Source organism: Cupressus sempervirens, chromosome 7 (assembly GCF_028749045.1).
Source record: "Cupressus sempervirens isolate cs-2001-9-10 chromosome 7, ASM2874904v1, whole genome shotgun sequence".
In the NCBI taxonomy this organism is placed as follows: domain Eukaryota; kingdom Viridiplantae; phylum Streptophyta; class Pinopsida; order Cupressales; family Cupressaceae; genus Cupressus; species Cupressus sempervirens.
In genome coordinates, this window is record NC_143124.1 from 773,594,724 (window position 1) to 773,666,812 (window position 72,089).

The 72,089-nt window shown below is 31.3% G+C and overlaps 1 pseudogene; it reads left to right on the forward strand.

Moving 5' to 3' along the window:
* The first annotated feature begins 36,677 nt into the window (after positions 1-36,677).
* Positions 36,678-38,354, forward strand: LOC149549605 (receptor-like protein 8; annotated as a pseudogene).
* Positions 38,355-72,089: the final 33,735 nt, after the last annotated feature.

Below are 72,089 nucleotides of genomic sequence, written 5' to 3' on the forward strand. Positions count from 1 at the left end.
AAATTAGACATGTTTTGTTATTTTTATTTAAATTCGACATGGATATCTCATTTAAGACCACCTCTTAGGACCTCCCCTTAAGACAATATCTTAGGACCTCCCCTTAAGACCACCTATTAGAACATCCCCTTAGTACCACCTTTTACCTAACCTCTCCTTAAGACAACCCCTTTAGTATTTGTATGTATTTATATGTACATTGTTTATGTTTTCTTACATATGATTGTTAATGTTGTTATGTATTTACATATGTATAATCTCTATATGTTCTTGTATGTATTAACTTTTATTAATTAAATATTGTAACATGCATTCTTTAGGTCATACTCTTTATATGTTCTTACATGTATATGTTATATGAACTATGTTATGCATATTACATACATTATATTTTATTAATTAAATGTTGTTAATTATAGTTAATTAAGAATGTATGTCATTAAATATACTTAATTATATTATAAATAGTTAATTATAGTTAGATTAAATATAGTTAATTAAGACATTAAATATAGTTAATTAAGAAATGTCATTAAATAGAGTTAATTAAGACATTAAATATAATTAGATTAAATATAGTTAATTATAGTTAATCAAGGCATTTCATTAAATATAGTTAATTATAATTAGATTAAGGCATTTGATTAAATATAGTTAAATATAGTTAATTATAGTTAGATTAAATATATAGAACTTAATTAAACTTATACTAAGACATGCCATTAAGTATAGTTAATTAAACTTAAATTAAGGCATTAAAAATAGTAATGTGTATGTATAAACATGAACATTGAAAACATATACATATGTATATTAACTTTTATTAATTAAATTTTGTAGTTCATGCATTCTTTCTAGGTGATCATAGTCTTTATATGTTCTTATGTACATGCATATGTTATATTCTTACATGTACATGGACCATTAAAGTTATATAGTTAATTACACTTAGATTAACACATTAAGATTAATAACTATACATATACATGTAAACTTGAATATTGAAAACATGAATATAAGGAATTAAGATGAATAAAACATACAAAAACATGTTCATAACACATACATAAGTTACATAAAAGATTAAGACATTAAAAGATGAATAACATACACATGTGTACATTAAAAGATCAATAACATACATGTACATATATTTGGAGAATATAATGTACCCATATCAAATGTATAAAAATAGATCATGTATCAAATGTCTAGAAATAACATATATAAAACATCAAAATCTCCATATAAACATGTATTTGGAAATCACATATAAAATATCTTTTAGTGTCCATGATATAAACATGTATCTAGAAATAACATATAGAACATCAAAGTGTCCATATAAACATGTATTTGAAAATAACATATAAAACATCAAAGTGTCCATATAAAATGTATGTATCTAGAAATAACATATAAAACATCAAAGTGTCCATATAAACATGTATATGGACATAGCATGTGTGTAATAAAATAAAAGGCTTACATATGATAATTGGCTACATCCCCCCTCCTAATCCTGGGCCCTGTCCCCAAAAGGGTCTATCAGCTGCATCTGAACCCTATGTCAAATGATAACTTGGACCATTTAATTATGTGTATAGACAAATTATATCAAGATATACATGTATATAAATCAAATATATATATTTAATTTGTAACATACCTGGGACTCACGATGTGTAGGATCTGTCAGTGTCTGTAGATCATAAAAACATAATATACTATCACTCAAACCCTATAACACATACACAAACACACACATATACATAAATTGAAACATATAGACATATTATTTACCACAATAAAAATAAATTTAAACATATAGAGATATTTACTGTAGCATTATGTAATGCTTTGACGATCTGACTGATATCTAAATCATGCAATGAAAAAATAGTATTAGCGTCCAAGTCAATAGTGTGGCCCTGATCTGAAAGCATGGAGGTAAAAAGACCAGGTTGTCTAGCATTGACATCCTGAGTAGGGGAGGGTGTTGTAGGGTCCTGAGTAGGTGGGGCTGGTGTTGTAGCCTGAGCCTGTGTAGTAGCAGGAGTAGTAGAAGGTGTAGGAATGTCCTCCTGCCTTTGTGAATCCTCTAGAACTGCTGTACATGACAAAATATGACTAATCTAAGAGCTCATGTCATGAAGTGGAATCCCTGTGAGTGTAGATAATGCTCTATATGCATCTAGAAGATCAGATGCTAAATATGATCCCATATGATGCAATGCATCCACCTCTAAGACTATAGAAATGTCTATTGGAGAAGGTATATCTGAAACTCCATAATCATCATTAATAGGTGCACTAGATGATGTGGTTGTGGGAGCATTACCTCAAGACCATACCATATATCTACCACACTGATGAGAAGAAATCTCGTGTAATTGTGTGGTGACGGTAGCGATGCTTGAAAAAAATTGTATCCTAATTGTGTCATCAAGAACACTCTCGCCTACAGCAGCCATATGTGGACCTCTTGGCATAACTAAAAGGTTTGGACCCACCATTGCCCATTTGTTAACGGGTGCAGGAGTGTCCGTGGGTCTAAATCTATCAGAAAGTCTCCCTTGACCCTGCCCAACGTGCCCTAGATAATCTTTATAGTCAACATCATAGTGTAAATGAAATTTTGCAAACAATTTTTTGCAGAAATATAGAGGGAACTCATCCTTCTGTGGCCATCTGTGATGAGTGGCCAACTAGTGAGGATACATCAATGGTGTGACGAGTGGATTAGTACACTTTGCTGTAGAGTAGCCTCTGACTCTACAATGATTTGTATAAGATGAAAACATGGATTTCACCATGCCGATGGAAACCTTAGTGTCAATTTGTCTGTACTTCACAATGCTAGTGACATTGTGAGATAAAGAAGAATAAAATGTCTCAATGCTCATATCATCAAATGGGTTGTATGATTCAATGGTCTGAATCATGTGAAATAAATCCTCTCGCATTGATATGACCTTCTACCTATTAGGAAGGGTGGTATAAGAGGAAAGCGAGGTATCCAAAACTTGCATAGCATGAGATAATCTCGCAACTATATCTCTAAATAACTGATATCTATCCTGAGTGGAGGAGGTCAATTTGTGTGCTATACTAGACTCGGCACTCTAACCCCCACCATGAACATTGGCATCCCCTAAGGATGCAGGAGCATGATCCCCAAAACTAGATACCATAATGTATAGATGAATATAAATACGAGGATAGGAATGTGAAGCTGCAAGAGTGATAAATATCTAGAGATCTGTAGATGCATATATATACAAATATAAACATACAAGTGTATTTAAATTAAAAAAAACTAAAAGTTAAATTTAATTTGAAACACACATACATATAAATACACAACATTAAATGTATGGTGCTATTCGATCATGTAACATGTATGTATTTTTAAACAAATTATCTTAGAGACCATATCTAATGTACATTGTAATGTGCTCATGCAAATGTGAAAAATAAATATTTGTACATGTACATGTGTATATTCGATAATAAAAAAAAAAATTCTTGATTAAATGATAACTAAGTGTACACATGTATATGCAATAAAAAAATATAATTCTAGATTTTGATGTAAATGCTTTGATGATTATGGGGAGTGTAGATGAAAGTTAGTAGATAGGGATAGAAAAATTTGTTACTAGATAAGTAAATGAGTTTAATTAGAAAATGTTAGTTTACAACTTAGAACTCATGACATAATTTAGTGGTTTGAATTAGAGTTGAAAATGTTAATAAAATAAATGGGATATAGTTTTATTAAGGTTGATAGTAAGGATAGTCTATTACATGCTAGTAAACATATGAATACCTATTAGAACCTATAAAAAATAGTATGACCTATTACAACTCCTGTGTCCCCTTAAGACACACATGTATGGATATCATACCAAAAAACGTATCATAAGTGATCTTAATGTGTTGTTTGGTAATGTAATACTCATTATTACCTAACAATACCTATTATGTGCTAGTAAAAATATGAATGCCTATTAGAACCTATAACAGACATAATGACCTAGTAGGAGCCCCTAGGTCCCCTTAACATATATATGGATAAAAATACCTAGAAATGTATCATAAGAGGTCATTATGTGTCATTTGGTAATGTAAGAATCATAATTACCTAATAAGACCTATTATATCCTAATAATACATATTAAGACTTATTAGAACCTATAAAAAATAGTATGACCTATTATGACTCCTATGTCCCCTTAAGACACATGTATGGATAACGTACCCAAAAATGTATCATAAGTTATCTTAATGTGTTGTTTGGTAATGTAAGACTCATTATTACCTAACAATACCTATTATGTGCTAGTAAACATATGAATACCTATTAGAACCTATAACAAACATAATAACCTAGTAGGAGTCCCTAGGTCCCCTTAACATATATATAGATAAAAATACCTAGAAATGTATCATAAGAGGTCGTTATGTGTCATTTGGTAATGTAATTATCATCATTACCTAATAAGACCTATTATATCCTAATAATACATATTAAGACTTATTAGAACCTATTAAAAATAGTATGACATATTACAACTCCTATGTCCCCTTAAGACACACATGTATGGATAACGTACTGAAAAATGTATCATAAGTGATCTTAATGTGTTGTTTGGTAATGTAAGACTCATTATTACCTAAAAATACCTATTATGTGCTAGTAAACGTATGAATACCTATTAGAACCTATAACAGACATAATGACCTAGTAGGAGTCCCTAGGTCCCCTTAACATATATATGGATAAAAATACCTAGAAATATATCGTAAGAGGTCGGGGTATGTGCAAGATCATGGTCAACCAAACTATTCCCTTAAGGGGCAATAAAAAATTAGAAAATCAGGGTTATGTTAACTCGATGTGCAATTTTCTACTTGTTATTAACTTTATATCAAAATGTTGAGAGAAAATAATCTCTAAAAAATTGAATTTAGTTTTTAACTACTAGGACTTATCTCAAAAAAAAAAAATTGATTGGTCAAAATTTTGAATTTTAATGCAATATATTAAAAAATTTAGAACAAAAATAAGTAGTTGTATTTCTAACCACCTTAATCAAAATCAAATAATAATAATTTTTAATATTATTCTAGATATAAGTAGTAGACTCATGCCTAGATGTGACACACTTTTTTGGGTATTTTTATTATAAATAAATAATAATAAATTAATTTTTGACTTAAGTATTTTTGGAATTAAAAAACTCTCGTGTCTGACCACCTTAACTAATTCAAAACTCTATAAAATTCAATTTTGCATTTTTTCCCCTTATAGTAGAAGAAACATAGAATGTGATGCATCTTTTAGATTTATATAATGTTGTACCATTTGAAAGTTATTGTTGGTTTTCAAGTAGTGTGTCAGTTAGCACTTTATATGTAACTCCATTAGAAAATAAGTAATAATTACTTACTAAACTCATAATTTGACTAACCTTACATTTATGGAAAGATAAGAACATTCTTAAGAAACCCTTTTCATTTCATCAAATTTTTGTGAACAAAAAGTTGTGAGCTACATGTTTGAAGTAAAAATCACATAAAAACAAGCCAAAAGCACATTTTTAGGATGTTTTAAAAGTTGACCATATAGGTTTGATATCAAAAAATATAGTAAACCTTATAAAGATATTAATTTTTTTCATTTAGTATCAGGGTGGGTGGGGAAAAAGCTGGAATAGATTTTGAAATGGTTTGGGATATTTCACAACTACAAATTTTTCAGATTGCCACTTTTTGGCACACCATGATCCTACACATACCCATCGTTATGTGTCATTTGGTAATGTAAGAATCATAATTACCTAATAGGACCTATTATATCCTAATAATACATATTAAGACTTATTAGAACCTATAAAAAATAGTATGACCTCTTACGACTCCTATGTCCCCTTAAGACACACATGTATGGATAACGCACCTGAAAATGTATCATAAGTGATCTTAATGTGTTGTTTGGTAACAATACTTATTATGTGCTAGTAAACATATGAATACCTATTAGAAGCTATAACAAACATAATGACCTAGTAGGAGTCCCTAGGTCCCCTTAACATATATATAGATAAAAATACCTAGAAATGTATCATAAGAGGTTGTTATGTGTCATTTGGTAATGTAAGAATCATCATTACCTAATAAGACCTATTATATCCTAATAATACATATTAAGACTTATTAGAACATATAAAAATAAGTATGACCTATTACGACTCCTATGTCCCCTTAAGACACACATGTATGATAACGTACCTAAAAACATATCATAAGTGATCTTAATGTGTTATTTGGTAATGTAAGACTCATTATTACCTAAAAATACCTATTATGTGTTGTTTGGTAATGTAAGACTCATTATTACCTAACAATAACTAGTTGTTAAAATGAACTTTGTGAATATCTAAGTGTGGTTTATTTGGTTAGTAGAGTGCCTATATTATGGTTAGAATGTGATATAGGTTATGATTGTAGTTAATATAGGGTTATGTTAGAAGGTGCATTTAATGTCAAAATTAATTTCACCATAAGCGATTATTGTTTCACCTAGATCCATCAGGTTATGTTAGAAATTGAACAATGTCCCCTAAAGTTTTGCTACATTTTTTACTAATGTTTTTCTACATTTTTACCTCATGTTTTCTGCATTTTTTAACTAATTTTTTTGACATTTTTACCTAATGTTTTTCTATATTTTTACCTAATATTTTTGTACACTTTTAACTAATGTTTTTCTACGTTTTTACCTCATGTTTAACTACATTCTTGCTAACAAATTAATTTAAATACCATTTTAACACAATCTAAAATAATTTAAAACAATTTAATCAATTAAAATAATTAAAATATATTAAAAAATAAATATTTATAAATATTTCACTCACAAAATAGGTAAAAAAAACTACTTTAAGTACGATTAACATTTACTAATAAAAAAACACGTTAATTTTTTTTTAAAATGGAGAAAAAAAACCACTAACCAGTTACGGTCGAAACAGCTGAACTACTCTCCAGGAACCTAGGAACTGCAACAGTGAAAATGATAGCTGCTAGAGGTTTACGACAATTTTATTATGTCATAAGGGTTTCAGCCAGAACTATTTCGGCTGAAACACTTTTGGAAAAAATGGTACGTGCCACGTTAGTGCAAAAAACTACCACCTATGTTTGGCTGGAACAGTTCTAACCGAAACTGTTTTGGCCGAAAAATGTTACGGGCAAAATACCTTTTGGTATCATGAAGGGTGACACAGGTTTGTGCTTCCACCTAGTTGTTCTCATCACATAACTAGTGATAAAACTAAGTTTGAACATTTTGAAGAATATGATGGTGGCAATGTGAGATTTGGTAATAATGAACCTTGTTGCATAAAGGGAAAAGGAAGAATCTCACTAACCAAAGAACTTGTATGTGATAATGCATATTGGGTATAAGGTAAAACAAAAATTGTTAAGTGTGGCACAACTACTCAATAATGGATTCAAAGTGTAATTCATGCATGGAAAAGCCTGACTGCTACATGGAAAAGGAAAGATAATTGGATCAAGCACTCAAATAGAAGGTAACTTGTTTTATCTTGAACTTGGTGAATGTTCATATTTTATTGCTCAAGCTGAAGAAAGTTGGTTATGGCATAGGAGGTTGTGTCATGTGAACTTTGATAACTTGGTAAAATTAAGTAAATTTAGGAAAGTAAGAGGCATTCCTAACATAAAGAAACCTGAGGTTGGTCTATGTAAGAATTGTCAAATTGGTAAGATGGGAAAGACTAGCTTTAAAAGCAAGAACTATTAGTCTAAAGAAATTTTAGAAATTGTGCATACTAATTTGTGTGGACCTATTGGCATTGAAAGTTATACTAGTGAAAAGTTTTTCATTCTTTTTGTTGATGATTACTCAAGCATGATGAGTGTCATGTACCTAAGAGAGAAATCAAAAGCATTTAAGAAGTTTAAATGGTATTTGGCCAGAGTAGAGAAGGAAACAGGCAAAAGACTAAAATTTTTGAGGTTAGACAGAGGTGGTGAATTCATTTCACATGAGTTCAATAACTTTTGCATTGAAAGGGAAATCAAAATGCAGGTTTCAGCACCTGAAACTCCTGAACAAAATGAAATAGCTAAAAGAAGGAATAGATCTATCATGGATTGTGCAAGAAACTTAATGATTGAAAAGAGCATTGCTATCAAATACTTAAAGAAAGCTATTAGTACTGCAGTTCATACCTTGAACATAGTATAGCTAAAGAAGGACTCTTTCAAAACCCCCTATGAGTTATGGTATGGCTAGAAACCTAATGTAAGTTACCTAAAAGTATTTGGAAGAAAATGTTACATTTTGAAAGAATCTAGAAAAGGTAAATTTGATGTGAAGGGTGATGAAGGAGTATTTTTAAGATATTCTTGCAAGAGTAAAGCATATAGATGTTTGAATTTGTCTACTCAAAAATTCATAGAAAGTGCACATGTAAAAATTGATGAGTTTGCAAAAAGAACTAAAGAAGAAAGAAAAAGGAAACCTAAAGACTATAGGAGATTTGTTTTCATTGAGCCTGATATGGTGCCAGGTACACCTGTCAATCAAAAATCTTCTACTTTAGAGTCTTTTGTAACCAAGTTGCAAGAAGTACAAACCAAATCAATACCTAGAAAGCTAGAAGGACCCGAGTTGCAAAAAGAAGCTACTAAATCAACATCTACCAAGCTCAAGAAACTAGAACCTGAAGCTAAAGTGCAAGAGGATGAAAATGTAAAGTGTTTAAAAGGAAAGGAACCTGTATTAGCCAAGTATGTCAGGAAGCATCATGCACTAGATTAGATCATTGGAGATAAATATGAAAGAACAATGACAAGAAGTAAGTTGAAAGACACTTGTTTACTTGCTCATTTTGAACCTAGAAATGTCAAAGATGCATTAGAAAATGAAAGTTGGATTGAAAATATGAATGAAGAGATAGAAAAGATAGAGAAAAAAAAAATATGGACTCTTCTACCTAGGCCTAAAGACAAAAATGTGATTGGAACTAAGTGGGTATTCAAAAAAAAGTTAAATAAAGATGGTAAGCTGTCAGGGAACAATGCTAGACTGGTATGCAAAGGATACTCTCAAGAAGAAGGTGTATACTATGGAGAGACTTTTGGTCCTGTTGCAAGATTGAAAGGTGTTAGAACCTTATTTGCATATGTTGCATACAAAGGATTCAAAGTTTATTAGATGGATGTCAAGTCAACATTTCTCAATGGTATACTAGATGAAGAGGTTTACATTGAACAACCTAAAGGTTTTGTTGATCTAGAAAAGAAGGACATGGTCTACAAGTTACATAAAGCATCGTATAGTCCAAAATAAGCCCCTAGAGCATGGTATGAAAGACTGCACAACTATCTTATTCAGATTGGTTTTCAAAGAACTAATGATAACAGTAGCTTGTACATCAAGGAAGGACCAGATAATAAGATTGTTTTGGCAAAGATATTTGTAGATGATACTTTGTTCACAGAAAATGATTATCTTTGCAAAGAATTTTTAGATAAAATGGACAAGGAATTATAAATGTCAATGTTTGGTTAGATCAAATTCTTTGTTGGTCTTCAAATTCAATAGAATAAGAACGGCATCTACATCCCTCAATCAAAATACACCAAGGAGACATTGAAAAAGTTTGGTATGGAAGACTACAAACTAGTTTGGACTCCTATGTGTATTGGATTGAAACTTACCAAGGATGATGAATCAAAAGAAGTGGATCAGACATTGTATAGATCTATGATTGGAAAGTTGTAGTATGTAGTGCACACAAGAACAGACATTGCCCTTGTAGTAGGAATTGTAGCAAGATTCTCAGCAAAACCAAAAGAAAATCACATGATGGCAATCAAAAGGATCATGAGATATTTGAAAGACATTGAAGATTATGGATTATGGTATAAACTTGGAGGAAATATGGATTTAAAAGTGTTTACTGATACAAATTAGGCAAGGAACGCTGATGACATATGGAGTACAAGTGGAGGAGCTTTCTTTCTTGAAAAGAGGTTGGTTTCTTGGACAAGTAAAAAGAAAAATTGTACATTCCAATACATAGCAGAGGCTAAATATGTTGCAGGAGTAGTAAACTGTTGAAACATTGTTTGGTTTAAATAGTTATTAGACGGTATGAAGCAATAAATCAAAGAACCTGCTATTACGTTTTGTGACAATACAAGTGTAATTAACATATCCAAGAATCTAGTGATGCATTCAAAAACCAAGTATATTGCTATAAAGTATCACTTTGTTAGAGAATTGGTGCAGGATAAGGAGATCAGACTAGAATATGTCCATAAAAAAGAACAAATTGCTAACATATTCACAAAACCTTTATCTATGGATACATTCTTTTATCTAAGAGGTAAGTTAGGGGTCATTCCCCTATCTGAAGCTCACTAAAATATAGTTTTAGTGATGCATCAATAGGAACATAATTGAAGATCTATCAGTTGATGTAGCAAAGTAATGAAGACATTGTATATGAATCAGTACTTAAGGTATAGTGAAATTCATTTTTAGTTATGTTGTCTTTGGCTTGTGTTGTTAAAGAGGGAGAGTGTACTATTATAAGTTTCTGAAATTTGCAAGAAAAAGAGAGTTTATGCAAGAGGGAAAGATTACTATGAAAGAGAGAGATTATTTTATTTGAGGAGTTTTGTGGAATGAAATATAAGAGGAACAAGAATTCTATCAGAGAAGACCTATTCTCAAATTTCATTTTTCTATGACATGCTGTGTTGCCATCAATGCCAAAGAGGGAGATTTTTAGATACATTTGTTCAATTGTGTGTTGTTTTTGATGTTACACAAATGTCATATCAGTTATCAAATAGAGTCTACCGAGCTTTGTTGGTCAACAGGGCAAAAGAAAAAGTCTACTTAGCTCAAAAGGTTAGCAAAGAAGGTTTATAGTGTCTACCGAGCATTCTCAAGCTTTACCATGTGCAGATAGTTGTTACCAAGCTTTCAAGGTTAAGCAAGGAAATTTAGTTGTTACTAAGCTTACTCGGTCATCAAAGGGAAATATGGAAAAAATAGTTTTTACTGAGCTCTCATGGACAGCGAAGGAAATTTAGTTCTTACCGAGTTCACTTGGTAACCAAAGGATTTTGCAAATTTTGTAGTTTTAAGTGAGTTGAGATGGTTAACTTAGGAGATTTTTTTTTAGCAGTATTTACCCAGTAGGGTTGGCCAATAAAGGATTTCATTATTTTGTGAAATAAAGTTTATTTGTTTAATGTAATATTTGTAGCCAACTGATGTATGTTTTATTGGTAAATGTAACTTGTGAATGAGCCGACTTGATAATCTGAATGGTATATATAAGAGGTCAAGTTGCAAATTCTAAGTGTGTGATGGATTTGATGTGATATGAATATGAAGGAGGACTAATTATTGTGAGAGTGAATTTTGAAGGATGATTAGAGATCATTGAGGAGCAGCAAAGCTATATTTGATCAAGGAGGATCTAATGGTGTAGAATAGAGATCTGTAATAAAAAAATTCAATTGCATCATATTCAAGTCAATTCATTGTTACTTTCTAACCATTGTAGTAGTGATTTCAAAATCTCTTAACAGAGTTGGTTTAACAGTCATTTCACAAATCCTCTAACAAGGTGGATAGTTTAGTTTAATTGTTCTAAAGACCTCTAGCAAGGCCACTCCTTACAGGGTGATCAAATCCTCTAATAGAATCACACCTAATAGTGGGTATTGTAACCTTTAATAGGGTTGGCTCCTAACAAAGCTCACTTCCGAAGAGTGAAAATTGGTAGCTAGTTACTTGGTGGTTTTTCCCATATTGGGTTTCCACTTTAAATGTGGTGTCTCTTGTGTTCATGTTATTTACTTTTGTATGAATGCTAATAATTATGAATGCTAAAACATTAGTAACAAGTTAATCTATCGAGTTACAACATTTTTGTGAAGTATTTACCATGTATCAGTAGTAACTAGTTATTTAAGACATCTAAGAGATCATGATTTGTTTTTGTGGTAATTGATTCACCCCCTCTCTCAGTTACTTCATCTATAATTCCAACACTTGATTGCATCCTTCTGAGTATATACTACCTCTTAGGAGTGCCTTTTGGCTTTAGGTAGCAAGGGTTAAAAATATATATTTTGTCAATATTTCCATTATATATAGTCAATTGTAATTTTTTGTTTAAACTCTAAGTATGAGGGACATCATTTTCACTTTGATGATGGATGTGACACACACACAACATAGATAAGTATACATACATACATATGTACATATTTTTGTGTATATATATACATACATACATGTGTGTGTGTGTGTGTGTGTGTATATGCATACATGTATATATACATACATGAATATGTATATGTACATGTGCACACACACACACACGCACACACACACACACATATATATGTATACATAAGTATGTATATGAATATACCTATGTGTGTATACATACATGCACATATATGTATATATATGTGTTTATACACACACACACATATGTATGTATGTATGTATGCATGTATACATATATGGATACATATGTATATATCTGTATACATATGCATATCTATGTATGTACATAGATAATGTATATGTGTGCATGTGTCTATGTGTGTATATGTATATATGTGTGTGTGTATGTATATGTGTATACATACATACATATATCTTTTGGCTTTAGGTAGTAAGGGTTACAAATATCTATTTTGTCAATCATGCCATTATATATAGTCAATTGTATCTTTTTGTTTAAAATCTTAATATTAGGGACATCATTTTCACTTTGATGATGGGTATGTCACATAGATATGTATAGATACATACATACATACATATGTACATATCTGTGTGTGTGTGTGTGTGTATACATACATGTATATGTATATGTACATGTATATGTATATATATGTGTGTACGTGTGCACGTGTATACATAAGTATATATATGCATATGCATATATATGTGTGTGTGTGTGTGTATGTATGTATATAATAACATGCATACACATATGTATATATATGTGTATATATATGTATATGTATATATATATATATATATATATATATATATATATATATATATATATATATATATATATATATATATATATATCTATGTGTGTGTGTGTGTGTATAAATGTCTATATATGTATATAGACAAAGACATACACATAGCTAGATAGATAATGTCGCCTAGGACTTGTATGTAAGAAAAATAAGGTTGATAAAGTACAACATAAATTGTGCATCTAGAACTTGAAATAAAAATAAAAATAGTACATTTCATTTTATCTTGCAAAATCCTTTGAGGTGGAAAGCTAGTATATTTACTCTTGCATGAAAAGTAAACCTTTCACAATGTAACAATGGTACTCTTACTCAATTTTGAAGCATGTGTTTTATTAATAGGAAGATCAAAAGTTGTTCATGAATTATTTTAAGTTTTTTTAATTATTTCTCATTGAAATAAAAATACTCATGTTTCAAGAAACTACGCCATTATTAACCTTCTTAGCTCAATCTCATCATAAAGAACAACTCTCTGCTTACTCTATCTACTTGTACATTGAAATATCTTATGAATATAAAAGATACATAGGCATTTTCTTATGCATAGAAAACACTTATTATTGTTGATTATATCTTTGGCTTTTACCCTTACTTTTTATAACTGTTTGTATTTTTCTAAGGCTTATTTTCCAAATTACAACAAGTCACCTTCAAGTTATATAATAAAGGAATAGAGAATCTACCACGTAATGCTAATACAAGGTTAGTTCTTGACTACTCCATCTAGTGTTAGAGATATAGTCTTTAGCTTTACCTAATTAAAGAGTATTATTCAATAATTGTATAATAATTTGAAAACTTCATGTAATAGTGCAAAATAATAGCTCTACTTGACTTTGAACATGGTAATTGGATATAGGTTCATAGTTTGAGAAGCACATATCATTGCTCAAAACTAAATTTTAAGTTAACTATCAAATCAATAGTCAAAGCCTAAGTCTCCAAAATCAAGAAAACTAAACATGGTAGAAATATATAAGTCAAATGACCACAATATAATGTTTATGCTACTTGTGGCAATGTTAAATTCTACTTACTATAGCCAAACATACTTTAGTTTTAGAGAACATGCTCCAATAATGAATAGAACATCTACAACTGGTAGAAGCTAAATGACTACAACAATGTCAGCTATAGTTACTATAATTATGAAAGAATGATGCTCATTGCATAATATAAAAGTTATAATACATCATGAAAAAGAAAGCATGATAAAGATAACAAAAATTAATCAAATGCATAAAATAAGTAGCATTAGAAACTAACTAGTTAGAAACATAATAACAAATGCTTTTCATTGGAAAAATTATAGATAATCACCCCCTAGAAAAAAAAAATGCAAAAATCAATTAATATACACTTGCACATGATAAATGAGACACCCAGTCAAACATGTGTTATTTGTGAAATGCTACACTCCATAAAATCTCACACAAGATTGAAAACACATTTGTCAAGGCTTCTCAATCCTAGTCATTGTAACTAACAAAATGAATATTAAAATGTTGCCAACCCATTTTAAAACAATATCTTAAAGCTATGAACAAGTTAAATTAATTATCACCAAACTGTTGGCATGGGCCATGTTGTAAATGGTCAGCACAGACCAACCACCATGCTTTCCATATTCCATTCACTATTTCATCTACATATAATTAATGCTGCAACAAACTTTGGTTTGTGACTTTTGTAGAGATTAATATTTAATCTTCTATAAATTTAATGATCACGACCTATTATCAATAGAGCCCATATTTGGGTTTCTCAACTTGGTATTAGAGCATTGCCTTTATTTTTTAACTTTGTATTAGAGCCAAAGAGATAGTTGATGTTAAGTGGAGTTTTTGATAATATGTTCAAGTTAAGTGTATTTTGTGTTATGATCTATTACAGATTTAGTTTCAAGAAAGTATGTTGTTTGACAATTAGAGATAAAATTGTTGTTATAGTGTTCGACAAATTACAAGAATTTGGAGACACTCGAGTTTTTATGCAAATAGAGAATAATGGTGTGACGTTGAACTACTATCATGGTAATTAGTCTTTTATCTACATGTGCATGATTAGATTAATATGGAGAAGTCTCTAGCCCTTACTAAAAGAATTTGGAGAAAGTGTTTTGCTACTGATAAAAGCGTTCAAAGGCACAACAACTATGGTGAAATCTCTTGTGTAAATAGATGATAGGATTGAGCCATTTAGTACCTGAATTTACAAAATGGAGAATACATGCCATGTGTTTGATGGAATATTGAGAAGAAGTGTACCATTGTGGACTAGTGGGGTTTCAAGCTATAGTCAAACTAGAGGTGGAAATTAGGCTTGGTTCTATTTTCTTGTAGGTGAGTAGAGGGAAAACTAGAAATCAATTTATAACTTTGATGGGTGCATTAATTGCATGTGGGCGTGTGAAAATGATGTTCCCATCCAAAGATTGACAAGAGTTGTAGCAGGTTTTGAAGAAGTTTGAAGGAGTGTTGATTTGGAGTGTTGGTTGACATTTCTCATTAGTAGTCTATAGAGAACCTTCACGCAAGCGTGAGTGCCAGAGAGTGCATGCACAATTCTTAAGAGAGAAGATGATTTCAAAAAAATACAAAATGAAAAGAATGAAGGTGAAAGGTTATTCTTCTACTATTGCAAGTGTTTTATTATGTGTTTGTGTTTGAAGTATGCCTGTCTGATGTTATACATTAGTTATTGAAGTTGGTTGTGATCGCATTAAGTGAAAAATAGTTTGGATTGATGATGAATTGGTTGTCATGGTGCAATGAGGTCTATCTTAAATGTGTACTTTGGTTTGTATTGAAAGTGTTGGTTTGGTCATGAGAATTTGTTTGTCCAATTGTGAAGGCTATGATGTTGTCAAGATGTTGTCATGTATTAGAAGATTCTTGGATTGATATCCCCGAACCAAGTGATGAAGATTGAATTAGTGATTTTTTTTAATGGGCTATGTGAATGTATGAGGTGCATTATTGGTTATGCCTAACACCCCAATTTTTTTTGGTTTAACACATTGATGAACCACGTATCTAAAAATGATTTCTACACAACTGAAGAGTATAGTGGTTGGGCACCCATGTATCTCGGTAGATGGGTTTTTTTAATATTTGGACTCAATAATAAATTTTCATATATGCACAAAAGGATAAAGGCCTGTAGTGATAGTTTCCCCCCTAGTGATGATTTGTGGTCATTAGAACCAAAGTGTGATGGGTTTCTGGTAATCAAAACTATTTTAATGCAATGTTTGTGGTGATCTTGAAACCAATTGATGATGGGTTTATATTTATATGCAGATTGTAGCTTTGTGAATATTATATTTTATAAATTATATTTTGACCTGAACTCCATTGCTATTGCCATATTCATTGAATAGTATGTCTTTTGGAGGCTACTTCCATATTTTAAAAAAGTTGCCAATATCTCCAAGATGATTAGAAAACAATATCTAAATGTATTTAACATACTAATTTTATTTATTAAAATTAATTATATATTTTAACTATTAATTTAATCTCATGTTTGCACTCATTTTTTTTTTTTTGATCTATTATTAGTTATAATATTATTTTATCTCCATTATATTAATTTGACTTATAAACTTAATCCAATATCCAATAGTCTTGATCTTGATGTGTTATATGCTTAGGTATTCTAGAAATTGGTTGTAATTATGGTTTATATTTATTATACTTAAATTAATTTGGTGAAATACTCTAGAACTCTTAATTATAATTTCTTCATTTCTAAGCTAAAATGACAAGTACACTCTACTCCACTATGTGGTAGTTGTCTTATTATTTGATTTAACTTTTAGTTTTGAATGAATTAGAATATATTATATTTTTATAAAATTAGAAAATCTAAAAGTATATTCCATAAATATTTGAATTGGCTTTTGAGTTACAAAACTCTAGCAACATTATAGCAAATACTATATAATGACTATTAATTTCTAAACTAATGTGAAATAATAAAATCAATATTCTATTATAATGTGTGAAGCTTATTTATACAAGTAAAAATTAATATTTTGAATATATATATATATAATAATTATATAATAAAATTACAATGAAAATTACTATCAAAATTAAAACTAATACTAGTTAATGGCAAGGCAAGAGCTGACAACACAATGATAAATTGTGAGTTTCTTAGGTTTGAATATACTCAAGCTTAAATAATAACCAAAATAATTAATCACAACAAATAATAATAATTAAAACCATAAACAATAATAATCAAAACCTTGGCTTTGGCCTCTTATTGATCCAAAAAAATACTAGTTAAAGGCAAGTACTAAGCTACTAAGTGGCACTTGTTAGAGTTGCTCTTAGAACCACTAGATTATTTTTGAATTGAAGTGAACTTACTATTTATATAATAGAACCACATTCATAACTTTTCAATATTAAAATTACCAATCATTTTTTCCAAAATAAAAGTACTATAACACACATATAGAAATGGATTCACTTGCTTCCCTCAAAAAAATATAAATAAAAATTTTCTTGCATAAATTTTTTGAATGAGAAAGTGTGCCAAAGTTCACAAGATAAAAGTGCAAATAATATTATTTACCTTACAAAAGTGAAAGAAACCAAAAGACCTATATAACATACATAATAGAATAACAGTTAAGTCCTTAAATAGAAATGGGTAAGCTAAAAGACCAATAAAACATACATAGTAGAACAGCAGTTAAGTCCTTACATGGACATGGGTTCTTGGGGAAGAGGGTGGAGTTATGGGAATTTCTAGTGAATATTCACACATAAGATTCCAAACGTGCAATTCGTGAGTCTCGATTGCAATCCCTGTGGAAGCAGAAAAACCAACCTTGATGTGGGGTGGAAGAAAGGAAACTAAGTCTATATCATACACCAATACTGTTTATATGGACCATAACTGCCAGTGTCATATGAAAGGAAAACTTGAATCTGCGAGCTGTTGTAATTCACCCACACTTCCCACATTTCTCCATTGTTGAGTGTGGCATCTGAGTAGACATCACTTACTGATACATTTATCATCTGGATCGAATTGGTTCTTATTTGTGTCAAACTCCACAACGAATATCCAATTCGACGAGTTGCCATCAGTTTGAGAATTGAAGATGCCAAGCCACTCACTAAAACCAGCAACAGAGGAATTAAAGTCGAAAGGAGCGAGGAAGAAAGTTAGGCCATCTTCACTGCCATTATCAAACAAGGCGAGAAACAAACAGGTACAATATAGACGGAGCCGCATAAGATGTAGCCAAATTCTAGCCGGCTTGGTTACTTTCGACGAATAATGAAATATGTTTAAATAACATCAATATTGTCCAATGGTGAAGTTTTCTGCATATTCCGAGAAATAACACATAAATTTTATAATATAATTCATATCAATAAGAGAAATTGCTAGGAAATTGTATGGTCATGTCATCTTCAACTTAATGATTAGGTTAGAAATGTGCACTTTTTAATGGTAGAGGCTAATCTCAATTAAAAAATAATAATAATACCTAAGTCAAAACAAATTCAATTTATTTTTTTTCTAAATTTACAAAAACATAGTAATTTTTTTCTAATTTTATTATTGTTTTCGACTAAAAACTATGCAGATCATGAAGATCAAATGCTGAAATATTAAAAAAATCATTATGTTTTCGATCTTTTGAAAATTGGTCAACTATAAAATTTCAATGGAAGATATCCGCGTCCCTTTTAATTAGTTCTTAAAAAAATATTATTTTATATCTTGGATGATATTTATGATTGTAAAATTCTAATGAGTTTTAGATTCATAAGTCTTGAAATGTTCATTTATGTTATTATTTGAAACCCTTTTTATTTCTTATTTATTTTACATTAATATTTATTGTTATTGTAGTTTTAAGAAGTTTCTTCTATTATTTCAAATGATATAGAAAATGATGAGACAAATCTTGATTTGAAAAATGAATAAAGATTTATTGTACAATAAAAAAGTACCCTTATTTAGTTTAATTATATATTTCCTTAACATATTTTTTCCTTTACTAAGATCCACAAAGATGAAAGTTTTAAGGATTTGTTGAATGAAAAGTTTGAACTTGTGATAAAAAAAATTCCTAAAGAAGTTTGTTGATATTGTTATTTATAAAAAAATTCAAACATCAAAAAATTCACTACAGTAAAAGCTTAATTATATGAGAGTTTGATGGTTTGTAATTCTTTACAATCAACTCAAAATAATTCAGTTCAGCTTAAATAGAGAAAGTAACCTTCTTCAAACTAACAACAAAGAAATACAAGATATAACATATTATTTCTCATAAAGTTATTCTTTAAGCTTTTATTGACTCAATTTCTTTTAAACTCTACCTAATATTTTTAGATTTATAATCTACAAATAAATTAAATAAAATCATTAAATCTTATAAATAACATCACAAAAATAATAATTAAATATATTATTAACTAGTAATAATAATTTAAAAATAACACTTCAAATAACTCAAGAATCCCAATATCCATAAATTGGCAATTTGTAAATTTGAAAAATAAATTGCAACTTTTACCTATATAATAAGATTCATTATAATAAGGTGAGAGATTTGACATATGAGGCATATGGGTGGAACTATTGAAGTTGATGAGTTGAAATAAATTATGTTACTAACCTGGAACTTGTTAAAAATTCAAATGAGCTATCTCCACAGTGAATTTAATATTATGTAGTCAATTTCCAATGTTGGAGATTGTTTGAAAAGACACTCATTTTTAAGCAATTTTGTTTTTGTCTTGATGAAATCCATAACATAAGAGCTAAGAAGGTTTGTTAAATGGAGAAATGGATCGATAGAAGAGAAAAATAGAAAATATCTGTATAGTGCTAAATTCGTTGAAACTTCAACATTCTATCTTGACTCTTCCTATCACTTTCATCACATTCCATTCCCCATAGAAAATATCTTCTATGCACTCTTCAAGGAATGATTACATTGGAGGGGCTTGTTTTTTATTCCCTACCATTAGGTAGAGACTAAAGTTTTCACATGCATTTTACAATTAATTGAGCTCTTCCAAAATTGCAATATGCCATGTTTATCCTAAGGTCCTTGTAAATTTTTTATTAAACTGTAATTTTATTAATTTTATTTCTTTTTTCTAATTGGTTGTGGGCTCTTTTCTTGGTAGTATTTTTAACTTTTCAATTAGAAAAGTTAGAGAAAAGAAGAATGGGTGCAAGAAACATGGCATATTGCATGGGCTTCCACAAATAGAATTTTTAAACAATCCAAGTTGCACACATGCATTCCATTATGGTTGCATGGTAAAAAGACAAATAGCTAAAACTTAGTGGTTGTAGATGATCTTCAATGTCTTTTGGATGATATGAATAGCAACAACATAATGGTGGCTATATAGGTGAGATTTATGCTGCTGATTTTGAAACCTTGACTATGCAAGCAACAGTTTCAATTTCAATTTCATTTGCAATGAAGATATTGTGTTCTCTTATGAAGGCATTTCAATCTTCTCAGTCTAAAAATAAATCTCTTATACTGATTTAATTATACATATCTGACTCTCATATATATATATATATATATATATATATATATATATATATATATATATATATATATATATATATATATATATATATATATATATATATATATATATATATATATATATATATATATATATATATATATATATATATATATATATATATATATATATATATATATATATATATATATATATATATATATATATATATATATATATATATATATATATATGTATGTATGTATGTATGTATATATAATGAAGAGTATTAAGAAACCATATCTTGGATTTTAGGTGCCCTCCCAGTTTAAAGATTCGGAAATTTATCAAACCTCATTGAAAGAGTTTCAAGAAATTTGTGGAACAATAGATAATCTAAAGAATGTACTCCAATTCTCCTTAAAACTCCAGCAAGCTTCACAAAGCTTTGTCAATGGGGGCTTCTCCTATTTGGTGAACATGAGTTTTTGCAAGGGATAAGTTAAGGAAAGTGTCCGTTCTGCATAGTGAATTTTATTTGTATGTTTTTCTTTTCTTTGAAGAAATTTTTGCATTTTTGTAATCTCTAAAGTATATTTTGTGCTTTCTTATTCTATAAACATTTTTTGTGTTTCCTCTACTCTAAAGATTTTTTTTGTGTTCTCTTCTACTTTGAAATTTTTATTTTTATTTTTCTCTCTCTAACCAAATTTGGCATTTTCCTCTCATTTTGAAATTTTTGTACACTTTTCTTTGTTCTATTTCTACATCATCTGGATAAGTTACTAAATCCACTTATCTCAGATAGTAACATGTGTTGTGGAATCTTTTGCAGAGAATGGAGTTTAGGATATGTTTGCAGCTTGTGAAAACAATGGAAGATATTCAAGGAATCATATATTCCATTTATAACACTAGCCAGACACAAAATTCTAGCACTACGCAAGATTCTAATGCTAAGAAGAGGTGTTTTTGTTAACACCACATGGTGGCTACCAAACATCTGATTACTCATTGAGTTGGATGATCCATTTTCTTTTGATAATTGGTACTGCTTAGATCTAATCTAGAGTTGTTTTTTTAAAAAAATAGATTCAATTGAATTACATAGATTTTAGTTGATCTGTACTTTTGATAAGTACAACAAGCCAAAAAAAAATTGTAGGAGTGAGTTCAATGGATTTGCAATATAGAATGGCTCATTGAATGCCAACACTTCTAAAATTCTTGAATGTCAAACATTTTTACTTCTCTCTAATTGCCATGTGGTGAACTTAGATGTGTGTGAATGCTTAGTATTTTATCAATTCATGACTGTAGCTTAAAGTCCCTGATTGAATCTCGAGGTCAATTGTTCCCTAAGAATGGGTAATAAATTTATATTATTTCAACTAATCATTATTTTGTCTTAGATTGAATGAAATTTAAGAGGAATGTTTTAGCTATTAATTTGCATAATTCTTATTTTAAATCTTAGTAAACTTGTTTATTTTTCTTAGGCATTGGACCCTTGACTCTGGAGTTTGGACATAAAAGAAGCATAATAAACATTTATTTCAGGCTTTAGATATGTACTCCATAGAGTATGTTTTTATATGTAGAGATGTTGATGTGCTTTATAGGGTTATTAGTCCCTGCCAGCCAAAGGTGGAGACTAATCTTTTTGTATTACTTCTATTAAATCTTGTGAGGAATCATGGAGAATGTAAAACATTCCCACAAAAATTCGCATTGTGCATTATTTTTTTCTATTAAACTTAATTTTTTCCCTCATAATTTTGCCCTACTCATTGGTTCACAACCTTTTACTTGGCACTCTTTTCTTTTTTTCTAACATAAAAATGTGAAAAGAAAATTCTTCAGATGCAGTTGCAAGTTGTGGCAAAGGGACTAACGTGTTTCCTATGGAACCCCGATGATCTGTTAAGTTTTCTCTTTAAATATTATACAAATAATTATAGAATTGTCCCAAGAGGTGGCAATACTGAGAAGACATGGAAAACTTTGGGGAGTCATGTGTAGACAATATGTGACAAGAAATTAGCATATTATTCAAGCATGAAGACATCGATCCATTCTATCACCAAAGACCACAAAACTTTTTCAATGCACCATACATGCACTTTCTACCCTCTCACAATTTCACCATCTTGTCTAGTTTCTTGCACAAAACTACTTTGTGCATTGTCATAATTGTTATACTCTATTGTTCTCATTCTTTCACTCTGCTCAACAGTTTAAAGTTTTGCAGATTTAAAAATCTTCTAGAGTTAGGGTTTTTAGAAATTGAATCTACAAAGTTGGTTAAATCTTCCAAGGAGACTTATCATATAAGTTCTACCACTCTCTAGAAGGCAGGTAAGAATGCGGGGTACTCTTTTTCCTTCTTTGGAAAATTAATTTTATGTTTTCAATGTTAAATTTTTTGATGAAATTGTTCTATGAACTGCTTGCTTTGGGTTTTGATTTTCCTCTTTTCTTCTCTAGTGCTTGGTTCTCTAGGGAATTTTTTTTGTTTTATATTCACTCCCATGCCATGTGCACTCTATTGATATCATTTGACAGTATCTTGGTGAAATTTTGTATTCAAATAGTTGACATAATGGAGTTTTGATAAATCATTTAAAAAGGCATTTCAGGTCTATTATTTGACATCATCTTTTTTGCAATAGTAAATAAATTGAAGAGCTCACTTCACTTTTCTTCATCAACATTGTTGAAGAAATTCACCAATCCAATCAATTAGGTCTTCAAGATTCAAAGCACCTAAGAAATTAGAAACCTCCATCTTATGCGTCAGCTTCAACTGAGATCTAGGTTGAGCAAACTAACCAACCCTATTTCCCATAGGTCTCTCCATACAATTAGTTCTAGCCTCACCACTTGATTCAAAAAATTTAAAGTCTTTAGTAGCTTCCTCATAACCATCTTTAGTACCCACATGTCTAGGTACACCACCTAAAGCACTTACAACTTCAACAATCATGTCACTCTTCATCAATGCAATCTAAAATCTAAATTTTGCTCTCATCTTCTTTGAGATTAGTTCATCTACAACATCACTAAGATCATTAATTTCCCTAGGGTCCAATCTTCTTAGAGGCATCTTCCAAAATTTTAGCAAACCCTAAGCAAAAAATCCATGAACAAATCAAGATCGACTTAGATCTACTTCTTCAATCCCAGTCCTAGTGCAAATTGCCTCAATTAAGGTGATCTGTCTACACACTCAGGAACAACCTTTGATCTAATACCATCTGATGTAGTGCAAGGTAGGAGACTTCCCAATGGAGATGTCCTAGCCCCCAGTAGTAAAACCACACAGCAAAAAAACAATCACAAGAAGAAATAATGCAAGATATGGTATCAAATCACAACTTTCTAATCATAGATATAACTGATTGCATGCAATACGCCCAGCTATAAGGCCTTCTAGGTTAGGGCCAAATACAAATAAAAATTACAAAATAATCAGTTATGCAAGATCCAACAAGATCCAACTTACAAACCCAATCCTAGCTAGTCTAGCTACACTACTAGATAAGAACACCAAGAAGAATCTGCACTTGTACCCTTAGGTCCACCAAGCAATCCTTTGCTTCCCAAGCCACACCCCTAGCTTTCAAAAATTCACATCTCTCTTTATTCCCAAAGCTAAACTGCCAAAAGACTAAACAAGACCCTTATTTATACTTGCTAAAATGACTTATAGAACATTCTAAAACATACAAAATAGGAAGGTCAACCCAAAAAAAATCAGGACACATCCTAAGGCAAGATCTCACTATAAATGTCACAATCAAAATAAATGCCACAAATCAGCTCACACCAAAAATGTAGAAATCATGTCTACAATGTTGACACTTGGCATAAATAGGAAAACTTGGCAGCCACTAGACGTACAGTAACTCGACACCCACTAGAGCTATAGTAACTTGGCACCCAGTAAGTGCTACTGTAACTCGACATCAACTAGAGCTACAATAACTTAGCACCCACTAAGTGCTATAGTAACTTTGGCACCAACTAAGTGCTATAGTAACTCGACACCAACTAGAGCTACAGTAACTCAACACCCACTAAGTGCTACAATAACTTGACACCAACTGAGCTATAGTAACTCAACACCCACTAAGTGCTACACTAACTCAGCACCAACTAGAGCTATAATAACTCAACACCCACTAGACATTTTGGCAGCAACATAAGATTGAAAGCCATTGCCACTTGGCTCCAAAATGTAGGATTGTTAGAAAGTCTAGGATGCTCCTGCATCATAAGAAAAATAAGGTTGTTAAAGTACAACATAAACAATGCATCTAAAACTTGAAATAAAAATAAAAATAGTACATTTCATTTCATCTTGCAAAATCCTTTGAGGTAGAAAGCTAGCACATTTACTCTTGCATAAAAACTAAACCTTTTACAATGTAATAGTGGTACTCTTAATTTTGAAGCATGTGTTTTATTAATAGGAAGATCAAAAGTTGTTCATGAATTATTTCAAGTTATTTTTATTATTTCTCATTGAAATAAAAATACTCATGTTTCAAAAAACTATGCTATTATTAACCTTCTTAGCTCAATCTAATCATAAAGAACAACTCTCTGCTTACTCTATCTTCTTTTACATTGAAATATCTAATGAATATAAAAGATACATAGGCATTTTCTTATTCATAGAAAACACTTATTATTGTTGGTTATATCTTTGGCTTTTACCCTTACCTTTTTGTAACTATTTGTATTTTTCTAAGGTTGTTCTTTCCAAATTACAACTAGACACCTTAAAGTTATATAGTAAAGGAACAAAGAATCTACCACATATTGCTAATACAAGGTTAGTTCTCAACTACTCCATCTAGTGTTAGAGATATAGTCTTTAGCTTTACCTAATTAAAGAGTATTATTCAATAATTGTATAATAATTTGAAAACATCATGTAATAGTGAAAAATAATAGCTCTACTTGACTATGAACATGGTAATTGGATATAGGTTCATAGTTTGAGAAGCACATGTCATTGCTCAAAACTAAATTTTAAGTCAACTATCAAATCAATAGTCAATGCCTAAGTCTCCAAAATCAAGAAAACTAAACATGGTAGAAATATATAAGTCAAATGACCACAATATGATGTTTATGCTACTAGTGGCAATGTTAAATTCTACTTATTGTAGCCAGACATACTTTAGTTTTAGAAAACATGCTCCAATAATGAATACAACATCTACAACTAGTAGAAGCTAAATGACTACAACAATTTCAACTATAGTAACTAGAATTATGAAAGTATGATTCTTATTGCAATCTATAAAAGTTATAATACATCAAAAAAGAAAGCATGATAAAGATAACAAAAATAATCAAATGCATAAAATAATTACCATTAGAAACTAACTAGTTAGAAACATAATAGCAAATGCTTTTCATTGGGAAAATTATAGATAATCACCCCCTAGAAAAAAATATGCAACAATCAATTAATACACACTTACACATGATAAATGAGACAACTAGTCAAACATGTGTTGTTTGTGAAATGCAACATTTGATAAAATCACACGTAAAATTGAAAACACATTTGTCAAGGCTTTCTCAATCCTAGCCATTCCAACTGACAAAAAGAATATTAAAATAGCCCAACCCATTTTAAAACTGTAAGAATTTGGCTTATGCCAGAATTCACCCAAGAACTAAAGAACTCAACACAGGCACATAGTAGACCAAAATAGATAGAGTATGATCAAAATGATGATATTCATTCAATAACTGCATGAGAGTACACTAGGAGTGCCTGAATATAAAGGCCTTAGGAGAGGTTCTAGAATGCATAGAAGTTAGCATCATGATATGTCATACAACCAGGCACACGTCCACTAGTATGGGTTATCCTCCATTAAGCATGGGATTAAGTGCGATGATGTGAGGATAAGCCTACAATGGTGCAGTACGCAAATCAGTGGTGTAGACAACATGTGCTAAATGAGGAGTGCGGATAACTGTGTTGTCATCATGACAACTTAGTAAATGATGCATACTCCTATGTTGTAGACACCATGTGCATAGTTAGAGTTGCATAACTTCATGAGAGTTCACAAACTCCTAAGTGTCTCACCTAAAATAATAATAAAATAATGCAAAATAATTAAATAATGCATTAACCTAAGTAAAACTGAAGTAAATGTAATAAGTAAATACTTATTTACACCAACAACCCCCCTTAAGTGCAACTTAGGGGAATGCCCTTAAGCTTACAAAATCTAGGATGAAATGCAATATGGGTCCCAGCTACTAGGCCATGTTAGGTACCCATGTACATAATGATATGAAATCTCCCATAAAGCGGGGAAAGAGGGAAACCCTCATGGTAAAAACCCTCCCCCAAAAAGAGAGATAAATAGGGATGCATGGATGGATGGAGTAATCAATACCCCCCCATTACGACATACATCCATTATATACATAAGAAAATGATGAGAAGAGGAAGAGTGACAAGATAGGCTCCCCCCCCCCACCCCCCCCCCCCCCCCCCCAAAGAAGAATGCCGAACAATGATTGCTCCAATGAAGAAGCTAATCCAAGATTGCAAAATGGTGTTCCTCCCCTTAGGAAGAAACAATGCCAAAGGTACAAATGAGATGCTTCCACAGTGTGTGGAAAGAATCTCATGGATAAGTGATGTCTCTGAAACTACTCAACTGGCTGAAGAACCTATCTCAAAGAACTGTCTATCTCTGCAACTGATGAAGAACCCTATTGCAACTTCTGATCATAAGTATCCACAATCACTTCAACCTATAAGGATCGATCATGTAGAGAATGAACAAGAGAGTCTAGAGCCCATGTGACAATTTAAGAAGGTAATTCTGCATCAAGAAGAAGAGGCAGATCATGCATACAGTCCCCCAAATTTGTCACTGAACCTGTATCTAGAAGATTGAATGTACCCTGTTGTTCTAGACCTATCATTGTGGTGATGTATGCATGCAGACTGAACTGATGAAGTGACCTCTCACTGTATTTGTCGATAGAACCCCACGTGTTTGAAGCTGTTGAACCACTATCGCTGGTGTCACTATTACTATCCACACTGTATGATGAGCGAAGAGGAGTAAAGGACAAGATGGGAGAAGTTTCCTCAAAAATGTACTTCCTTCTCCATAAATATCTGATGTGTCTCAGGATCTAGAAGTCTATATGCCTTCACACTGTCTTCATAACCAATGAAAGTACAAGGCCAAGATGACTATGCCTTGCATCCCTTGGAAGATCTATTTACCCATGTAGGACATTCGAAGACTCTGAAGTGTGTCACAATAGGTTTTCTGCCGCACCATTCCTCAAAAGGACTTTTTCTATCTAAGGTTGGATGAGGAGAATGATTAAGGATGTGAGTGGCACTGAAGATTGCTTCAACTTCTAATGATGGATCTAGAGACTTGGCATGAATCATGCAACTTGCCATAGACTTAAGAGTTCTAATCCTCAGTGTTGCAACATCTGTTTTATGTGGACTAAATGCTGGTGGAGTCTAAAGATCAATTCCCTCATGTCTGTAAAAGTCCTTAAGTCTTCTATTCACATCCATGTTTCTATTGTCCATGCAGAGTACTTTGATGGCTTTCCTAGATTTGCATTCTATACGAGCCTTGAAGTCTACAAACATGTCCAACACTTCATTCTTATTATGCAGAAAGTAGACCCAAGTGAGCCTTGAAAAGTCATCAACAAAGGTAAGTATGTAGCGACCCTGGCTGAATGCCAAAGGACTTACTAATACCATGTGAACCATTTGAAGAACACTTCTTGCTCTAGAAGACTTCCCTCTTTGTAACTTCCCCTCTGGATGCATATCCACTGAATCTATTGAACACTCACCCTTAGAAAAGTTGATTTGAGGTAGACCTTTCACCATTTGGTATGTGCAAAGTTTCTGAAGAGAGCGGTAGTCAAGATGACCATATCGCTCATGCCATAATTGCATGTTTGAATTTGATTGAGATACCAAGGCCTTTGAAGGAGCCTTGGGTACAAAATGTGAGAAAGAGTACAACCTCTTGTGATCATTCACTTTCCCCACTACAACCAAGGAATCATCTTTAAGATTGTGCACTTTTATTGAGTCTGGAAGGAACTCAACTCTATGTCCATCTCCAAGGTGAGTGATTTGGTAGATTGATAGGAGATTTGAACTTAGGTTTGGAACATAGAGAACCTCTTGAAACTCTCCATTTTCCATCTCCACATTTCCTTTCCCTTCAACTTCCATTTTGCTATCATTCCCCATGAAGATGTGCAGTACCTTGGACTGCTTCATTGAAGAAAAATCCTCCCTTGAAGAACCCATGTGATAAGAGGCACCTGAGTCAAATATCCATTTCTTTGAAGAGTTTGAATTAGCTATGAGTGCTTTCCCTTTGCCCTTGGAATCTAAAGATGACCCTTTATCCTTGTAAGCATTTGGCAATGGAACATTATGTTTCTTCATGATGTTGGTCAACTCATCAATCTTTTTGAGATATCACTCATGCTCTTCATGACCCGATTTTTTTTAATAAGCACACTTCTTCTTCTCCTTATTGTTGTCCCCTTTCTTGTTGGAATTCGAGGACTTGCCTTGTTGATTGGATTGAGGTGTTGTCTTTTCTGCATCCTCAAATTTTCTCTTCCATTTCTTCTTACCCTCTCTTGTGTTTGAAGACTGTCCAACTAAATGTTGAGAACCCTCATTAGCCACCAATGCTTTGGACTGAGGTGTTTTGAGAATCCCCATTGATTTCAACTTCTTTTATTCATCATCCAATAGTTTAGCATATTCATCAAAAGTGACTTTCTTGTAGGCAGACCCTAAGGTAGTCTTTGAGGTGTTAAAAGAAGATACAAATGTGGAATACTCGAATGGCAGCTTGTTATGAATGAGATAGATCAGTCTATCATCTTTGATAAAACTCCCACAATCAGTAAGCTTTGTCCTTAGTTCATCCACCTTGATGATGAAATCTTGTATTGAGTCATATGAATTAGGATCTAAAGATACAAGATCATCTTCTATTTTGAACACATCCTCTTTAGACACTATACCATAAAGGCTTTCAAGGGTATCCCAAGCTTCCTTGGATGTAGTACATTTCTTGATTTGATACATGATCTTATCATCTAGCCCCCAAACATATATCACTTAGGGCTTTCCTATCCATTGCTACCTAATTTGAAATATCACTTGCAAAAATATTATCACCTACTGGTTTGAAACTTCATTATGCATTAAGTGATACAACATTTTGATTGACTACAAAGCATAGTTATGAGGAGTTAATTTAGGAAACTTAAAGTTGCCCATAATGTAAAAGATGAAAGAAAAGTGCAAAAAAGAGAGAACACAACACCAAGAACACCCCCCTAAAATAGATGCTTTGGGAACTTTATCAGTAGTATGATTACAATGGGCCACTTGCCAATTTTGGCCTTCGTGGACTTTTGATTTTGCTTGTTACAACTTCTATATGGAGTACAAATCTGAAACTTTACAAAGTGCTACAATTTTGAAGCATTACAATGCAAAGAAAGGCCCTATTGCTAAAAGTGACAATTCGTCCACAAAACCCTATAATCTGATGCTAGATCTAGAAAGTAGATGAAAAAATATGCACTTTCAAAAAAAATAGAACTTATTTTGGACTCCAGATGTGCCCATACAAAGCATTTGAAGTTGCAAAATGCAAGATTATCCAGGTATAGTCGCCAAAAAATGCAAATTCTAAACAATCTGTGGACCAAAACCAAAAAATAGCTGCACCGCTAAAAAATTTGGAAAATTTTACCTAATTTCAAAAAAATCACACCTAATTTGGAGTCTAGATGTCCGAGTTATGGCCTCCCGAAGTTGGACTGCAAAAACAAAAATAAATTTGGAGAGGGGTTGCATCGGCGAATCATGGGGTTAAATTTGATGATCACACGGCTATTGCAGCAATTACAATTTTTCTTGAAATGAGATCCAAACACGCATCAAATTTAACATAAGGAATGATGACGTCAGCGAACTCCACCCCTTATGATGATGTCAGCATTGCATCAGCATGGTATGGAATAGTATGGACTATACAGACAATGTACAAAAAATGTTGAGTCACTGTCTACATGGCAGAGTGATGTGGGTGCTCTATCACTACTGATGAGGCACTGATGTGTCAAAGGTCCTAACTTCTGACTGTACTCCCAATTGGGTGCAGACGTGGAGGCAGGAGATTGGTGCTGCTAGCAATGACTATCTCTATGACTGTGTAGTCCAGTCACTGCTGATTGTGCAGTAACTTAGGTGGTTGTTTGCCATGTGTGAGCATGGAATGGTTTGTGTGGAGCTGTGCAGGCTCAATCTGGGCTGGCAGTACTTCACGCGAGTAGGATATTAAAATTATCGTCACCAGTTTTCATTGTAGAGTTTGCCGACGTTGAAGTTTTTAGTATTAGTAGAATGGATGAAATATCTCACATTGATGGGATTAGCAGAAAATCCATAATTTTTTAAAAAAACTTCAGTTACACTAAGTAAAGTTTGCGAGCGGTGGAGATTTGTGCTCATTGGGCAGTGCTGGTTGGTGGAATATGTAGGTAACACTGTCGCCGATGGTTAAAATTAACATTGGATTTGTTGAGTGGTGTCAGATTTAAATAGTCTGTTCATTGTAGGTGCATATATGGCCTCTACAGATTTGCAAAATCAAACACTTCGAAATAATATAACAAAAAATGCCACCAAAATATAGAGCCGAGCCGGGGTGTCATTGCCCGGTTTAGCCAAAAATATTTTCTCTGGCCAGACTTGAAAAATAATTTCAAAAAAAATAAAGAGAAATAAAATTAATTCAGATCTGCAAAATGAATTAATTAGATCCGAAATTGACCATACCCAAATTGCAAACCGAGGCCTTTGGGTTCCGATTTGCAAATTTTTTTTGCCTCATGATCAACTTTCACCCAACATAGGAAAATTTATAGTTGATCTTCACCAAATCGACACTCTGGATGCAACAGTGAGGTCAAATTTGGCTCTAGATGCTCCCAATTTCTACGGATCCTTCAGATTTGTATCGAGGTGCTAAAGCATAAATGATCTTGAATGACTATGTGATGAGAATCTCCCTTAGCTCTGATACCATGTAAGAATTTAGCTTAGGCCAGAATTCACCCAAGAACTAAAGAACTCAACACAAGCACACAGTAGAACAAAATAGATAAAGTATGATCAGAATGACGATATTCATTCAATAACTGCATGAGAGTACACTAGGAGTGCCTGAATATAAAGGCCTCAGGAGAGCTTCTAGAATGCATATAAGTTAGAATCATGATATGTCATACAACTAGGCACATGTCCACTAGATATGGGTTATCCTCCATTAAGCACGAGATTAAGTGTGATGATGTGAGGATAAGCCTACAATGGTGTAGCATGCAAATCAATTGTGTAGACAACATGTGCTAAATGAGGAGTGCAGATAACTGTGTTGTCATCATGACAACTCAGTGAATGATGCATACTCCTATGTTGTAGACACCATGTGCATAATTAGAGTTGCATAACTCAATGAGAGTTTACACACTCCTAAATGTCTCACCTAAAATAACAATAAAATAATGCAAAATAATTAAATAATGCATTAACCTAAGTAAAACTTAAGTAAGTGTAATAATTAAATACTTATTTACACCAAAAAAAACAATATCTTAAAGCTATGAACAAGGTAACTTAATTATCGACAAACTATTGGCATGGACCATGTTGTATATGGTCAGCACAGACCAACCACCATGCTTTCCACATTCCAAATCACTATTTGACCTACATACCATTAATGTTGTAACAAACTCTAGTTTGTGACTTCTGTGGAGATTAATATTTGATCTTCTATAAATTGAATGATAAAGGCTTATGATCAATAGAGCCCATATTTGGGTTTCTCAACTTGGTATCAGAGCATTGCCTTTATTTTTTAACTTGGTATTAGAGCCAAAGAGATAGTTGATGTTCAGTGGATTTTTGGACAATATGCTCTAGTTAAGTGTATTTTGTGTTATGATCTATTGTGGATTTAGTTTTAAGCAAGTGTGTTGTTTGAAAAGTAGATATAAAATTTTTGTTACAGTGCTCAACAAATTACAAGAATTTAGAGATAGTGGAGTTTTAATGCAAATAGAGAATAATGGTGTGAAGCTAAACTACTATCATGTTTATTAGTGTTTTATCTACATGTGCACAATCAAATTAATATCAAGAAGTTTCTATCTGTTACTAAAAGAATTCAGAGAAAGTGTTATGTTCTCATAAGAGTGTTTAAAGGCATAACAACTATGGAGGAATCTCTTTTGTCAATAAATGAGATGATTGAGCCACTTAGTACCTCAATTTACACAATGGAGAATACAAGCCATGTGTTTGAAGGAATATTGAGAAGTGTACCATTCTGGACTGGTAGGGTTTTAGGCTATAGTCAAACTGGAGGTGGAAATTAGGTTTTGGCACTATTTTATTCTATGTGAGTAGAGGGAAAACTAGAAATCAATTTATTACTTTGATGGGTGCATTTATTGCATGTGGGTGTGTGAAAATGATGCTATCATCCAAAGATTGATAGTAGTTATAGCAGGTTCTCAAAAATTTTGAAGGAGTGTTGATTTGGAGTGTTGGTTGCCATTGATCATTAGTAGTCTATAGAGAACCTCTGTGCAAGCATATGAGTGCTAGAGAGTGCATGCACAATTCTTAAGAGAGAAGATGATTTCCAAAAAATGCAAAATGAAAAGAATGAAGCTAAACTTGAAGGTGAAAGGTTATTCTTCTACTATTACAAGTGTTTTATTATGTGTTTGTGTTTGAAGTATGCATGTCTAATGTTATACATTAGTTATTGAAGTTGGTTGTGATCACACTAAGTGAAAAATAGTTTGGATTAATGATGAGTTGGTTGTCATGGTGCAATGAGGTCTATCTTAAATGTGTACTTTGGTTTGTATTGAAAGTGTTGGTTTGGTCATGAGAATTTTTTTATCCAATTGTGAAGGCTATGATGCTGTCAAGATGTGGTCATGTATTAGAAGATTCTTGGATTGATATCCCTGAACCAAGTGATGAAGATTGAATTAGTGAATATTTTTTAATGGGCTATGTGAATGTATGAGGTGCATTATTGGTTATGCTTGACACACCAAAACTTTTAGGTTTAACACATTTTATGAACCATGTATCTAAAAATGATTCGTATACAACTGACGAGTATAGTAGGTAGGCATCCATGTATCTCAGTAGATGGATTGTTTTATATTTGGAATCATTAATAAATTTTGATATAGGCACAAAAGACTAAAGGCCTAGAGTGATGATTCCCCCCCTAGTGATGATTTGTGGTCATTAGAACTAGAGTGTGATGGGTTTGTGGTAATCAAAAACTACTTTAGTGCAAAGTTTGTGGTGATCTTGAAACCACTTGATGATGGGTCTATATTTATATGTAGAATGTAGCTTTGTAAAATATTATATTTTATAAACTATATTTTGACCCAAACTCCATTGCTATTTCCATATTCACTGAATATTATGTTTTTGGAGGCAACTTCCATATTTTTAAAAAAATGCAAAAATTTCTAGGATGATTACCAAACAAAATCTAAATGTATTAAACATACTAATCTTATTTATTAAAATTAATTATATATTTTAGCTATTAATTTTATCTCACATTTACACTCATTTTTTTTATTTGATCAATCTAATATTATTTTATCTCCATTATATTAATTTGAATTATGAACTTAATCCAATATCTAATAGTCTTGATATTGATGTGCTATATGTTTAGGTAATCTAGAAATTAGTTGTAATTATGGTTTATATTTATTGTACTTAAATTAATTTAGTGAAATACTCTAGAACTCTTAATTATAATTTCTTCGTTTCTAAACTACAATGAAAAGTACACTGCACTCCACTAAGTGGTATTTTTCTTATTATTTATTTTTGAATGAATTAGAATATATTAAATTTTTATAAAATTGGAAAATCTAAAACTATATATCAGAAATATTTGAATTCGATATTGATTTGTAAAACTCTAGCACCATTATAGTAAATATAATAATTACTATTGATTTATAAACTAGTGTGAAACAATAGAATCATTATTCTATTATAATCTGTGAAACATATTTATACAAGTAAAAAATATTTTTTAATATATATAATAACTATATAATAAAATTACAATGAAAATTACTATCAAAATAAAAACTAATACTAGTTAAAGGCAAGGCAAGAGACACAATGGTAAATTGTGAGCTTCTTAGGTTTGAATCTACTCAAGCTTAAATAATAACCAAAATAATTAATCACAACAAATAATAGTAATTAAAACCTTGGTTTTGGCCTCTTATTGATTTAAATAAAAAACTAGTTAAAGGCAAGTACTAAGCCACTAAGCGACACGTGTTAGTGTTTCTCTTAGAACCACTAGATTATTTTTGAACTGAAGTGAACTTACTATTTATATAATAGACCACATTCATAACTTTTCAATATTAAAATTACCAATCATTTTTGCCATTATAAAAATACTATATCACACATATAGAAATGGATTCACTTGCTTCCCTCAAAAATCTTATAAATCAAAATTTTCTTATATAATTTTTTTGAATGAGCAAGTGCACCAAAGTTTACAAGATAAAAGTGCAAATGATATTATTTACCTTACAAAATTGAAAGAAACCAAAAGAGCGATAAAATATACACTGTAGAACAACAGTTAAGTCCTTACATGGACATGCGTAAACCAAAAGAGTGATAAAATATACATAGTAGAATAGTTAAGTCCTTACATGGACATTAGTACTGGTAGATACCTTGACCTCCGCGGGGTGCGGAATAAAAAGGTCTAATATAGATGGAGCCAAATTCTAGCCGGCTTGGTTACTTTCGATGAATAATCATATATGTTTAAATATCAACATTGTCCAATGGTGAAGTTTTAGGTATCTTCGGAGAAATAACATAGAAATTTATTAATGTAATTCATATTAATAAGAGAAATTGCTAGGAAATTGTATGGTCATGTCATCTTCAACTTAATGATTAGGCTAGAAATGTGCACTTTTTAATTGGTGCTAAAAGAATATTATTTTATATCATGGATGATATTTATGATTATAAAATTCTAATGAGTTTTAGATTCATAAATCTTTAAATATTCATTTTTATTATTATTTAAAATCTTTTTTTATTTCTTATTTATTTTACATTAATATTTATTGTTATTGCAGTTTTAAGAAGTTTTTTCTTTTATTTCAAATCATATAGAAAATCTGATAATTGATTTGAAAAAATGAATTAAAAATTATTGTACTGTTAAAATATTTAAAGTACACTTATTTAGTTTAACTATATATTTCCTTAACATTTTTTTTCCTTCAAAAGTTTTAAGGATTGAATGAAAGATTTATTCGTGTGATAAAGTTTGTACACTTGGTTATTTATTAAAAAATTCAAACTTCAGTAGGATAAGTTGTAAATTGTAGAAATCAATAAGATTGATTATATGAGAGACTAAGGGTTGTCATTCTTTACAATCAACTCAAAATAATTCAGTTCAGCTTAGAAGGAGAAAGAAACCTTCTTAAAACTGACAACAAAGAAATACAAAATAATTATTTCTCATATAATTATTCTTTAATTTTTTTTTGACTCCATTTCTGTTAAAGTCTATCTAATTTTTTATCCACAAATAAATTAAATAAAATCATAAAATCTTAAAGATAAGATAAAAAAATTAAATTAAATCTATTATTAATAACTAGTCTAGCCGAAGGCTATTAACTGGGCAAAGCGTGCCGAAGCGTGACGGGAATCGTCACATCGTCCGCGAGAAAGTTCAGCCTTCCGAAAGTTGAGGTCGGAAAAGTTTTTTTGCGGTGGTAGAGTCTCGTTAGAATGGAAAATGCCGGATTGCAGTCATGAAGGCTCTAACTCAAAGGAAATCCTTCAATTTTGACATAAATCGATTGGCTTTCTGTATAATTTGTTCATGTTTCCATCTTTCACATCTTAAAAACCTCACGATGTTGGATTGTGGGCTCACAGACGCAGTTCCCGCCCCTCTACAGAATCTTACATCCTTAGAAATTCTACATCTGGACGGTAACTTTTTTTATTCCGAGTTTCCCCGTTGGATAGCAAATATGAGTAGTTTAGTCTCTTCACAAATGTCAGACTCAAGTCTCAATGGGTCTCTTCCATTCGAGCTCTCAAATCTACCTCACATCAGAAGGGTCTATTTAAGATCGAATGAAATATCTGCCAATATTTCTCAAATGTTTGCAGGGCAGTGGAAGAGCCTCAAGCTTTTCCAAATGGCAAGCAATTACTTGCAGGGCTCCATTCCATTCTCAATCATGTCTTCGCTGGTTCAGCTAGAGCTCAACGATAACTTTCTCAAGGGAGAGATTCCTCACTCGCTAGGTCCACTTCCCAAGCTTAGAGAACTGGACCTCAGTTACAATAGTTTAACAGGGCCTATTCCAATTTCTCTAGGTCGTTTGGCTGAACTGACCTCTATCATCCTCACCAGCAATGACCTAAGTGGAGAAATCACAGAGTCTTACTTTACCAACATGAAGAGCCTCAAATATCTTGACCTTTCTAATAATTAATTATCCCTCAATGCCGTGATCTCAAACTAGACTCCATTTCAACTACAGGTGATGAAGTTATCTCACTGCAAGCTAGATGGCGCTTTTCCTCTCTTTCTGCAAAATTAACATAGTATGGAGATACTGAATCGCTCAAACAATACGCTCATGGGACACATCTTTCCTGGCCATGGAACCTGCCTCTGTTGAAGAATATTCTTTTGGCGCATAATCAATTGGACAGCCCAATACCTCCGGAGCTTTATAACGAGTCTTATCACTTGCATCCAATAAAATTGAAGGCCAAGTTTCTTCTTGCATCTGCGAAACAGGGTAACATTTGGAGGTGCTGAATCTTTCCGGCAATGAACTTTCTGGCAACATGCCATCTGCCATTGGCGGTTTCTCTTTCTTGAGAGTATTAAATGTGGGAAACAATGAGCTACAAGGAGATATTCCAGTGGAGCTCGGCAAATTGAACCAGCTCCAGGTGCTACACATGAATGATAATAATCTTGACGGTCGTATTCCCCTGTCTCTACACAACTGCAGCAACACAGAAATTCTGGATTTGAGCAGTAATCAGTTCCCGAGTGGATAGGAAGTCTTTCAAAGCTGAGGATACTTGATTTGAGGTCAAATGATTTGCAGGGAAAGATACCAATACAGGTATGCTACTTACAGAATCTACAAATTCTTGACTTGGCATTGAACGGGCTGCAGCGTACCATACCAGCCCATCTTTCAAACTTAACAGCAATGAAGAGTGAGAACTTATGTTCTTCCATTTCGACTGTGTTGATATACGGAGAATACTACAATGAAGAGGTTTATCTCACGGTGAAGGGTGCAGAAAGGGCGTACAAGTACATTCTCTCCACCGTGACCTCCATAGATCTGTCGGCAAACAGTTTGAGTGGTGCGATACTGATGCGGAGCAATCATAATAATGACAATAAAATAATGGTAACGAGAATCGACAAAAAAACTGAATCACCATAAAAAAACACATATTTTCACTACATATAACTATCTGCAGATTACAAAGTGGCAGCCAGAGAGCCATTTGCACTTCTTCTATTCATGCACTCTCTATCAAACTATTATCTTTCCACCCTTATCTATTCTCTGTCCTGATCACATTATGAGATGATTTATTTAAAGATCATCTTTACCGGTTACAAACCGTTCTTCAACTACTCAAGTCTGTTTTTGTTCCTTTTGGAATTTTGGGAGGTGCCCCTGCATCATACTGCCAGACTTCAAATGTTTCCATGTCCCATGGAAACGAGGTGGAAGACAAATATGGACCTTGTCACTTGGATCACTGCATCAACGCCTCTACTGATTCTTTTTCACTATCAACCAACTCCCATCTATGGAGTTATGCTGGTCAACTCAATGATGCTTCCCATTCCTCAGTGCACTCCTCCACGCTGCATCACAACCTCTGTCCCTCACCTGGGAGTCCATCATGCCTCTCTCCCCAGTCTATTGGCGAAACACAAGACCATCTCCTATGGCCTTTGGTAGACCTTCATGTCCACCCCCTGTAGCTGAGCAAACCGACACCAATCTGCAACCACAAACTTCATACCAAGAATCCAAAACAACCACAATACTGCTTGGTGTAGATCACTTTCCATCTACATGCTCAGAATCTTCTGAGCTCTAATACCAATCTGATGCAGAGCAATCATAATAATCACAATAAAATAATGGTAACAAGAATCGATAAGAAAACTGAATCACCATTAAAAAAAACACATATTTTCACTACATATAACTATTTGCAGATTACAAAGTGGATGGCTCTCTGGCAGCACTTCCTCCATTCACGCACTCTCTATCAAACTATTATCTTTTCACCCTTATCGATTCTCTGTCCTGATCACATTATGAGATGATTTATTTAAAGATCATCTTTGACGGTTACAAATCATTCTTCAACTACTCAAGTCCATTTTTGTTCCTTATGGAATTTCGAGAGGTGCCCTTGCATCATACTGCCAGACTTCAAATGTTTCCATGTCCCATGAAAACGAGGTGGAAGACAAATATGGGCCTTGTCACTTAGATCACTGCATTGACACCTTTGTTGATTCCTTTTCACTATCAACCAACTCCCATCTATGGAGTTATGCTGGTTGCCTCCATGGTGCTTCTCATTACTTAGTCCACTCCTCCATGCTGCATCACAACCTCTGTCCCTCACTTGGGAGGCCATCATACCTCTCTCCCCAGTCTATTGGCAAAACACAAGACCATCTCCTATGACCTTTGGTAGACCTTCATGTCCACTCCCTGTAGCTGAGCAAACCGACACCAATCTGCAACCACAAACTTCATACCAAGAATCCAAAACAATCACAATACTGCCTGGTGTAGATCACTTTCTATCTACATGCTCAGAATCTTCTGAGCTTTGATACCAATCTGATGTAGAGCAATCATAATAATGACAATATAATAATGGTAACAAGAATTGATAAGAAAACTGAATCACCATTAAAAAAACACATATTTTCACTACATATAACTATCTGCAGATTACAAAGTGGATGGCTTTCTAGCTGCCGCCAGAGAGCCATTTGCACTTCCTCTATTCACGCACTCTCTATCAAACTATTATCTTTTCCCCCTTATCGATTCTCTGACCTAATCACATTATAAGATGATTTATTTAAAGATCATCTTTAACGGTTACAAACTGTTCTTCAACTACTCAAGTCCATTTTTGTTCCTTTTGGAATTTCGGGAGGTGCCCCTGCATCGGGACTAAAACCTTGCACTATTTGGTTTAGGTGCTAGTAATATTAATTTTTAAAAATAACACTTCAAATACCTCAAGAATCACAATATCCATAAACTACAAAATTTACCTATATAATTAGATTCATCCTAATAAGGAGAGAGATTTAACATACAAGGCATATGGATGGAACTATCAAAGCTAATGACTTGAGATAAATTATGTTACTAACTTGGAATCCTTTAAAAGTTCAAATGATTTATCTCCACAATAATTTTAATATTATGCTATCAATTTTTGATAGTGGAGATTGTTAGAGAAGACACTCTTCTTTAAGCAATTTTTTTTTGTCTTGATGAAATCTATAACATTAAAGCTAAGAAGGTTCATTAGATGGAGAAATAGATCAATAAAAGAGAAATTTTTTTAAAAAAATGTACAATGCTAATATTCATTGAAACTTCAACGTTCTATCTTGACCCCTCTTGTCACTTTCATCACATTCCATTGCCCATAGAAAATATTTTTTATGTACTCTTCAAGGAAATGATTGCATTAGATGGCCTTGTTTTTTCTTATGATGAATAATTTTACATATTTGGAAAAATGTTTTGATGAGGTTCTTCCGTGGAACAAATGAGAGAAGTAAACAATTTAATTGAGACCAATGGCATCATTTTTCTCTTTTATATAGACCAACATGTGGGTTGGAATATGATCCTCATTAGTATTTTGTATTTTTCAATGACACAATGATAATATAGTAGTTTATTTGTATGTGCATTGTGTTTTTGTTTATCACAAATTCTTTTACCAAAAGTATTTTGTACTTTATATTTTTTATTTGTAGTTTTTAAAATTAATTTTAATGTAAATTTTTTATTATTTATAATAGAATAAAATGAGTTCTACAACATTGGGATCTAGTTAAAGTTATTAGGCAGTAAAGAAAAAGAAGTGGAATTTTAGTAAATCTTAGCAGTGTGAAGATAGGGAAAGAGTCCAATAACCATAATCTTTTGGTCATATTGACTCCCTAACTAATAATATTAAAGAAGTCCCAAAAATGATAACCAATATACAAATATCCAATCACACATATATTAATAATTGGTAATTTTTAGGTTTTTTGGATTGCTCATTTGTGCACCACTATCAATTGAAACTGTCTAGATACCATTTAACCCATGGTCGACTAGGCTAAGCAGTTTTGATCGAGACTACCTAAAATAGTTTGAAAGATTGGAACACTTCCTAATGACTACTAGGTCATTTGGCCACAAGTACTAACATTTTTGAGTGAGTGACTATTGGTGAAAGAAAATAGTGGGTATCAAGTGACACTTTGAAATTACCACTTTTTATCACTCTATGTTTGATGGTCTTTATAGAAGGATTTGTGGATACCCAAAAGCTAAGATCCTATTTTTAAGGAAATTATTCACATACAAAAATAGCTCAAAAACTCATCAAAATCTAATGTATCATTCATGATCTACATGTGCACAAAGTTAAAGTGTGAAGGCACTAGGTACTTTCTATTAGAGTAATGAATGACCAGTTGCACATGCAGCAACTCAAGTTTGAGTTGTTGACAACAAGAGTCAAGTTTAATTGTAGTTGAGTCATAGAGATCCAGTTTGAACCAATGACTAACTGAAGATTTATCTCTTATATCTAGTTAGCTATCTAGAGTTGTCTACTTGTCTATTGCTCTTGTTGTGTTGTCAAATCCTCTTACTATGTTTTCACACTCTTAACAATTTACATCTAATCTCTTTTACAATATTTTATTAATGTAGGTTTGGACGAGCTCTGATTAGTGTATACATTACAAGTATGTTTTTAAATACATATAAATTATTTAAATATGTCATTACTATTGTTAAATAACAAAAATGACATTAAACATTAATAATAATCTTAATGTAAATCAAGGCAATATTAATAATCAATCTATAAATATTAAAATAAAATAAAAAGATAATTTACTATATTATAATATATATTATTAAAAATATGATATAATATATATACTAAAATGTCTTTTAAAATCTAAAGAACATAACCTTTCAAAATGCAAAATGTATAATTCCCAACTAACACAACATCAATGGACTATCACAAAATCTTATTGCAAGAAAAAAACTTTGAAAGATTACACAAAGGAGGGAAAATAAATAATAAAAATAGGGAAGAAATGGACAAGTTTACTTCATTATAGTAGTATCAGAGCAATGATTTTGGTAGCTTGTGATATCATCATATGAGCTCAAATTTTTTTTATAAAATTTGAAGCACTTATAAAACACAATCAACAATCCCTTTTAAAATTAAAGATAAACGACAAGAATAAAATTCTATAGAATTGTCTAGTAGCCAATGGATAACAATTTTGCATCTAAATTTTCTCATTAGTTTGAGTCAATTTAATGAAGGAGAGACTTTGTAAAGACAAGCATGCTAAATTATTGTGAAGAAAACACGATCATTGTTAAATTCTTAAGAAGTTTGGTAGAAATACTCATGAGTTACAAATATTGCCTAACAATGGAATCTATCCCATATTTAATATTATATATCTCACTCCATTTAAAGGTGACTTAATAAAGGTGAACAACTACATGGTGCAAAGGATGTAGAATGTCTAAAAGAGTTCCATAAGAAAGAGATACCCTAACTTGAGTAGATCCTTGAGACCAAAGTTGTTAAAGGAACGAGAAGAAGGGAATATAAACAATACCTTGTCAAGTGGAAAGAAATCCCTGAGTCTAAGATAATATGGATGAATGAAGACTAAATAAGGAAATATGGGACAACTTTGGCATAGCTCATTTCAAGTGGACTTGATATTCAATTACTCGGGGAGTATGGTACATGAGCACCCTATACAAAGGGAGGAATCCCAACAAAAGGATATCCATGAGGTGCCTACATAATGAAAACATCATCATATAATTGTCTCTTATCTTTTCTAGAAGATGATCTAAAAAGCTATAAAATTCAACTATCTTGGTTGAATCTTTAAATATCATTTTCCAAATCAAACATGCTTATAGTCTTATTCAAACTCTAATACCATTTGTAGAGTCTGAAAAATATGGAACACAAGAAAAAAATTATTTTTACACACAATAAATCTTAATTAATTTCCCATATTGCAAGATGCAAAGATTAGTTATATTCGACAATTTTTATAGATGTTTTATCCTCTCAAACATATTGCTCAAGCTCCTATTCTAATATTTCATACATTCAAATGCATCCTTCAACATATGTTTTAATTAGGAGAACTTAAAAGTAAACAAATCCAAAGTTAACTTGAACATGTATTTTAAACAATGCATGCCAAGGAACACATGCATAAAGATGTGCATAGAAAACCTATTACTTAGAGAGCTATAGTTCAACATTAATTTTCTCAATATGAAAATGGTAAAACTCCACTAGTAGAAGAAGAAGAAAAAGTAGTAGTAGAAACATCATGTATTTTAGGGTGAGGATTTTAGTTTGTTCTTACCATTTTGTCTTGGTGATGTTATGAGACATTGTTGAGTCCGAATCTTAGTTTTTTCTCCTTATGTTTCCTTCTCTCTTTTGTCTTAGGTATTGAGGTTTCCTTTTGGTCCCTTTTTATATCTAAAATTGAAGGGACTAAGATTTTAGTAAATCCCCCATAATCTAATACTTTACAAATTTTGGGCCCCTATAAATTTAGTAATATTAATTTTAAAAATAACACTTCAAATACCTAAGGAATCATAATATTCATAAATTGGCAATTTGTAAATCTGAAAAAACAAACTGTAAATTTTATCTATATAATAAGATTCATCCTAATAAGGAGAGATATTTAACATACAAGGCATATCGGCAAAACTATTGAAGCCGATGACTTGAGATAAATTATGTTACTAACCTGGAATCCTTTAAAAATTCAAATGATTTGTCTTCACGATGAATTTAATATTATGCAGTCGATTTCCAATAGTCGAGATTGTTAGAGAGGGCACTCTTCTTTAAGAGATTTCATTTTCTCTCGATGAAATCCATAATAAGAGAGATAATAAGGTTCATTAGATGGAGAAATAGATCGATAAAAGAGAAAAATAAAAAATATATGTATAGTGCTAATATTCATTGAAACTTCAGAGTTCTATCTTGACCCCTCTTGTCACTTTCATGGCATTCCATTACCCATAGAAAATATTTTCTATGTACTCATCAAGGAAATGATTGCATTGGATGGGCTTGTTTTTTCTTTTGGTGAACAATTTTACATATGTGGAAAAATGTTTCAACGAAGCTCTCTCTTGGAACAAATGAGAGAAGTAAACAATTTAATTGAGACCAATGACATCATTTTTCTCTTTTATATAGAATAATGTGTGGGCTTAAATATGATCTTATTACAATTCTATATTTTTCAATGACACAATGATTATTTAATAGTTTATTTGTATGTGCATTCCATTTTTGTTTATCACATTTTTTTTTTCAAAAGTACTTTGTAATTTATATTTTATGTGTACTTTTTAAATGTAAATTTATTGTTATTTGGAATAGAATAAAATGAGTTTCATAACATTAGAATCTGGTTAAAGTTATTAGGTGGTGAAGAAAAAGAAGTAGAATTTCATTAAATCCTAGCGATATGTAGATAGGGGAAGAGTCCAATAACTATAATCTTGTGGTCATATTGACTCCCTAACTATTAATATTAAAGGATCCCTAAAAATGATAAGACACATACAAATAGTCAATAACACATGTACTAATAACTAATTATTTTTAGCTTTTTTGGATTGCTCATTTGTGCAACACTATCAATTGAAACTGCCTAGGTATCGTTTAACCTATGGTTAACTGGGCTAGATAGTTTCAATAGAAACTACATAAAATAGGTTGAAATATTGGAACACTTCTTAATGTCTAATAGGTCATTTTGCCACAAGTACTAACATTTTTGAGTGAGCGACTATTGGCGCAAGAAAATAGTGGTTATCAAGCGACACTTTGGAATTGCCATTTTTTTATCACTTTGTGTTTGATGGTCTTTATAGAAAGATTTGTGGATACCTAAAAGCTAAGATCTTACCTTTGAGAAATTTATTCACATACTAACATAGCTAAATCTTTTTATCAAAATCAGATTTATCATTTATGATCTACATGTGCACAAAGTAAAAGTGTGGATGTACTAGGTCTTTTCTATTAGAGTAAAGAATAACTAGTTGTACATTTGGAAACTCAAGTTTGAGTTGTTGGCAACAAGATTCAAGTTCAATTATAGCTATGTCAGAGAGTACTAGTTTGAATTAATGAATAACTATAGATTTGTCTCTTAGATCAAGTTAGCTATGTAGATTAGTCTACTTGTCTGTTACACTTGTTGTGTTGTCAAACTCTTAACAATTTACTACTAATCTCTTTTACAATATTTTAGCAATGTAGGTTTTCATGAGCCCTAATTAGTATATACATTACAAGTATATTTTAAAATACATACACATTATTTAAATATGTTATCACTATTGTTAATTTGAAAAAATGACATTAAAAATTAATAATAATCTTGATATAAATCAAGGTAATATAAATAATTAATGTATAAATATTAAAATAAAATTATATATATATATATATATATATATATATATATATATATATATATATATATCATATCAACCATATTATAAATCAATAAATATTATAATATATGAAATAATATTACTATTATTATATTAAAAAAATGATATAATATATACTAAAATATCTTTTAAAATATAAAGGACATAACCTTTCAAAATGCAAAATATAAATTCCCAACGAACAAAACATCGAGGGACAATCACAAAATCTTATTGCAAGAAAGGAACTTAGAAAGATTGCACAAAGGAATGAATTTTAATAATAATAGAAACAAAAGAAATGGAGAAGTTTACTTCATTATAGTAGTATCAAAGCAATGATTTTGGGAGATTATGATATCATCATTAAAGCTATAGAATGTTTTATAAAATTTGAAGTACTTATAAAACACAATCAGCAATCCCTTTTAAAATTAAAGATAAAAGACACAAATAAAATTCTATAGAATTGTCTAGTAGCCAATGGGAAACTACTTTCCATCTAAATGGTTGCATTAGTTTGGGCCAATTTAATGAACAAGAGACTTTGTAAAGAGAAACATACTAAACTATTGTCAAGGAAACTTGGTCCTTGTTAAATTCTCAAGAACTTTGGTAGAAATACTTATGAGTTACAAATACTACCTAATGTTGAAATTTATCCCATCTTTAATATTACATATCTCACTCCATTTAAAGGTGACTTTAATAGTAATACTACTTGGAATTCAATCTCCTTCCCCTCTAGTAGCTTGTTCACCCCTCAAGCATTCATCACCTTAAGCCTTCTTTCTTAGTATGTCATCTATAGATCCATTCATTCGGCCACCATATGAAGTTGTATCTCAAGACTCCTTGTCTTTTCTCTCACACTCTAACTAAAATTTTACTTCTAGCCTTGTATCTCCTTTAATAGGAAAATTAGATCCCTTGCGGCTCAATATTCAAAAATGGTTTAACATAGTGTCAGGTTAGATTCATTGAATCCTCCCTCATTTCTATTTTGTTCCTCTAGAATCTTCTCTTACAATTCTCATTAAATTTGTCTCAAAATGATTTTTCTTGATTTTTGTCCCACCAACTCATCAATCTTATCTTTAACATGCTTTGCACAATTCAAGAAATCAACCTTGTTAGCTCAGATTCATTGAATCTTTGATTTAACTCTTTATGCTATCACTTGGAAATAACTAACCTTTGACACTTAGCACACACTGGTTACTTGACATCTACTAAAAATTACTTGGCCAACACAATAGTTTACTATCACTTGACACATACTAAATTTTCTCTATTTCTCTGTACATACTATTTTTCTTTTATTACTCGACACATGTTGATGTTCTACTTGGCTTGAACTAATTTTGCTCAGCTCCTACTATTCACTTAGTCAAGCTTAGTAGATACAATTTGTAACATAGACTTCTTTAAGTCTTAGCTTCTATATCCTTTCATTGTAGTATTAAGTAGATAAATAATACGATATATCATCAATGTCTTAAATTATCCTAATGCTCCTTCTATACACCATATAACTCAATCTTTCTCTAGGTAATATTGTTATAGTTTCTTTTCAAATCCTCTTCTTCAATCAAATGAATGATAGTATTTAGAAAAAAGTAAGCAATTGTCTCACAAAAAAGTAATAGGTTTGACATTAGTGACAAAATAATGATTGTTCCATAATAATCTCTATATTTCAACAATCTTCTTTTTCAATAATCTCCCTCTTTTGCATTCATGGAAAACCAATATTAACAACAATACCAAAAGGAAACTTAATACCTTCTATTGAAATCTCTCCCTCTATTAGTATCAATAGTTTTGTATAGGCTACTATCAAACTCTCTAGTCTAATCAACTCTGTAGATCTCTTCCTCTATTTCTGATCAACTCTCACTCTATGCTTGTATGCCAACTCTCTCTTTGACTAACTTTCTTTGAAGTGTTCTTCCTCTTTCTTATACAATTCCATCTGTCCCTATCGGTAATTTCACCCTCTGCAATTTCATCTATTTGGTCAATAATTTCTCTCTTTTTGATAACAACGCCAAAGACACATCATCTAACCATGTAGATATCAATAATTCAACTTCTCTTTAGTCTTCATCTATCACCTTTCTTGTGACTATAAATCTTCTATTTTAGCTCCTTCTTTACTTTAGGAAGAGCTTAAAGCAAGATCCACTACATCAAGTTATAAGATATGACATTCAATTCAGTTGATGCAAGCACTACTCTTTCTTCTTAAGTATCTTGGGATAGGGGTATCACCCATAGTTTACCTCTTAGATATTCATGTGCATCCTTAGGTAAATCCTTTTTTAATATATTGGTTACCTATTCCTTTGTATTCACATATTCCATTCTCACTTCTTTGTTTTGAACCAATTCTCTCAAATAATGATATTTGATTGTAATGTGATTTGTCTTTGTATGCATCATAGGATTCATAGATATGTTTATAGCACTTGTATTGTCACAGTAGATCACCACTGGTTTAGTGATTTCCTCCTTCATTCCTTTGAGTAACTATTTAATCCATACCACATTTGTACAATTCACTACAACAACCACATATTTAGCTTCACCAGTAGATTGTGAAAAATAATTATGTTTCTTATTAGTCAAGCTCATGAATGTAGCTTTTGGAATTATTAGCAACTCTCCACATATATACAAATTTTAATTTTTAATCAAAGAGATTCATAGGCAATTTTTTTTGAAGTCCTAAATGATTTAGGGAATTTCAAAAATTTGTTGAGGGACTAACTAATGGGAGAAAGCTTCTTTAGGATAATAATACTAGATGGATCTCTTTGGATGGACCAGATCATCAAGTTTTTTTGAATATTCATCATTTCTTGGTATAATGGAGTCAACTCATGATGGTCAAGGTGGTCAACAAAAATATTGTGAGCTACTTGAAAGGTTGAGTAAAGTAGACACACTATTAACATTAGTAGCCATTTGCCCCATGCTAGATGACGTGACAAATATAATGAAGAAGATCCAACAAATATTTATGTATATTGTAGAGTATATTATGCTATGTTAAATGAGATGCGCAACCCTCTATAATCTGTATAAACATCCATATTCATTTTCTGTGGATGAAAAACTTTTAGGGTGAATGAGAAAAAAATTAAGATCTTAAATATTTATGCAAAGGGGGAGTCATGTGCAAATATATGGGGTGTTGAGATACCAATGCACTACTATGGAAGTCCTATGTCCACGAGAAAAGGAAAGAAACCCACACAACCAAAATTAATTGCTAAAAGGAAAGTGTTTGAACAAATAATTGAGTTTGCAATGAATTCTATGAAGAATATTTCTTATAATGTTTCCTCTAGAATTAGAGAAAGAGTGCATCAACACAAATTACTTGAATCAATATGCATTGTGTTTCTCAATTATTGGAGTTTAATAAGTCCTAAAGATTTTAGAGATAATTTATTGGTTTTAATAGATCAATTTTGCAAAAGTAAAGAAATCAACAAGGAAACTATAAATGGATATTTAGATGAATCTTGTTTGAGAAAGAAGTCTAGTCATTTTCCCATTACAATGAAGGAACAATATTATCTTAGGCACAACCTTAGAGAATAAGGATTGGTAACCAAAGTTTGGAGAAATCTAGCTCAGAGTGAAGTGTTGTAGGATTCAATATCAAAAAATTCAAGCTTGCTAAATTAGGTTTGACTATGATATTGGGAACTGTGGAGGATGAGAGAGTTTTCAATGATTTGGGGTTCCTAAAGTCAAAGGTAAGAAATAAAATAGGGAAGAATTTGAAATTTTTTCTAAGGCTATATACATCCAGATATGAAGTCAATAATTTTCCTTATGAAAGGGCACTAAGATTATGGAGGAATAAATTTCAAAGAAGAGGTTGTTGACATTACAATCAAGTTTGTTTATTCATGACACACACACTTAATTAGATGATTAGTAGCTACTAAGCTTATTGTACAATTAATAGTATTAACAAGTATTTTAGGCTCTACAAAGTTCTACAATGGCTACTGAGTTCAAGAAACAATATTCAGTTTACACTAATTATTAGTATAAATTGAGCTTCATAGTGTTTACTAAGTTTCTCAATGAAAACTGAGTTCTCCAATTCTTACCAAGTTTGTAGCTTCAGTAATGTGAATCTAGTGTTGATTGAGCTATATAGTGTCAACCAAGCAATTCAATTTATATAGAGCTCACAGTGATAGTGTTGACCAGGCTATGCAGTGTCAACTAAGTGATTCAATTTATATGTTCAATTTTGTAGTGTTCACTAAGTCACCAGTACAGACCAAGTTCAGACTAATTGAAAGTGACTAGTGCTTCTATATCTACTAAGTGCATGGTGATGCTAAGCATTGACAATGGTTTCCAAGTATTAGAATCTCACCAAGTTTGTCTTCAGAACCTGAGTACGTGCAATTGGGTTGACTTTGTGTATTTTCGTGAAGACTTATAGTGTAGCCAACTTTGATGAATTATAAATTGGATTGGTATATATGTAATGTGTTGCATCACATCCAAAATATAGATATGGAATATTAAGAAGAAACACCAAGACTAGAATGTGTGAAGTAACAAGGCTACAATAGTATAAGGAGTAGCAAAGATTTACCTATCACAACAAGGTGATCATTATGTACTCAAAAGGAATCTCATTCAGCAAATCAAGGTTGCATATTAGAGATCAGCCACTAGTTCATCATAACAGGTGGAACAGTTAAATCTTTTCACAAGGTAGACTTAGCAACCTTTTCTAAATCTCTTTACCAAGTGCATACTTCACTCTATGTTTGTAAATCCTTATACAAGGTGGACTTAGTAGTCCTTATTGCTCCTAACTGAGTTGATCATCAGAAGTGATCATTGTAAGCCTTAATAGAGCAACTTTTTACTGTAGTACTAAAGCTTGTGGGTATCATCCCCATCCTAGTTTTACTTTCTATTTAGAAGGTTTCTGGGTTACTATATTGTGTGTCAATGTGTTATGAATATTTTAATGCTTCTAGTTTTTTATGCATGCAATTAGGTTATAATACATATGAAGGATTAATTGGTGAATTAAGATTAAGTTTTATTGGTTATTGATTCACCCCTCCCCTCTCAGTAACTTAGCCTATCTTATATTTCCAACAATTGCTATCAGAGATTTTTATTTCTTAGAGAAAAGTTTAACAACTTGAGCAAAGATTAGAGCCCATGGAAGTATTCAGACTTGATAAGGCTGTTGACATTAAAAAGCTATATTTGGAATTGGCTATTGGGAAACTCAAGAAAGCAAAGGAGCAACTCTCTCAATCCTTGAAAAGAAGAAAAAATCTTCCAGTATAGATGAATGAGAAACTCTACATTGAAGAAAGAATTGATGATATCCTTTCATAAAGTAATTCCAATGAAGCCAATGAAGCAATAAAAGAACTATTAGAAAAGAATGGTACACTTCAAGAAGAAGTCAGAAAGCCTAAAAGAGAACAAGAAATTTAGTCTATAAGATTGTGTGAAGTCATGGAAGAGAAAAATAAGATAAAATAAGAGATAGAAGGAAAGAACAATGAAATTCAACATCTATCCCTTCAATAGGCATAATTCATTGATTAGCTTACTAATGCAAATGAAGAAATCATGAATCTAAGATCAGAGAATGAAAGATTGTAGAATGATCTAAAAACTGAAAAGAAACTAATGAGAGGATGATCAAATCTCAAGAAGATGTGAATCAATTGAATGAGAAAAGTCAATATAGACAAAAATAAAAGATAGGAATTGGATATACAGAAGAAGGTGAATCATCCAAGCAAGGAGCTCAAGAGAATCAAAGACCTACTTAAATCACTATGGTAAGTTAGGTCATACATCAAACAAATGTTGGAGTAATGGTAAATCTAAATTCAATAGAAAATGTTAAATTTGCAATAAGCATCATCATAGAGCTAATGAATGCAAAGAGAAATCTAGATTTGAAGGCAAATGTCACAAATGCAAGAAGCATGGGTACAGATCTTCTAAATGTAAAACTAAGATATTTAATCCAATAGAACAGATTATAAAAGCTATATTTGGTTGGGAATACAACACTTGGTGTAGATGTCACTACTATGGAGAATTTGGACACATTGGAATAAATTATGTGAAACATCACATGAGGACAAGAGACACCACTAGAAGATGTTTTATTTGTACAAAACTTGGACACCTTGTCAAGAACTATATGAACACTAGAAGAATTGAAGATGGAAAGAAAGCCAAGGTTGATAACATCAAAAATTAGATTAGATAGCAATGGATTTTGAAATCTTCTAGGAATGCAAGTTTGACCAATGAAGCATATGTCACTCCAGAATTGGGTGACATACTACATTAGTTCTAGCTAGTAGAAGGAAAGATCCATATCAACATTCAAGATGTAAAAGGATCATTGAGTATCTAAAGAAATTCTAGACATTACCGAGCTAGGTCAAGTTGCGAAACCCTACCGAACAAGGTTGGGAGTAACTAAGTTGCTATGTAGACACCAAGTCATGGATGGCTCTGCCAAGGATTTAATTCAAACTAAGTGGAAGACAATCTGTCACTAAGAAAGAAAACATACTAGGCATTTATAGTGATTGGAAATTGGAATTTTTTTATAAAGGGTGAAATTGAATTCATTTGTCACCATGAGTTTTCAATAGCTATATGCAAACAGAGATTTCTATGCATCCAAGAAATCTATGTGATTTATTTTTGAATTTTTTCATGTTTTCATAAACCCTACCAAATGATGGCATCCTCTAGCTACAAAACCAAGAAGGGCTCTGAGATGTTAGTCTGTGGAGTTGAATGGGAGGCACCTAACTTCAAGCTAAATTTGGCAATTGTGGAAATACTTGATCCTATTGGAGCTCAATCACAAATTCCATCTAAGAAAATCAAAGATAATTTTTCCAAGATAGATGAAGATATGAAGGCAATTGTACACCAGTTGTCACTTGACCTAAGCTATAGTTATGCTCATTATACAAATATTAGATTTTTGACTGATATGGAAGCATAATTACTAAGGGAAGAAGCCAGGATAAGGGCCACACTTGTAAACATACAAGGCATGATTCTTCAATTCATGGATGCATTGCAGAAACATATTGCACATGACAAAACTCTCATCCATGATAACAACTTCTCCATAGTTGATCACATGATGGAATTATCAACAAAAGTTCAAATTGCATTGCATGCAAGCAAGGTGTTGCAAGAAAATTGGGACAAGACAATGTAATTGATTCTAAAGGTACATTCTGATTTCTTGTCACATTTTGGCATACCATGTAGCATACACCTTTGGAATTTATGTCAAAAGTGGAGAAGATGTAATATAAGATGTGATATATAAAGGGGGAAAATATGTAAAAAGAAAGAATATGTGATGATACAATAAAAGGGGAGAAGATGAGAAGATGCATATAATGTGTAAAGTATATTGAATATATATGTATGGGGGAGAATCATAATGTTATACATATACATGTATAGATATTTAGATAAACATCTCTTACAAAAGCAATTTTGAAAAATTTCAAAAATAAAGTATGTTACAGAGTTGAAGACATAGGATGGAGACTAAAGACTGTTTTGAATTTTTTTGAGAATTCAGCTTTGATTGATAAGTATTTTTTTTACTAATGCCAAGGGAGGAGATTATTGACATTACAATCAAGTTTGTTTATTAGTGACACACACACTTAATTAGATAATTAGTAGGTACCAAGCTTATTGTATAGTTAACAGTATTAACCAAGTATTTCAAGTTCTACCGAGTTCTATAGTTGCTATCAAGTTTCAAGAAAAATATTCAATTTGCACCTAGTAGTATCTACTAGGTTGATGATTATTAGTGTAAACTGAGCTTCATAGTGTTTACCAAGTTTCTTAGTGCAAACAAAGTTCTCCAATGCTTACCAAGTTTGTAGCTTAAGAAATGTGAATCTAGTGTTGACTGAACTATACGATGTCAACCAAATGATTCATTTTATACCAAGCTTGCAGTGATAGTCTTGATTGAGCTATGTAGTGTCAACTAAGTGATTTAGTTTATATGCTGAGTTTTGGAGCGTTCACAAAGTCACTAGTGTAGACCGAGTTTAGACTACTTGAAAGTGATTAGTATGAACCAAGATTCTACATCTACCAAATGCATGATGATGTTGAGCATTGAAAATGGTTTCTAAGTGTCAGAACCTCACCAAGTTTGTCTTTAGAACCCGAGTAACTATAGTTGGGCCAACTTTGTGTATTTTGGTGAAAACTTGTAGTGTAGCTGACTTTGATGAATTGTAAATTGGATTGGTATATATGTAATGTCTTGTATCACATCCAAAATATAGATATGGAATATTAAGAAGAAACACCAAGAGCAAAAAGTGTAAAGTAGGCTGCAATAGTATAAGGAGTAGCATAGATTTATCTATCACATCAAGGTGATCATTACACTCAAATGGAAGCTCATTTAGGAAATCAAGGTTATAGATTAGAGATCAGCCACTGGTTCAACCTAATAGGTGGAATAGTTAAATGCTTTCACAAGGTATACTTAATATTCTTTTGTGAATCTCTTTACTGAGTGCATACTTCACTATATATTTGTAAATTCTTTTGCAAAGTGTACCTAGTAGTCCTTATTGCTCCTAACAGGGTAGATCATCAAAAGTGATCATTGTAAGCCTTGATAGGCCAACTTTATACTACAGTACTAAATTTTGTAGGTATTATTCCCACCCTAGTTTTACTTTCTATTTGGAAGGTTTCTAGGTCACCATATTGTGTGTCAAAGTGTTATGAATGTTTTAATGCTTTCAATTTTTCATGCATGCAATTAGATCATAATATATATGAAGGATTAATTGGTGAATTAAGATTAAGTTTTATTGGTTACTAATAGCCCCTCCCCTCTTAGTAACTTAGCCTATCTTATATTCCCAATAGAGGTTTGGTTAACATTTCAAATAATGAGATTGGTAACTCAAGTAGTGGTATTGGTAGTGGTAGAATTGATGTTGAAGCTGAGGATTAGGAAAGCGAAGGTATACAAACTAGGAAAAACATGGAGCATAATGAAGGATTGTTTGAAGTTGATGGCAAGGAATTAGAAGATTTAGATGATGATATTTTCTAGCAAGTTTAACAATTATGATATGATGTGTCAACTCTGAATTTATTACTTACTAGTAATTAATGCAGTCTATATTCTAGATTCTAGACTATATTCTTGAATCTAATCATGATTCATCTATCATACATAATAAGTTATATCATTTACTATGATGTGTCAACTCTGAATTGATTATTTTTTTTTTTCATGTTCTAGATGTTTCAAACTAGTTATAGACCTTTCTTCTAGTTTGTAATTACAATTTTATAGTAATAATATTTATTGAACTAGACATCTTTTATCAAGAAGGATCCGATGTACTATGATATCTTATCAGAATTCTTGGATTATTTTTCAATATCTTCTAAATAGTATTTGTCAAATAAGAGTTTAATTTTATTGTATGAAATGATGAGGAAATATGTACACATGACTACAATTAATTTTTAGAGTTAAGTACATTACTTGGTTTTTATTCCCTGACCATTTTTCGTACAAAATTATGTGTCTATTCACTATTTAAATTTTAAATTAAACATTCAAGAATTTATTTGTAGAATTAGGAAAGTTGTATTTTCTTGAATTCATTTTATCACATACTCAAGTCTATAATGAATATATATATATATATAATATTGAGTTTCATGACTCCTCAACCATTATTGTCACAACCTCATTGGACATCCCCATTATTTGATATTCTTTCTCCATTTGAGATGTTCTGACTCCCATTTTTTGAGATTGTTTCTCCAACTAAGATTCTCTGTATTTGGATTATATATTTTAGTGTTAATGTTTTCCCTATTTTGAATGGGTGTTGCAAATGGTCATATAGGTACATGATGCTTTAACATATGCATAGATTTTTTCTTTCTTACCCTAAGTGTTTGAGAAGAAATGGATGGATGTCATTATGAAATAACCATATTTGACAAAACATTAAAAATACACAACACAAGCCATATATGGCATCTGGATTTGGACATAAGCTAGAAAATGGGCTAAAATAGTCCTTCAAACATGCTATGTAAATGGAAACCAAAACTAGGACAATTTGTATGTTCCACAATAGCAATGTATTAAATTTTCAGCCTTACACAAGGCTCCTCTATATACATCTATGTATACTTACCCTAATACACACTATCGAGCATGTGCAAAGGATTGTATTAAAAGGGAAGGACTTATGTGTCAAAATATAAAATGCTTTAGGTGACAATTTTCACATATACTAATTGCTGCCCATTAGCATAATGTGTGACTAATGAAAGGAATACATGAATCCAATGATTTTTTTTAGTGAATTCAAAATTCTATGTTCTTAACCCATATAGGTGTATTCTAGCCCTACAAATTACATTTCTTGTTGTTCTCATACAATTCATTGTGTACTTTTTTGGGTATGTAGTTAGGTAGTTGCCTTCTTCTCATTAGGAGTAAATTAATTAGGTTTATTATGTCTATGAATATTGTTTTGTTAGCACCATTATTGTTTAATGAGAAATATTTGTAAAATTAGCATTTGGGATCCATTTATATAGATGCCATTTATTCGTCTAGATAGAAGTTGGGTTACTATTCAGTTTGATTTTTGTGCTTTCTATTTAGTTTTATTTAGTAGATAATTTGTGTTAACTAGTTGTTTTTCTATTAGTATTATATCAACAAAAAATTATTATATCTCAATATCTTGTTAGGGCATTATATATTTTTTAAAATGATAAAATAAAAACTATATAAAATGTCATTTAATGTGATGATATTTGAATGTTTGAATTTCATATTTTTAATGTGATGATATTTGAATGATTGAATATCAAATTTGTAATGAGATGATATTTGAATATTCAATCATCACATTAAACGAGATTTTAAATATGCAAAATATATTTTTATTGATGAATAATATTTTATCTTATTTATATGAATTATATTTTAATTGTAATTTAGATATAATTAATTAAATTTATGTCTATATATTAGTTTATTGTTAGTATATTTAATTGTTAGTCTATTTATAAATTGAATGAATTACAATTAAGTATTCTTGATTAAGTTTGTATATATTTTTGCATATATGAAAATAATTATATATTGTTGTTTCAACTATAATTTTACACATCTCTTCCATTTAATAATAATTTTAGCATATAAGATCATTACAAAATGCTTACACAATCTAATCTATTTTTTCATATAGATACTTCATCTATTGATTGAAAATGTCTTCATTGACCAATTTTTCAATCAAAATGTTCAATGATGAGAACTTATCATTACAATGCAACTTCAAGTCATAGGCATTGTTTAGATTGGGCACAACTTTTGTTCAGTAACTTGATATAGAATGGATCTCTTTGATGAAATTCATAAGAAAAAACAATCGATGCCAATACAATATAATAATGGCGTGACATCATAATAAATAATAAAGGGAACTATATTGTTTTTGAAAGGGTATAGTTGTCCTTCTATTTGAAAATTAAGGCAAGTAGATGTGCTAGTTCATTATATCAAATTAAAGCTCTTGTATTCAAAAATTTACCATTTCCACAATTGTACTTTATAATATACATGGCACTATTTAATGCTACAATTTAACATAATTATGTGGGTGGATTGTTGTCTTGGAACTAGAAATCATTTTCTTGCACCATGAAATTATTGGTGAACACACCTTGCTCATCAAAGAGAAAGACTTACAACCGCACCCCACTAATGTAATAACTCCACCTAAAAATCTACTTGAGAATGATACAATATGAGAACTACCTTCTAAAAGGGTGTTGTTTGGGATATCATCATTCTTAAAGAAAAATGATTTTAGGCCCACTATTACTCCTATTAGAAGTTTAAATCCATTCCAAACAAGGTGGCTTATAAAGGGTCGTATACAATGAAAAAGTAAATGTGCCAATTCAAGTTACAGAAAGGAAAAGGAAATGCATTCTATTTTGATATTGTAGATTACGAGAAAGATGAGGTGCATATCACTTGCTTCAAAAAAATTACAGATCTACATAACATGAATATCCAACTTGGAGCTGTATATACAATATTAGGTGGCAATATTAAGGACAACAAATAAGTTGTACAAAAAGATTAATTAAGAAATTAAAATTTATTTGGAAGATTATTCAAAGGTTTTATACATAGATTATGATCTCACAATTCCCAAGCATCACTTCTCATTTACACCCCTTGGTGAAATTGTGCACATGACTAAAAATAGCGTTATTGATGTTATTGGAATAGTTGAATGTGTAGATCCAAGATCCATAATAAGGAGATGAGATGAGACAAAATTTCTTAGAAGAAGCATCCGAATGATGGATATATCTTTAAGTACAATAAATGTGACTTTATGGGATTAAAAAACTTAGAAAGAAGGTACATGACTCCAATAAATGTACCATTTACACAATGTTTTCATTCCTTGCAATTAAAATTGGGCAAGTTATAGAGTATAATGGAAGGGTGGTAAGCACTCTTTCCAATGCGTACCTCTTTATAAATCTAGACATGAAGGAGATAGAAAAACTAAAACTATGGTTTGAGTAGAATTGGAATAACATTACCTCATCAACTATGCTAGAAATAACAAGGAAAATTATTCTTGATATTGAAGAACATGCTCTGCATTTGACCTAATTTATTTGGTACATTATGAAAGAAACCATACAATTCATATAATCAAAATCAATTTACTATCCATCTTGCCCCTTGAGTCAAATGATAAGAAATGTTAAAAGATAGTTGTAAATAATGTTGATGAGACATGGACTTGTTGAAAGTACAAAGTGTCATCTATAGATTGCATATATAGATGTAAACTTTAACTAAAGATAGAAGATCATACATGATCACTCTAGGTTGTTTATTTTCATTAACAAGTTACAAACATATTAGGCATGTCTGCGAAAGATTGTATATGCTACAGTTCAACCAAGAGACAAAAAATGATGTTGGGGCTATAATCAAAAACTAATTTTTAAAATAGTTTCTCTTTAATATCACATTTGCATAAGATTCAAGTGGTCCCCAAGGTCAACTAAATTCAACAATCACCAAAGTTGTGTTGGAAATATAGGAGTAACTAAGAGGGGGGAGGGGTGAATTAGTTACCACTAAAAATTTTCCCAGATCCCTTGGATGTTAACAATAATATTGATTGCTGCTATTATTCCGTAAACACACAAAAAATGTTGTAACTTGGTAAATGTAGAGTGTGATTTACTTTTAACTGATCTTAAAACATTAACAATGATTAATTTGCAAACATAAGAGAAATATCATGTACACATGAGACACTAGGATTTAATGTGGAAATCCACTATGGGAAAAACCACCAATGTAACTAGTTACTATTTTCACACTTCTGAAGTGAGCGCTATTAGGAGCCAACCCGATTAAAGGTTACAAAATACACTGTTAGGTGTGACCTTGTTAGAAGATTTGATCACCCTATAAGGAGTGGCCTTGCAAGAGGTCTTAGAAAAATTCAATGGAACTATCACCTTGTTTAGAGGATTTACAGCTGGCTATTAAACCAATTCTATTAAGAGATTTTAGATCACTACTACAATGGTAAGAGAGTAACAATGAAATGACCTAATTGTGATGGAACTGAATTGCTGATTATAGATCTCTATTCTACTTCATACTTGATCCTTCTCGATTGTATAATACTTTTTTTCTCCACAAGGATACCTACTTATCCTTCAAGCTCCCTCTTACTCTTTCTTTCTCAATTCAATCAACATATTCACACACACACACACACACACACACACACACAAAAATCTCAACTTGACTTTTCATTTTTATCATCTAGATTGTCAAGTTGGCTCAATTACAAATTAAAAAACCCAGTAATCATCACCATAGTTGGCTAGAAACAATACTTAAAATAATTAAGCTTCTTATGCCAAAACAAAAAAAATCCTTCATTGGCTGACCCTGTGAGGTAAACACTAGTTCTGAGATGATTTCCTATTTTAACCAACAGAAGCTTGGTTAACACTACAAATGTGAAAAATCTTTTGGAAATTGAGTGAATTCAGTGAACCCTAACCCTATCCAACTTTCCGTCACTAACATTGTTTCCTACTAGAATTCCTTCGACGCCTGAGTGAGCTCAGTAGACATTGACTAACAATTGATATGACATTTGTGTAACATCAAAGAAAACAAATAATTAGGAAATTGTATCCAAAAATCTCTCTCTTTGGAATTGATGGCAACACAACATGTCATAGCACAATGAAATTTGAGAACAAGACTTTCTCTGATAGACAGTTTCTCCCTCTTAGATTTCAACCAAAAACTTCCTTTCCTTTTTATTTTATTTTATATAGTAATCTCCCTTTGTAAAGGAATTACATAACTTCTATGATAGTATACCTCTCCCTTAGAAAGATATAAATAATTTTTAGAAAGATATGATAGTAATATTCTCCCTCTTCGACAACACATGCCAAAGACAACACATATCAAATTAATATCAATGTACCTTGAGTACTGATTCACATACAATATTCCTTTGACTATGCTACATCAACTAATTGATCTTCAACTTGGTTCCTATTGATGCATCACTAAAATATTATTTATTGAGCTTTAGATAGGGGAATGATCCCTAGCTTACCTCTTAGATATAGGAATGAATCCTTAGGTAATGGCTTGGTGAATATGTTTGCAATCTATTCTTTTTTGTGAACATATTCCAATCTTATTTCTTTATCCTACACCAATTCTCTGACAAAATAATATTTTATAGCAATGTGCTTAGTTTTGGAATGCATCACTGGGTTGTTTGATATGTTAATTGCACTACTATTATCACAATACATAACAGCTAGTTCTTTGATCTCAACTTTCATGCCTTCCAACAACTATTTAAACCAAACAATATTAGAATAGTTCACTATTGCTGCAACATATTCTACTTTTGCTATAGATTGGGATGTGCAGTTTTACTTTTTTCTTGTCTAAGATACCAACCTTTTACCAAGAATGAATGCTCCACCACTTGTACTCTTTTTGTCATCAAGATTTCCTACCCAATCAGCATTAGTGAATACCTTTAGGTCTAAGTTTCCTCCAAGTTTGTAACATAAGCCATAGTCTTCAGTACCTTTTAGATATCTCAAAATTCTTTTGATTACCATCATATGATATTCTCTAGGTTTAGCTAAGAATCTTGCCACTATCCTAACTGCTAAAGCAATATCAGGCCTTGTATAAATACATACTATAATTTTCCAATCATTGATCTGTATAAGGTCTAATCTACCTCTTTTGAATCATCATCTTTAGTAAGCTTTAGTCTAGTACACATGGGGGTTTCAACTGGTTTGGAATCTTCCATTCCACATTTCTTGAGTATCTCTTTAATACACTTAGATTAAGTAATGTAGATACCATTTTTTCTTTTTTGTATCTGCAGTCCAACAAAAAATTTTATCTCACCAAACATGGACATTTCAAACTCTTTGTTCGTTTGTTCTGAAAATTCTTTACATAGATCATTTTTCCCTATAAATAGAGTGTCATCCACAAACATCGCTACCAATACAATCTTGTTATCTAGTCCTTCATTGATGTACAAACTACTATTATCATTAATTCTCTAAAAAACAATTTGTATAAGGTAGTTGTGCAACCTCTCATACCATGCTCTAGGAGCTTGTTTTAGACCATATAATGCTTTGTGTAATTTGTAGACCATGTCCCTTTTGTTTGGATCAACAAAACCTTCTGGTTGCTCAATGTAGACTTCTTCATCAAGAATACCATTGAGAAATGCAGATTTAACATCCATTTGACATAATTTGAATCCTCTATGAGCAGCATACGTAAGTAGAGTCCTAACACCTTTTAATCTTACAATAGGAGAAAAAGTCTCACCATAATCAATTCCTCCTTCTTGAGAATATCCTTTATAGACCAATCTTGATTTGTTTCTTGATACTTGTCCATCTTTGTTTAGCTTATTTCTAAATACCCATTTTGTTCCAATTACAATTTTATCTTTAGGCCTAGGAACAAGGGTCCAAGTTTTGTTCTTCTCTATTTTTTCTATTTCTACATTCATAACTTCAAACCAACTTTCATTTTCCAATGAATCTTTAACATTTCTAGGTTTAAAATTAGTAAGTAAATATGTACCTTTTACCTTACTTCTTGTCATAGTACCTTCTAATTTATCTCCAATAATTTGATCAGGTGCATGATGCCCTCTGACATACTTAATATAGGTTCTTTTCCTTTTGAATGAATTCCATTGCCTTCATTTTGAATTTCAACTTCTAGATCTCTGGTTGCTCAGACTCAATAGGCATTGTACCGATAGCTTTAGAATATGACTCGGGTCCTTATGACTTAATTTGAACTTGTTGCAACTTGGTAACTGAGGAAGACTTAGGAGTTGAAGTCTCCTTATTGATAGATGTGTTTGGAAATGTATCAAGTTCGATGTAAACAAATCTTCTATAATCTTCTGGTTACTTTTTGCTTTCTTCTTCAGTCCTTTCTGCAAACTCATCAATTCTCACATGTGCACTTTCCATGATTTTATGGGTAGAAAAATTCAAACATCTATATGCCTTACTTCTGCAAGAATATCCTAAGAATATACCTTCATCACCTTTCACATCAAACTTTCCTTTCCTAGATTCTTTCAAGATATAACATTTACTTCCAAATACATTTAGGTAGCTTACATTGGGTTTATAGCCATACCATAATTCATAGGGAGTTTTATATGAGTCATTCTTCACCTATACTCGGTTCAAAGTATGAACTATAGTGCTAATGGCTTCCTTCCAGTATTTGATAGCAACATTCTTTTCAATCATTAGAGTCCTTGCACAATCCATGATAGATCTATTTCTTCTTTCAACTATTCCATTTTTCTTAGAAGTACCAGGGGCTAATACCTATTTTTTAATTCACCACCTCTATTTGATCTTAAGTATTTGAATCTTTTCCCTATTTCCTTCTCTATTCTTGCTAGATACCGTTTGAATTTCTCAAATGCTTCAGAATTTTTTCTAAGATACATAACAGTCATCATTCTTGAATAGTCATCAACAAAAAGAATAAATAATTTTTCTCCTCTATAGCTTTCTATTCCAATGGGTCCATGTAGATCAGTTTTCACAATTTTTGACACATCTTCAGACTGATAGTTTTTTCTTTTAAAACTAGTCTTTCCCATTTTGCCAATTTGACAATTCTTGCATAAACCAATATCTAGTTTCTTCAAACTAGGAATACCTCTCACTTTTTTGAATTTTCTTATGTTGACCATATTATCAAAGTTTACATGACATAATCTTCGGTGCCATAACTAACTTTCTTCTATTAGAGTAATAAAACATTAACAATCATCAAGATCAAGATAAAATATGTTACCTCTTGCTTGTTTGCCTGATCCAATAAGATTTCCTTTGTCATCCAATAGTCTTGCCTTCCCATGCATGAATTCCACCTTGAATCCAATGCTAATTAGTTGTGCCACACTCATTAGATTATCTTTTAGTCCTTCAACCCAATAGGTATTGTCACATAAAAGTTCTTTGGTTAATGAGATTTGGCCTTTCCTTTTTATGCAACAAGGTTCATTGTTTCCATATCTTACACTACCACCATCATAGTCTTCAAAGTGTTCAAACTTTTTTTTGTCTCTAGTCATATGATGTAAACATCCACTATCTTTGATCCATGTGTCATTCTTACTAATATAGGAGATGAGTGCCATCTTATCTTCTTCTTCATCAGATTTATCTTTCACAACAATGTATACTATCTCATCTTCACTGTTATTAGAATGTTTAGCCATAAAACAAGCCTTCTTACCTTTTTCCTTGAATGATTTGTAATATTTGAAATCCTTCTTGTAATTGCACTTGTGAGTTTTCTTCTCATCCTTGCTTTCTTTGTTTGGACACCTGGCAGGAATATGACCAATTTCTTCACATGAAAAATTGAATAGGAGAACTTTACCTTTGTATTTTCCTCTACCTCTAGAATATTTCTTTGCAAGTAAAGCTTCAACAACTTCAAGATTACTATTAGAAATTTCTTCTAATTCTTCTTCACTTCTTGACTAAATGTCCTTTATTTTCTTGCCTTTTTCCTTAAGTGAAAGTTTGGTCTCAAATGTAGATTCAATATTTTTGGAAGCTAGAACATAATTGTCATAATTGTCTAGCTCAAAAGCTATTAATCTTCCTACTAAGGTATCCAAAGTTATCTTTTGATTTGGCTCACACCACTTTTCTTGAATAGCAGATACTCTAATTGCATAGATAGGAAGCTTTGATTGCATTGGCACTTGCTTTGATTCTTTGCACATACTTGGCAACATTTTCATCTTCTCTCATTCTTATTTGATCAAACTATCCTTGATGGCTTTCTGCTTTGGCTCTCCTCACATTTTCATCACCACCATAGATGTCCTTTAGCTTGTTCCACATATCAAAAGTAGTTTTGCAATCCTTGATCTCGTCAAACTCATCATAGCTAAGAGTAGATGCAATATCAATCATCATGGTGTTATGGTTCATTTTCTTAGCAATATCTCTAGTAAATAATGTTCCAGTAGGAGTTGTGTATTCTTCATCAATATATTTCAAGCCTAAATAACTAAAGGAAGCTAGATGAAGTCTCATGAGTCCTTGCCATGTTGAAAAGTTGTTTCTATTAAGCTTTGGATTTTCTCTCTTGTAAGACATCCTGATCTTTAGCATAGGTCCTTGAAACCTTTCCTACAAGCACCGTAAGCTATGGTACCAATTGTTGGAAATATAGGAGTAACTGAGAGGGGGGGGGGGGTGAATGAGTTACCACTAAAAAATTTCCTAGATCCCTTGGATGTTAATAATAAAACTAATTTCTATTGTTATTTGATAAACACACAAAAAATGTTGTAACTTAGTAAATGTAGAGTGTGATTTACTTTTAACTGATCTTAAAACATTAACAATGATTAATTTTCAAACATAAGAGAAATATTGTAAACACATGCAACACCAGGATTTAATATGGAAATCCAATATGGAAAAAATTGTAGTGCCTGTCCCTAGCTCACACTTTTGTTATTAATGCCAAACTCTTTTAGGCTAATTTATGCTTGATGTTTAGTAGCATTACTTTTAGATTATCAGATATTGTTTCAGATTCAGTTGATTTATGATAAGATTACTAGGTACTTGATATTTCATGTATGTATGATGATTATCATAGTGTTTGCAATTATTAATGATGATTAGTTAGATGGTTTATTTATCCTATGTGTTTTTCTTATGGATACTTACCCCATACTACATGTGTATGGTGTGCATATTTGTTTTCTTTATGTATGGTATTTATGATGTGGTTAAGAAAAGGAGTCTTAGTCACCTACTAGTCAGGATCTACACGATGCACCACTTCCTACCATTGCCTGTTTAGCTTAGAATATTGTGTCTGTACGTGTGTGGATTTTATGCAAGTTGTAGATACTGGGTATCAACTTTCCTAAATTGTTAGGGTGAGTGTACCCTATCACATTATTGCAATGGTAAGAGAGGGTAGATAAAATCTTGAGTCCAAATGCTAAGCCTTTAAGCCATTTGTCCTAATTGAAAATTAGGACAAGTATCCAAGTTGAGTACCCTTCGAATGCTTTGAATGACATTAATTCATGATTATAACCTTTTAGTTTGATTTTGTATGTGTTTTTCTTTGATGGGTTTTCATATGTTGTTTTATGATTCTTTGGTAAATTCTCTATTAATTAAGTCTAATTAAAAGATTAAATTAATGATTTAATTTAATGGAAAATTATTATGATATTTAAATATTTAATTATATTTAATTAATTGAAAAATTAATTAAATAAAAAAAGAATTTAATTTCAAGATAAAAGATTATAAGAATAAATTTAGAATGTGATAATATTTATTTAATTTAATAATAATATAGTTAGAGTTTATTTTTAATAAATGTTAAATATTATAATTATTTAAGTTAGTAAATATTTTACCAATTAAGTTTCCAAAATAAATTAAAAAGTGAAAAGATATTAAATTATTAAAAAGTTTTAAGTTCACATGTTGCGTGCATGAGTTAAATTTAATAAATTAAATAAAAAAGAAGTCAAGTAAAAACTAAATAAAGTAATTTAATAATTCAATTAACATGCATGGGAAAAGATTAATAAAAGTTAATAATGAGTTAAGGGTTGTGAGCAAGGAGTTCTCCTAGGTGAACACACAATTAGTGCCTTGATTTAAGAAGAGAACTCTTTATCACAATTTGAAGGTTTATTTTCGAGGATGCGAATTTTGGAACAAAGTTTGGACATGAATTTTTAGAAACAAAAATTGGAAGCAAATTTTGGAAGGGAATTTTTGGAAAAGTTTCAGAGAGAGATTTTTTTGGATAGAAGCGAATTCTCTCACAATTTTCAGGTGGTTGCGTATTAGCATCAAGCTTAGGTAGGGTATTGTGTTTTGATCACTAAATGAATTATGTAATTTACTATGTTCTATTTACTTCATACTTGTACAAAATTGTTTTCTCAAATTTTGTTGCATGAATCTTGCCACCCTTCATTCTAAATCTTTTGCTATTAGATTTCATCTGTAAATCCAAATTGAAAAACTATTTAGAAACCCTCATTCTACAATTGAAAGAAATTAGAATTAAATCGGGATTTGGGTTTGAATTAAAATGGAATTGAGAAATTAAATTTTGAAAGGGTTTGATTTTGGAAATGAAAATCCAAGATTGAAAATTCAAATGGTTCAACTTATTTTTCCCTTTAGACTAATATTGTAAATGTTATCAAAAAAATACATTTAAAATATATAAATATAAATAAATATATATATATATATATATATATATATATATATATATATGGGGGGGGGGGGGGGGGTTGTTTTGGAAAATTTATATTTAAAATTTTTTTGAAAAAATAAATAAAGATATTTATGGGGGGAGGTGGGGCCACCACCCCCAACCTCCCAACTCCCTTACCTGCACTGGTGCCAGTCGTACCCACTGTTGCAGCTACTATGACAGTTGTCACAAGCCCTATGATAGAGGGTAGGGCCCCATGACCTCATTTATATTAAGAGCACAATGATTTATTAAAACACTATGAAAGTTGTTTGATATTTTTTTAGATAATATTTAATTAAATTTTTATTAATTATTTTAAATGTTAATTATTAATTATTTTAATAATAGTTTTATTAAATTATTAAAAATTATTAACAATTTTTAATAATAAGTAATTATTATTTTATTAATAATATTTATTAATAAGATTTTAATATTAATATAATAAGTTTTATTTATTAACTTAAATAATAATTCATTGAAATATAGTTATTTTTTAATTAATAAAATTTATTGTTAATTTTATTAATTATTAAGTGACTGATAATCATTGAGATATTAATATTGTCATGTAAGTATTAATTAACTTAATTAATTGTAAATTAAGTAAGTTTAATTCATAATTGAAGTTACTCAATGGAATTTTAATTTATTTAAATTATCGATAATACTAATCTTAATAATTTGTAAATTATTTTATTTGAAAATTGATATGTACTATTTAATAATTTAAATAATTTCTCTTGGAATATTTTAGGAAATTGACTTAAAAACCAATATAGGGGTGATTGCATAATTATTTGAATGAAAGAATAGGTTAATGGTAGGGGTAAACTATAAATTGTATCTACTTGAAACATACATTAAACTGGAAAACTTAAATCTTACGGCTTAACCCAAATGGATGTTTTCAAATCAAACTAAACTATGACACTATTATGTTTTTTATGTATTGTCTATGCTTTGGGGTTTTTGGATTGATCTAGCTTTGACCAGTCTTAGGTTGTTACTAGATGCTTGGGCGTTATGTGTTTGTGATATTATGCTGATGTTAATCTTGATCTTGATTATTTTTACTCAACCATGGTATGTGATGGTATGCTCTATGTTGAGTGTGTTTATATTATTGGTTATTGTGTTTTAGTGTCTTTGTGGGATAGTGAGACTAATGTTATGAGATATTTGACTTAACCATTTTAATCCTCAATTAGTTATACTTGGGTTACTTTCTAGTTGTCTTGATGGGACTGAAGTGTTTGCTTTGTTCTTGATGATGTCATGTTGTGACATGTTTGACTTAACCATGTTGATTGGTTGATTAGTATTATTGGGATACTTTCTGGTTTCTCATTGAGAATTGATGGATATTTTTATTTATCATTTGATGCCTTTCAGTTGGTTGTAGATAACTATTGTGATTATTATGATTGTCTTTTGGTGCTTTCCAGTTGCTTGTGGAGAATTGATGTGAATATTGTGGATTATCTTTGGATTCTTTTCAATCACTTGTATAGGGTTGAGGTGATTTTTATATGACTATTGATTTTTGATGTTATGAGCCTAGGGTAGGTTATTTGCATGTAGTGTCGGGAAGTGGCTTGCAATGGGGGTTGGGGGTCCTAAGTGGCTCCGAGGGTAACCCATTGTAAGTTTTTCTAATAAGTGAAAATATTACACTAAATAAGAGTAAAATGAACCTAATAAGAGTTAATTGTATGCTCTCACCCATGCCTTGAGTGCTAGCACAGACTAGGATGGGAGTAGAGAGAATGCTTGGTTGTGACCTTGCATTCCATAGTATGCCTTGTTAGTACGAGAGAATATGAGTGGCCATAGTGGGATCACTAGGGACTCGAGAGTCCTAAGGGACTGCTTGGGTAACTCCAAGCATGATTCATGCGATGACACTTGTCCTCTTACGTAGTAGGTTTCCTAAATGTCTTTGTGTGCCTTTGGGAATTAGATGTCGATCTATCTTAGAACCTTTGAGTTAGATTGCTTTTAAGGTTTCTTGGACTTAGAGTGTACTTTTGATATGTGGTTTGTTATCCCATTTGGGACTTGAGACAATCTCTTTAACATGGTGGGAGTGGGCCATTTAGGTTCCACATGGTCGAATGGTAGTTATTTTTACTCTTACCATTGAGGTCCATGCATAGTCATTATCATGGTTAGAGCTTTCTTGTTTGCATATCCTTTCATTCTATCTTGTATCATTTGATGGTTGGTCATATCTTGTGATGGATGTTATTTATTGACACATTTCCTTATATCGATGATTAGCATGTGATAGCTGATGTTATCTACTTTGTAGGATCATCTTATGCTTTATTTTAGCATGTTAGATTTCCTTATGCTTAGGTTGTAGCATGTTTTAGGAGTGATGTCCCTATTACAATAGAACTGATGATTTGATTGGTGGCTTGGGATGTTACATGTAGGGGATGGCTAGGGCCCATATTCGTCTTATGATGTTATTGATAGTTGGGAAGAACCACACACTTAGTTAGTTGTGTTTTATAATGGATAGTTGTATTTCATGTTGGATGTTTATATCTTTTGTGATGGATGGATGTATCATGTATGGTGGATGGTTTCATTTAATTTTATTGTACTCTATATCATTGATCCGATGAGGATGATGTATTTCTATTTCTACATATGTATATTCTTTTAGCATTTCATACCAAGTGACATGTACAATGGATGACTGAGCATTCTGAATTAATTTGCCAAAAGGCATTCAGAACAAATGTACATATTATGGACATTGGACTTTCTGTTATTATTTTATGTGGATGTGGTAGTTGTTAGACTTAGTATTAATTAGATTTAAATGTAATTCAACGTCATGGGATCCTTAAGGAATGTAACTTGTTATGTATGCTTTTAGTTGATTGTATGTTATTGCTTCCGCTGCTATGTGTTTGATGTGTATGGTATATCTTTCTTGTTAAAAAAAATGTTGGCAAGCTTAGTAAAACTTTAGGTTATTTCTTTTAGATCCCTTGGCAAGGCATTACAAAAACCACCAATGTAACTAGTTATTGTTTTCACTCTTATGAAATGAGCCTTGTTAGGAGCCAACCCAGTTAAAGGTTACAAAACACACTGTTAGGTGTGACCTTGTTAGAGGATTTGATCACCCTATAACGAGTGGCCTTGCAAGAGGTCTTAGAACAATTCAATGGAATTGTCACTTTTTTTAGAGGATTTACAACTAGCTATTAAACCAACTCTATTGAGAGATTTTAGATCACTACTACAATGGTAAGAAAGTAACAATGAAATGACTTGATTGTGATGCAACTAAATTGCTAATTACAGATCTCTATTCATCTTCATACTTAACCCTTCTTGATCATATAACACTTTTCTGCTCCACAATGATACCTAATTATCCTTCAGGTTCGCTCTTACTCTTTCTTTCTCAATTCAATCAACATATTTGTACACACACCAAAATCTCAACTTGACCTTTCATTTATATCATCCAAATTGTCAAGTTGGCTCAATTACAAATTACAATAACCAATACTTAAAACAATTAAGCTTCTTATGCCAAAACAACAAAATCCTTCATTGGCCAACCCTACTTGGTAAATACTAGTTCTAAGATCATTTCTTGTGTTAACCGATAGAAGCTTGGTTAACACTGTGAACTTGCAAAATCATTTGGCAATTGAGTGAACTCAATGAACACTGACTTTGTCCAACTTTCCTTCGCTAACCATGATAATTAGGCTAACACTATTTTCTACTAGAATTTCTTCGACACCCAAGTGAGCTCGGTATTGACACTAATAGACAACTGATATGATATTTGTGTACCATCAAAGACAACACACAACTAAGCAATTGTATCCAAAAAGTTGACCCCATGGATTTTGTTGAAGAAAACACTTATTGGAAAGAATCAATGATATAGGAAATAATAATAGTATCTAATTGTATCATAAAGGAACATTTTTATATTTCCTATATAGATATATATTTCAACAAAAGATAGTAGATCATACAAGATCACTTTAGGTTATTTCTTTTCATGAACTGATCACCAACATTATAGGTATGTCTATCACATATTTGTATGCACTATAGTTCAACCAAGAAGTAGGAGTTGACAGTGTGACAAAAATTAAACAAGGATTTTTTAAGAAAAATATCTTTACTATCTCATTTTCATATGATTCAGGTTGTGTCCAAAGTTGGAAATAATCAATGGTATAAAAGATAAACTTAGTTCCTAGTTTTATCCTTAATGCTTATGTTATACCTATGCATATTTGAAAGACTATATACAAGACACTTCCTAGATCTAATAAATAAAATAGTGGAAATTGTCTATTGTTGTTTTGGTTTTAGTTTTCAATTGTTGCATATAATTGTATCAAATTTGTTAAGTATTGTGATTCCAATTTAATATATATTTTTACTTATTTTAAATATACTCCTTCTTGTCAAGTTTTTTCTCTCCATTTTATTTGCCTAAGCTATATATGAGTATCCATATTTTCTTGTAGTTATAATAGTGAAAATTTTGTATTATTAGTTTTGGTTATTGTTTCATATATTGTGCAAGTTTAATAATATAAACAACTTATGAATCATATATAATTTTAAAAGCATTATAAGTATCTTATTCTTTTAAATTTCTATTACATGTTGTAATTGATAAGTGTTCAAATTTGGCCTCTTCCTCTCTCTCTATGATTATTGAGACTTCTTTGATTTCAAATGCCAATATCTAGCTCACAAAATTCTCTACCCAGATCCTCTAAAACTAAGCATCAATGAATGCAAAGTTGTGAAAGAATTGAAGAATATGATGCTTGCAAAAAAGAAAAAATAAGTCCTTGACAACATATGAAACAGAAAGAAAAAAATTAAAAAAAGATTTCAATATGCACCCTTTAAGACAATCATTTTATGACTTCACCCTAGCTTCTACTAGATTTCAATATAAGATAGATGCATTGTCAAACTTAAAAATATGTAAAAAAACTGTAGAGAATATTATCTTGGAATGCATACCAGTTCAGAAAATGATGTAATTTGTATTAGATGCTTTCATGAGAAAGAAAGATATTGATTCTCAAACTCTAATAGTATGGATCCCGGGACACAACTAGATATTTTAGGAAACTTGACCCAGGTTAAAGACATGCTTATAACACAAGTAAATCTAATAGTACAAGTAACCCATGTTCATGGTGGACAATACAAATATTGTGATCAAATAATTAGATTGCTCCAAGATATGAAAACAATAGAAATGTATCTACCACGTAGAATTATAAATATTGACATCCTAATAG